This window comes from Melanotaenia boesemani, chromosome 4, assembly GCF_017639745.1.
Source record: "Melanotaenia boesemani isolate fMelBoe1 chromosome 4, fMelBoe1.pri, whole genome shotgun sequence".
In the NCBI taxonomy this organism is placed as follows: domain Eukaryota; kingdom Metazoa; phylum Chordata; class Actinopteri; order Atheriniformes; family Melanotaeniidae; genus Melanotaenia; species Melanotaenia boesemani.
Genome location: NC_055685.1, coordinates 30,536,142 through 30,608,230, shown reverse-complemented (window position 1 = coordinate 30,608,230; position 72,089 = coordinate 30,536,142). Strand labels below are relative to the sequence as shown.

The 72,089-nt window shown below is 38.1% G+C and overlaps 4 protein-coding genes across 4 annotated transcripts; 2 read left to right on the top strand and 2 right to left on the bottom strand.

The window, feature by feature from the left end:
- The first annotated feature begins 20,013 nt into the window (after positions 1-20,013).
- Positions 20,014-23,317, top strand: krt98 (keratin 98). The gene is made up of 8 exons (XM_041983480.1): positions 20,014-20,416; positions 20,989-21,071; positions 21,217-21,373; positions 21,902-22,063; positions 22,154-22,279; positions 22,609-22,829; positions 22,931-22,941; positions 23,039-23,317. The coding sequence occupies exons 1-8, from the start codon at positions 20,087-20,089 to the stop codon at positions 23,137-23,139; spliced, it is 1,191 nt and encodes a 396-aa protein (XP_041839414.1). The 5' UTR covers positions 20,014-20,086; the 3' UTR covers positions 23,140-23,317.
- Positions 23,318-28,860: 5,543 nt separating this feature from the next.
- LOC121638609 (keratin, type I cytoskeletal 13-like) lies at positions 28,861-30,979 on the bottom strand. The gene is made up of 7 exons (XM_041983479.1): positions 30,437-30,979; positions 30,244-30,326; positions 29,982-30,138; positions 29,717-29,878; positions 29,492-29,617; positions 29,181-29,398; positions 28,861-29,079 (listed from the first exon to the last, which is right to left on the bottom strand). Exons 1-7 carry the CDS (start codon positions 30,911-30,913, stop codon positions 28,977-28,979), a joined length of 1,326 nt encoding a protein of 441 aa, XP_041839413.1. The 5' UTR covers positions 30,914-30,979; the 3' UTR covers positions 28,861-28,976.
- Positions 30,980-45,086: 14,107 nt separating this feature from the next.
- LOC121638659 (gastrin/cholecystokinin-like peptide) lies at positions 45,087-45,809 on the top strand. Its single transcript, XM_041983560.1, has 3 exons — positions 45,087-45,179; positions 45,258-45,512; positions 45,637-45,809. Exons 2-3 carry the CDS (start codon positions 45,260-45,262, stop codon positions 45,711-45,713), a joined length of 330 nt encoding a protein of 109 aa, XP_041839494.1. The 5' UTR covers positions 45,087-45,179; positions 45,258-45,259; the 3' UTR covers positions 45,714-45,809.
- A 75-nt stretch (positions 45,810-45,884) lies between these two features.
- On the bottom strand, positions 45,885-69,108 carry hap1 (huntingtin associated protein 1; the record flags this gene model as incomplete). The annotated part of the gene is made up of 16 exons (XM_041983559.1): positions 45,885-47,406; positions 48,159-48,239; positions 49,047-49,149; positions 49,362-49,550; positions 49,698-50,035; positions 50,177-50,395; positions 52,329-52,540; positions 52,810-52,884; positions 53,163-53,293; positions 53,382-53,460; positions 53,547-53,655; positions 55,538-55,632; positions 55,715-55,831; positions 56,047-56,123; positions 67,457-67,645; positions 68,787-69,108. Coding segments are annotated over 16 exons (2,736 nt in total), but the record flags the coding sequence as incomplete, so codon positions are not given.
- Between the last annotated feature and the right edge of the window lie 2,981 nt (positions 69,109-72,089).

Sequence of the window (72,089 nt, the reverse complement as noted above, 5' to 3'; positions counted from 1 at the left end):
GGCCTGTAATACACTTTTACAACTATATTCAGGCACGCAGGTAAACAAGGTTAAAGGTTTTCTTTTACACCGTAACTTGAGACAATGAACACAATGTTCAAGTCACTCCTCTAAAAACTGAAACTACACTGTTTGTAAGATGATCACATGACCAGCTAAGTTATTACTGCTTACAAACTCTATATTGACTCAGCATGTCAAGAGGGAGGTGTGGGGTACATGCCACATGACAAATTATTTTAGTTTTAGAATCTATTAGAATATATTTCAAAGAAATTTCACCATACCGTCTGAGCTGCCTCATTTCAGCTTCTGTCTCTCTGATTGGTCCAAAGTTGCAGCTGCAGCTACTCCTTCTTTGTTTGATGTGTGCAAATGTAGCCACATCTGTGATAGCAGGCATTATTAAAATGTGTTTCATGGTGACATTCTTAAGTGAAGAACAAAAACATGATTTATAAATGAGGCATCTCAGGAGCAAAGTTTACAAAGATAAAAATTTTGCAGACATTTTACACAAAAAAAGCTAGACAATAAATTTAAGGGAAGCAACCCTAAATGTAATATATAGTCTTTGTAATATTGTGAAGCTGATAGTCACATCTGCAGCAACCTAAGCCGACTGGCTTAGTTCTGGTCCTCGAGGGCTGTTGTCCTTCAGGCTTGAGACGTTTCCTTCTTCAACACACCTGACTCAGATTAATGGGTCATTGTCAGGTCATGGGCAGAACTTGACAACAAGCTGTTGGGGAGATCTATCTAATTTGAGTCAGGTGTGTTGGAGCAGGAGACGTCTGAAACCAACAGGAATTGTGTAATGTACACATTGGTTATGCATGATTTGCATGTAGTGATTATCTTTTCACCCGAGTCTTCATTTGAAAGCTCTTGCAAAATTAGCCTGAACACCTAAATTTTATGAAGAATTGCTGGAATAACTTAAAAAATAAGTATATTTTAATTTATTTCTTCATTCTTTAGGACCCACATTAACATCAGTCGCCATTTAGCCATATGAAGTCAACGGGTTAACTTAGGTTAGGGAGTAGGGCCATACCTCAACCACACCGTTAATCACCTGGTGAAACTTCTTATATTCAGTTCACTTTCTGAAGTCAGTTTGTCTCGTTCTTTCAACCCCGCCCTTACCCACCCTTGCTCACATCCATCATCCATTCTGCCATTCATCTTGCATCGTCCACCTCATTCCTTCATCACCCTTCCCTATCCCTCTCTTCAATCCACTCGTCCACCGTCTCCATCAGATAACTAAGGTCTTATCCACACCACAATGCCACCTCATATGCCACATCCCGCATAACTCATTATTTTCATTATTTATTTTATTTCATTAAATTGCTAAAACACATGTTGTTGTGGTGTGTTTCTAGTTCGTAAACCTAGGATTAAAGATGTCAACCACAGCCTAAAGAATATTTATCACAGTGAACAAACGTTGCTAAGCAACTCAAATCCTGTGGTTTATAAAATGAGGTTAAACAAAGAGAAGGACTTCCTGTAGAACAGGATTTGGGGAGATGTTGCTTTAACAATGATCACTGGAAGTAAAATGTATAAACTCAGTTCAGACACAGTCCAACAGTTCAATCCTGTCCCGAGTAGATGGATGATTAGTCCTAATTTATTGATTGGACTGCTTTTGAGTGTTTATTGTAACCATCTACAAGCTTCTTGCTCTTCTCGGTTGTTTTCTTCAGGTAGTTTTGACCATCATGCATTGCTGTGAAGTTTTGTTAAGTGTAAGGGAGTCTTATTTGCAATGTCAGATTTGAGGTTTTCACTGGGATTTAGATTTCTGCAAATCAAACAGTCCAATGTGTTCTTTGGGATTTGTACTTTGGGTCCTACCCTTTGTTTTGTTATATTTTTATCAGAGACTGTCCTCCTCTCACACACAACTTCATGATAGGTCCTTTATTCATGCAGGTAATAATAACTTCTAAATAAGTTCAAAGAATAGGTTTTGTGAACGCAACTGTGTGTAAAAAGTCCAAATAAATTATGACATTGTTCATCTTAATCAGGTAGTTTTTAGTTCATATCCTAAGCAGGTGATGTGATTGTCTCAACCCAACCAGGAAGAGAGAAATTGTCCTTGGAACACATTGTTGTGTTGACATATCACCAAGGCAACCAGCATAATATTATCCATTAAGGAAACAATGGTGCTTTAAAAAAGAACATATTTCCTCATGAAGTAGACCTTTTGCTTGTTAAAGAATACACATGAAAACAATGCTTCCTCTGATGTGACTATGTTCATATGAGTCATATTTCCATCCTGCCGCTTCTACTTCAGGGGTCACCGTTATAAATCATATTTAAATGTGTAGCCAAACAGCTTATTTGGTCATTTTGATTGGAGGACAAGATAATAGAACTATATTCAGCGTGTGGTAGTTTGGAGAAGCTGAACGGATTTGTGACAAAGCTAACTGGTGCTCAGAGCAGAACACCAGAAGAACGAATTTCTGCTTCTGAAAAAACTCAAACTGAAAAAATTAAATATATTAGAGTGAGCACAAATTCTGCACAAAGGAATTTGGAAGTGAAAAACCTTTGGTGAAGTGTTTGTTCAAATGTTTATGAAATTCTGAGGTCTGAGTAGCTTAAGATGCCAAAAATGCATATTTCATTAAAAACATAGGAAGCACATAATGCCACTTTTTTGTTACAAAGCTTTCACCGCGTTCTTTGTTGATGTTTTTGTTTCCTTATGATCTTCATGTAGTTCCCCCTGAAACAAAATAAGGCTCTGCATTCCTAAAGAATTCTGCTTTCGTTTCTTCTGCAGATATTTTTCACCAGAAAGTTCTTGTCTCTCTTGTTTATCTGAAAGCGATCTTAACACAGTTTTGCATTTTTGAGTTTGCCATGTCCTTGAACTTAGTTTCATGTTGCTTTTAACCCCAAACTACACCAACTTTCACAGATTTATTAACTGAGTTTCTTCTTGTACCCTGTTGTGGAAGAGGGACTGTGTGACTGATCAAAGTGGGATATCAATATTTTAGTAAACTGTTTTGTAGACAGCTTTTTTGTTTTTTCTCCAACATAGCTAAAATTAAACAGAAAAAAAACAGTTACGTTCAAGCAGCAAAACCAAAGTTTATGTCATGTGAAAAAAAGATTTAAGATTTTCTTTTTTGTTTGTTTCTTTTGGAGTGGAAAGATAACATTTCTGGTCAAAGCCCTCAGTGTTCAGTTTAGGAGTGCCTGGTTGGTCTAAACTTGATTGTTGAGAAGAAAAAGTTTATTTGTTCAGCCTTTAATCACCCTTGACATGTTTAATCTCCTGGTCTGTCAATACCTACTTTATGAAAACAATAACTCCTCCAACATCCTCACTGAGGACTTGAAAACTCCTACAAAAATAAATAAATAAGCTAAACTAAACTAAACTAAACTAAACTAAATTAAAGAAAGTGTGGTTCTCTTTTGCATCATCGGTGATCTGTGTGGTCCACCGTGAAGATCTGGTACCTTCTGTAAACCAGTTTCTGCCAGTCCTAAACAACAATCATTTTATCAAAGTGTTCTCTCATTATACTGTGGCTGAGTCAGAGTGAGTTAATGTTGGGACAGGCTTTAGAAAACTGGCAGGTAGAGACAAATTCCATGAAGTGAAGCAGTGGAGACAAATATCTGAGTATTAAAGTGGATAAGTCCATGTCTACCTGAGCAGGTCAGTGCAGATGGGCGTTTTCACTAAAAGCAGCTTTATGACTCAGAAACCTCAGCCAGGACTTCCCTGCCTCCTCTGTTTAACTTCACGTTTCCATGCAGCCTGAAGCTGAAGTGTAATTGCCGCTTCAAATGACTGAGACATGTAATGACTGTGTCTGTGCAGCTTCACATCCAGGTTAAGATCTCTTTGTTATCTTGCTCAGCAGTATTGACAACAAAATCTATAATATTGAATATTTACTTAAACTGAGGATGTGAAACATCCAGAAAACATTTTAAGAAATGCACATCCGTCAATGGCTGCAGCTTTATCAGTCCTATAAATCTTAAAATTTCCCCATTTAATAAAAACCTACATTTACCCTTTGTGTTTTTTGTTTTATTACTTTTAATTAAGCACGATTCCATAGAAACACTTCACTATCTACCAAAGTCCAACTGTAGATACTATCTCCTGATTAAGGTGAAAAGATGAATCAGGAAGTGTTTTACAGTGCATGTCGCAATGATTGTCACAATGCAGCTTTTGTTTTCAGTTACGTGAAGCTATAATTTTATCTTAATCACAGTTCACAGGGTTTTAATCATCACAGCATGCTGTATGACTCCAAAAGAAATAAAAAACTGTGATTAAACATCTTTGGATCATAAATCTGCCGAAGGTCAAGTGTGATTAATGATTGTTGGTAGCAGGGTGGCACTGGAAGGTAGATGAGTCCTTTTCATTCTTCAGATATGAATCTCCTTTTCTCAGCTGTAAAGAATGCTGCGATGGTTTCTGTTAAGTATAAAAACAGAGTTAGGGTCTGAGCAGGAGAAGGCACTGATATGAAGGGAAGTTACTGTTCTGTTTCTTCAATTAATCCCTTAACCTCTTTAAAAAATAATATCTGTCAAAAAACCATCCCCAAACTTGGTAACAACTGTGAAACCAAGACTAAGATATAAAGAGCTTCAGTAAAATATCAACATTTTTACTTCTGCCTGATTAAAACTGCTAATTAGAACGTTTGTTGTAGGCTGCTCCAGAGTGTCAGAGCTTAAACCGTTACCATAGACACATCAAAATAATCCACTATTTGTTTGCAACATAGCAACTAAGAGGTGTGTATGTGTCATTAATAAGGCTTGAATCTTATCTATTGTCTTGAGTTGATGATCTAGATTCTTTCACCTGAGTGTAGACATAGCTACATTCATAGAGAGGTGAAGTGATAATACCTTCGGTTTCATCAAACAGTGGGAATGAAAGCTAGTTGATGCTCCCATGTCTGTCACAACCTGGTCACTTCCTTTTATAATAACTTGGCACATCATGTCCTGTCATGTCAAAGTGGTACATCAGTTTACTTTGCTTGTTCTGATCTGTGTCACTGCCAGTAACACATGTGGAAGAAAATGGAGGTTTCACTGTTAAGAGTTTCACCCTGACTCTCACATTACTCTCATATTTCAACATGAAGCTGGTTTACTGATTTGAACATTTTATCCAAGTTAGATTATTACATCATGATGGCATTTGTGTCTGCCTCATCTATGGAAAACATAGACGGATGATAGATTTACACAAATCCTGCTGACACCCACTCTTGAGTTAAATGAGATTGTTTAACACAATCAGAATCAAACGACTCTGTAGTAGATGCAGGTTTTTAACTGGCTCCAGGTGGGTTCAGCAACCGTTGGAACAGAACATGCAGCAAGCTGCAGTTTGGGTAACAGAAATGGAGCCAGACCACATTTTTTTGTACAGGATCTCACTTTACATCCCGGGAAAAGAGGTGGAGGTGGCATATAACCTGGGAGTTCAGCTGGACATAGAAGCATCTACAAGGCGGGACAGAGCAGACTCTACTTCTGAAGGAAGCTGAGACCCCTCAGTGTCTGCTATAAGGTGTTTCATTTCTTCTATCAGTCTGTGGTGGAAACTTCAATCAGCTCTGCAGCCATTTGTTGGGGCAGCAGAACCAGAACCAGAAACTAAAGAAACTAAACAACTGATCTATAAGTTCTGGTTCTGTTCTTGGGACTGATCTGGAGCTCCTGGAGCTGATCGTCCAGAGAAAAATTCTGTAAATTAGTGATTGTTATTTCGTAAAAAGGAAAAAAAATACTACAACATTGCAATGTACATCTGGAATTAATAAAGTATATTTAATTTTATTTAATTTCATTTCATCTACTTACCACAAAGTCTCACTTGGAGTCTCTCGTAACCTGACTGAGGTTTACTGGACCTGTAAGCTTTAACTTTAATAACATTATTACAAAGTTCTCAACGTAGTCCCAACAGAAATTCTTAAATATAAATATTTGTCTAATTCATAGCAGTTTTACAATCCAGGCTTCAAAATTGCACAGTGACATTCTTTATGCATTTATTTTCATTTTGCATGATGGGATCCGTAACCAAACTTCTATAGTCTATGTGAGTGTTCATTTTTTAGAACAATAACCATTTATTTTTAACTGGGAGCAAAGTAGAACAGTAAGTAATTATTAATTCAGATATGACTGAAAAAGACCGTAAATGATAAGATTCCGATGACAAATCTTTTTTTCCCCCCAGAGCAAAAACTGTCGACATCATCAAATCACAAACACGAACATGTGGAAGTCATCAGTGGTGCAACAGCAGCTGTATCCCTATAGAAACCTGTGTTAGCTAAATATAGGTGCTGTAGCACTTTTTAGCCTTTTAAGTGAAAAATTTCAGTATGTTTAGATCTGCCATGACATTGGGTTGAGGTCTTCTGTACCCTGTTTCTTACACAGATGAAGCTTAAGTTTCAGTTTGCTAACATCAGTGTGTGTTTGTGTCATCATGTGTTTTTCACATGGTAGCACTTTCTACATCTTACTGCTGTTCATTTAGGCAGAAACGCCTTGGAATGATAGAGTGGTGGAGGGTGTCAAATCCACATTTCGCCACGTGACTGTAACACTTTCATTTGTTCTTCTAATTCCTTTTATTCAAGTGTGCTCTCGTGGGTAGAAAGTAAAACTGCATGAATGTTTGTGGGATTAATGGATAAGGATAAGGTTTATTTGTACAGCACTTTTCATGTACAAGACCATTCAAAGTGCTTTACATAAAACATTAAAAGCATTATGGCAAGGTGCAAGAGAAACATTTAAAAGTACAATAAATTGAATAATTTAAACAAACTAAAAAGAGAAACAGACAACAGAATACATATAGTGGGTTTCATATAATACAGACATCAATGGGAAATATATTATAATTACCATCCCTGTCAATGTAAATATGGCACACACAAGCTTTCACCTCCCTTGACTTAGCTGTTAACAGCCATTGTATTATCCTTCCCCTGGCCTGGGTCGATTTCACACCCTCTCCAGTCCGATCTGTGCAGCCGTTTCCTCCAATGCACTGGATCTCACCCTCCAGTCCAGTTCAGTTCAGTTCAGTTCAGTTCAGTTTATTTGCCATTTGCAGTATAAGAAACCACATTGGAAAACGGTTGCAAAGAGCTCAAAGTGCACTGTCAACATTTAACAGACAAAACATACGAAACACAAGCCTAAATAATACAACACATGGGCACATCCTAAAAGCGCCTAATACTAAGAAACAATTAAAACACTGTATAAATAAATAGCAGTAAAAGACATAACTAAGATGCATATCTGAGGTATTTCAAAGTGCATTGTTCAAAGTCATGACAGCTTGTGAAAAAATCTTTTAGTATGACGAGATGTAGTGCATTTAATAGCGCAATATCGTTTCCCTGAGGGCAGGAGGTCGAACATCTCTGTAGCAGGGTTGTCAGAGGGATCATTGATGATCTGTAAAGCTCTTGTTAAGAGTCTAGATTTGTAAATGTCCCCCAGGACTGGTAGGTCACAGCCAATTGTCCTGTGAGCAGAGCGAACAACTCTGTTTAAAGTTTTCTTTTCTTTCACAGTGAGATTACCAAACCACACAGTGACATAGCTGGTAAGAAGACTTTCGATACCACACTGATAAAAGTTTAAAAGAATAGTTTTGTTTTGAGTGAATTCTCCTAATTTCCGTAAAAAATAGAGATGCTGGCGAGCCTTTTTAGCACTGTGAATAGTGTTTGACTGCCAGCTCAGATCTTTGGAGAGAGTAACAACCAAAAATTCACATTTATCATTCATACCTCAAAATCATAAATTACAATAGGCACGTGTACAGAGTGAAAAGCAAAGAACTTCAATGCCACAGTAACTTGGTGTTTGTGCAAAACTGTGGAGAAAGTGTGAGTGACTCTCCCTCCTCATAGTTTCAAATGGCTTCACACCTGCAGGGGATCTGGAGCCCATTAAACTTTTTCCCTGTGAGAGGGTTCAGAACTCACACTTTTATGCAGTTGTGCACAAACATGAAAAAGTCAAAGCGAAGACGAGGTTTGTGTTGTGGACAGATGGTTTGATGGCTTGGGGGACAAAGTTGTTCAGGAGTCTTATAGTTTTAGATCTGAGTGTCCAGTAAAGCTAGAAAAGGCCAACATATCTTTTTTAACAACTCAAATCCTACCTATAGACATATCCAACAGCCATTTTGTGTGTTGAGCCATCTTACAGCGCGTCATTTTTGCTGTGGCAATCTCGTATCTGCTGCCACCTGCTACCACTGACTGAATGAATATCTGGACTGACAGCGTTAGGCAGTGATCCACAGTTACTGATGAAGATATCTGCCAATCTTCAAGTTATTTTGTTTTTCATGTTAGCTAGGCATTGGTTACAACAATAACCAGAATAAAGAAAACACGAGAAGAAAAAAGTCCACTCAGCATTCCTGTGCTCTGCGTTTTATTACTGGCTGTGGAAATCACACATCGCTGCACTTTATACAGCTAAATGATCATCTCGCTATGTAGGCAGGCTTTCACATTAGCAAAAACCAGTATATCTCTGCCCTCATTCTGGTCCACAGATGGTCCCTAGAGTGAGAATAGAACTTGGGGGGAAAAGTTTTTAAATATGCTGCTGCTTCCACTTGGAATAACTTTTCAAACTGATTTGAAATTAACAAAATTGATCTATCAGTTCTGAGGGCTGGAAAAGAAAATCTCTTGGTAAATGTCACTGTTTTTAAACCTCCTTGTATTATTCAACCCACACTGTATTTCATTTACTTAATGTTGGCTGCTACCTTTGTTTTATGTGTTTTGTTTTACTTCTTGTGTTTTGAAAGTTGATCTGTTATGTGAAAAATTGTGTGCTTGTGGTTGTGCTGCCTTTCTTGGCCAGATCAGGCTTCAAAAAGAGATTTCTAATCTCAATGGTTTTTTTATCTGGTTAAATAAAGGATAAATATTATAAAATAAATAGCTAATACAATATATTCCAAAATAGTAATTTCCTTTCAGCAGCAGGGCAGGCCTTGTCTCTAGTCCATTAGCAATAACTAGCATAATTAACATGACTTGTTGCACCACATTAAGCTTGACAGCAACATGGAAACGCTGAATTTAGCATCAGATTGGCAGCTTTTCACCAAAACTTCCCGTGGTGATGTTAAAAAATAAAATCCTTTGTTACTATTTTTGACCCACTTCTGTTGAACTTCCTGGTCTTCTGACACTCACACAAGTGCCACTGCAAAAATGGTGAACGGCCTACTTCCAGTATTTGCCCAGATGAGTCTATAACATGTTTTCTGATGAGAACAGGCCATTTTGAAGCTTTTTCTGTTCTAAAATGGCTTCAGGACAACTATATTTGTGCAGCTAGCTGAGCAAAGTGTTGCACCACATTCTGTTAAAATTGGCACAGCGGTTAACCTGGACTGACCTTTGTCAGTCAGGATCTTCAAAGGAGGGCTTGTCTGTGAGTATTCTGCCAATCAGATCGTTTTATTACGTTTGGTGGAATTCCACATCAAGTTTACTAGTGTTTTATGTTTGTTACCTTTGCTTCCTGTCGAAATCTTTCAAACAAGCAGATGCAAGAGTGAATAAGAGTAGGGAGTGCAGCCGTGACTCACAAGTGTGGAGCAACAAGGTCCAGAAGGCCTCCTGTGAATATGCCACACCCCTCCACAGACATTATCACATCCTGCTCAACTATTCGCTCTGCACTGTGATGTAACCTCAGAGTGTGCAACATCTTGAACAAATATCCTGGATCTAATCACTGACTTCACACAGAAATGTGCAGGGTTTGCACATAAGTAGTGTGAGTTTGTGTGGCATTATGATACTGTTAGTATGTGTTTGTTTAGTTGCTCCATGTGTGCTTGGTTTCTACAGTTAAAGTTAAACATTCACCCTGAATGAATTACCTGCTGTGCATATGGACTCGTTTATATCATTCATGAAGTGAGGCATATGCAAACAAAAAACTGTTTAGCTTCCTTGCTCTGTTCAAATAGTGCAGCTGATCAAGATTTATGAGAACAGAACTTGTTTTATCTTTAATGGCTTCTCATCTACTCGACTTAATTTCCTTATTTCTTGGCGAACATATTAGATGATCGCACCTTTTTTAGAGTATAGTTTATTCCAGCCCTTCATATGTTACAAAGAGGCAGTTTGAAATATAGAAAAATGTTGAAATGCCTAGAGAAGAGTTTGTGATTACTTTGTTAGGAGCTGTAAGTGGCTGGATAGCTCAGTTGGCATTGCATCTGTCTCCCTTAGGCAAGACCCCTAACCCTAATCACCTTCAGATGTAAGTCGCTTTGGAGAAAAGCGTCTGCTAAATGACTGTAGTATAGAAAAATAGAGTAGCTTATGTGCAGATGCAGCAGCTTCTTGTCACGTGGCCACACCTTGTTTAGTAATAGAGATCTGCAGCTGAGATTTACAGCTGAAGTGCAACACCTAGTGATCACCACAGAAAGTGCTCTGTATGTGGATAAGCTTGTGCTCCCTGCAGCTGAGTCACCATGCCACGCCCGAGGGAGTTGTGCAAGTTATTCAGTGTGCAAAACATGTTTTTTAAGAGAGAAAGTGAAATAATTTCTCAGTTAATCAGTTATCAGATAGGCACAGAAGAAACAGAAGAAAAACAGTAATTTTTTCTTTATCTTCTTTTTGGTAGGGTATGCATCACTCTTGTCAAAGGTTCTGTTATAATGTACAGTATTAAGATGAGTACAATTTAAAAGAAAGATCTGGCATTTTTAAAAGATTTGAGCAGGGCTGGATTAAAAATGCATGGTCCACCGGGCAAAGAGTGTCCAAGGGGTCCCCCTACCCACAGCAATATTGTGAAAATTGTCCATGACACAATGTAAAACTACATATCTAACATTTCTCAGTCAGTGGTGCCAATAGCAACACACTACACATTGTGGTGTAACTCACTGGCTTATGTACATTTTGTTTCATGTCCATCAAGAAGGTCTACATTTCAGATTTTTCCATTACTCAATCACAACACATAGTCACACCTACTAAGGTTGTCAGACTGGCTTTTGGCCTTTTGGGGGGCCTTAATTATCAGCTGATGGTGGTGAGAATGTGTGAAAATTAACACAGCTTGTGGAAAATAAGATAAGATTATCTTAACCTGCTTATAGCAAAACATACAATAGAATAAAGTGTTACTGAGATCATTTTGTTTGAACCAGCTGCAGATGATTGAGTGTAAACTGAATAATTTCAGTCTCATCTGGACGTGATGATGGACCTGCTGCTGCTGCTGGGTTTGAAACTGAGGACCACGTGGTTCATGATGCTAATTTTTGCCAATACTGATGTTACAATGTTAAAGTAGTGCTGAAAGGTTCAGTATATATGATTGTTATGCAATCATAGTCACACAGTTCCCAGTCAGGCAGCAGCTTCAATACAAAACATACAGTGACATTTACTGGAGAATAAATTTCAACATAATTTTTTTTAAACATACTTGTTGGAGCAAATTTCCAACAATCACTTATAACAATGTCTTTCTGTAAATATAAATAAATATGAGTAAAGTCTGACTATATGACTTTTAATATGCTGGATTTTTAAAGCAAACCTCCAAATTCATGTAAGAGATCATAAGAAATCTATAATCTGATATTCACTTGGAAGTTTTTTCTAACTTAAAACCATATGAATTTTTATATTTGATTAGATTAGAAATTCTCTATTTGCATGTTTAACTTTTGTTTGACAATTCACAAAAGAGAGTTTTTTTTCATAAAGTATATTACAACCATATTATTATTATTTATATTATTTACTGTTCCATTTACAGTGGCAGTAGTTTGGAAGCAGCAGAAACAGCCATGTTAACAAAGGGAAGCAGATGGAACATAATGCTGCTCATTTCATAAACATAGCAGGTCTTTATAATAATAATAATAATAATAATAATAATAAAAAAACAACTGAGAAATGGGGGGCCTGGGCCCCTGTAGAGCCCTATGTCTAGCAACGCCCTGCCCTCACATCGTCTGTAGGCATGACTTATTGATCACGAAAGTTCTTTTTCAGGCTCAACAGACAGATCCCGAATAAACACAGATGTCAGCAATGTGGCTGATATTTATTGCTGCAAGTCTGAACAAAACAAGAATCCTTAGTGTTAAGATTGCAGGGTCTCCTGCTATTTAAACATCAACACAAAAACTTAAATCTAGCAGCAGGCAGACAGAAATCACTTCCCCAAAAACAAGTAACATTGCTACCCCAGCTCTACATTTTCTCCCTCTGAGTACCTGATTGTACGTGGTAGTACCTGATATTACCTGCCTGCAGCACCAAAGGGCTCTGAGTAACGTCTGGCTCCGCCCTAGCAGCACCTGTCTTCCTCCTCTCCTCTTTCGCCTCATCACGTCTGCTTCTGTGTTAGAGTAGATTCTCTGATGTTTAATGGAGTTCCACACACACATCAAACTGTGCATCGTTGTTGTTTGTGGAGCTGAAATATCTCCACTCATCACTGCCTGTCGGACTGATCACTGAGCTACTGCGACGCTCTGCTTCGCCTTTTTCTCATTTGCCTACAGGCAGAAGAAGACATATTTCCTACATCCTAAAAGTTTAGTTATATAAATGCTGGTATAGAATGAATAGATATTTCACTATTTATCCGCACATCACTACTACTTATTCTTCTCAGATAGATGATATCGTTATTTATTTTTTTGTTTCGGGACACCGGCCTAAGAAATGTGGCCCACAGAGAATACTCCCGAACCTCCCGATTAGCCGGGATTGCTCTTGATGTGTATTTTAGCATGAAAATTGGAGGTTTAGCGTGAGAGCGTGAGAAGTCATTTAAATGCGTGAGTCTCACAGCCAATGTGTGAGAGTTGGAGGCCCTGCAGCAACAACCATCTGAGCACCTCCCGCCAACACCACTTCTGTCCTTCCAGCTGTTGCGCCACTTTTCTTCACATTCCCGTTCCCAGTGGCTGATGAGCGCCGAAGTAAAGCTAGCATACTGTTGCAGTGCTCTGAGCTTTTCTCGTGGTCATGCACATGTTCGAGATGTTTCCAGTTAGAAAAACCTTTGATGCAAATAACATGCAAGGGAAGCAAAAAAATGCTACCTGTAGATGGTGAATAGTTGATCTAGTCTTTTTCCCCATTTGGAAGATGACAGCACATTAGATCATGTGTGAAGGAGCGCACTTTACCGCCCAAACCCCCATCACGGGCTGAAGCGGGATATTTGCTTGCTCTGTTGTGAAAGGCAGCAGCTCCAAAATCAATAAGGACAGCGCAAGCATTTTCATTGACTGTCCTCCACAAAGCCAGGTCACAGACCTGATAAATCCATTGCGAGTCCGCGTCACCGTTGCTGCAACCAGCCTCGGGCTCTGTTGAAGGGCTAACGGCCTCGTCCAGATCTGGACCCGCCCGCTTAGCTTCCACGTCTTCTATTACTTCATCCTCATTTTCCTCCCTCGATTTGATGAAGAAAGTGTCTATAGAATGTAAACTTCATAATAAACATAATAAACCTCCTTTCCTCGCTTTCGCTTCCATTTAAAAACAACCACTTCTCTTATTTTTGATCATTCTCACAGCCTTCTACAACTCCCACAGTTCAGCCAGTTCAACACTAAAGACCGTGGCCAAGGGGCAGGACCCCGGGCATGTTACCGTGGTTTCCACAATCGCAGCCCACCAATCAAATAATACTGCTAAGGTTAAAAATTGTATAGATGTGCTTCTGATTGGTTATCGTGTCCCATATCTAAATCTTGAAGCCTCTTCTTTTCTTTCTTTTTTTTTTTTATTTTTTAAAGCTGCTCATTTGGGCCCATGTGGGCCCCAAGTGGGCCCTATCCGGCCTTGGATTTGAGTACTTGACTTTACCATATTAAGTCTGGCTTGTTTACAATCTTGTTAGATACGAATGGTCTAAATTGAACAGCTGACCTCTCAAGCCTGACCCGATTTTTTCTGCATGCCAATTGGTGTTGCAGTCAGCAGCATGAGAAACATTTCACTGAAGGGGGGAAGAATGACTTTAATTACATAACACAGAGATGAGAGGACGGCCTCTACGGCGGCAAAATGATACTCAACACACCTTAAAATCCACAACTTTGCAAAAGCACAAGCTGCTGATTTTGCCATGGCTCTGACGATCCCATTTTAGAATCACTCCTTAAGTGAGATATTATAAGAGATATTTTACCCAAATGTTTCAGGCAACTTTAAGCTGGATATCTAAAACTGAGCTGAATGGCCCTACACAAAGGCAGCAGACATTCCTGCTCTTCTTGTCCCTGTCACACTCACATACATCATGAAACTATAAAACTCATCCTGCTGGATATGCATGAGTGCCGCTGCTGACAGGTGACAGCAACAGGATGTGGCCGGAGAGTGTGAGAGATAAATGTGAAGTGTAATGAATTTATGTATAGGGCAGAAAAAGAGGACTTTTTGTTCTTTCTAGGCCGGTTATTTCTGTCTAATGTGAGTGTCCACTGGTCATGTTTCCATGATAATAAAGTGGATGTGGACAGCTAATGAAAGGTGGTGACTGAATGATCAATGATTCAGAGTGGTTGGGATTTTAATCTTACAACTTTTTCCTTTGAGCAGTGGTTGGTTAGTTTCATCACCTAGTGGTGAATAATGAGAAATAAGTTTAATGATTTTGTCTGGTATCGTCTGATCTGTCTAGTTAAAAAAATGTTTTAATGCTTTTTGTTGAGTTAGTTTTTGTGCATTTCACTTTTAAAATAAAGCTACCTACTTAAAGAATATTGATGTAAGAGAAAAGGTTTTTACACCTGAAGATGTAAATTTAGAAATAAGTTGACATTCTTAATGTTTTTTCAACAAAATCATTTTAAGAAGAAAAGTAAGATAAATGTAGATACATATAACACAAGGAATTTACCTTTTAAAAACCGGAAGTCGCCTAGTTGGTGGACTTTAAGAACAGATGGTGCCAAAATGACCATTTTGGTGACCTCTCCTTTTTTGTGTGTGTGTGTGTGATTCATTTTATCAGAGTTTGCATATGATGTTCACATTCTGTACTATGATTTATAAAAGTTTAGGGCTACAGTTGCATCATTCCAATGGGATATTTATATTCATCCTGAACGTGTTTATATGAGTTTTTTGGGGGCAAACCTCAATTTTTTTCCATTTATGCTATGTGCCATCTTCATTTATTCTTTACCAGTAATACATATATTAATATATACACATCTGAACAAATCAAACAAGTGTTCACTTGACTATGAATCAAAAGTATTCAAATAGACACATTTGCAGAGATATACTCATTTCACTATGGCAACGTAATTTTCCCATGCCCCAACAAAAAAGGCGAAGGACTCAATGAGCTTAAATAATTTCACTGACAGCAGCAACGTGCTGCTATTTTCACTTATTATATATGTTTAGGCTAAGTTTAAAGTTGGTACTTAAGAAACTTGACAAATTTTCACTCTTTCTTTTATTTGAGATTTCAGTTTGATTTATTAGTTTAATTTTAAATAATGAAAAAAACACTGACAACAGAATTTACTGGCTGTGGAATACTGGGCCGATACTGATGTTAAAGATAGTAATTTGTCTGATTTCTGTAATGATTGTTTTTGTCCTTTTTGTTTTTTTAGAATACTGTAGAGATGGGCCGATGAAGCCTTTGTGAAGCTTCTTCCCAACTGTTAAAAAAAAAAAAAAGATTTGAAGCTTCAAATCCTTCAAGACAGACCACACCAGTTACATCTAGTGGTCAACTGCAATTACAGCAGCAACAAACTTCCAAATTATTCACAGATTTTAGTTTATTCTAATTCATTTTGAAGCAGTCATGTCATCATTCTCCGAATTATTGTCTAATTAGGAAAATGGTACATTTTTAAATGTCAATTTACTAATAAAATGTGTAAATGTGTTGTCCTGTCACTACTTATAATTACTTGAAACATAATTGATATGGCAGATTTTTGCTGTAAAGAGAGATTAAAGGTATTTCAACATCAGATTTATTACAGGCTTTGATCTTAATGATTGGTGGATTAAATAGCCACATAAACAGTGGCTGGCTCATTCAGTTGCAGGCCATCCGTCCCACACAGGAGACCTGAGTTCAAATCCCACAGGGGACAAATATTAACAACTTCCAGTTGGGTCCATACACAAGACCTTTGATACTGCCTAACCACCTTTGGATGTAAGTGGCGTTGGAGAAAAGTGTCTGCTAAATGACTGTAGAATATTTGTCTGAAACTACTACAACACAACTATTTTATATTGTACCATTCATTCATTTTCTGCAACCATTTAATCCTCACAATAGGTGACAGGAGACAAAATTATATATTAGATATAAAATCTTTCTCGCAATTAATGAAACAGCCCCAAAGATTTAAATCAGCAGTCTCACTTGTGGTGTTTTATGGGGATGTATGAAGCCTGTAATATCTTTGGTCACATGATTGCAGAGATTTGAAGCAAGCGTCGACAGTGATTCAGACCAGTTTACCTCAATACAATCAAACCGGCTTTGGAGTCGTGTCAAATGTCCAGTCTCTACTGTACAGACAACCTTCACTTTTCACAGCAGTCACTCTTGAAGCAGAGCCCCCTGCTCCAGATTTGAAGTGTTTACCTTGATTTTGTGAGAAATGCATAGACATATAACCTGTGTGCATAAAAGATGTGTCATAGAAAAAGTATTGGGGTGAGTATTGCAGATGGTGTGACACAGCTCCCTGAAACACTCACCTCCTGATTGATCAGCTTCAAAAACCTCAGAAAGCCCATTTGTTTGGCCCAAGACTCCTTCAGTAAAGCTTTTTTTTATATATTTCCTCCACACCAGCCAAATGAAATGTAAATAAACCTTGTCAACGTCTGTATAAAATCAAGTCTAAACAGGACACACCAGCTAAATATCAGCCATCAGTTGATTTAGTTCAGCCCAAAAAGCTGCTCATCAGCTGATTAAGGTTAAATATATCAAATTTATCTGTGTATCCCTTCACTTTAACTTTTATACATTATGTTGTGCCTGATATGTAAAACATATTTAATACCTAACAATACCTAAAACATCCACCTGGCATATCATGAACAGGCTTCTTTAACCCCTTAACGCCTGCATTTATTTATAATTATATAAATACAAAATTAATAGAATAAAAAAGAATAACAAAAGCACTAGAATAAAATAAAATACAAATATTAAATAAATTAATAGCAATAAATAAATAAATAAAAAAATAAAACTAGATCAATCAAATCAAATCACTAAAAATTAAATCAACTACATAAAAGAGATCACAATTAGCATTGAAGAGGTTATCATCCAGTCTTCTAGAGAGGGGTTCAACTGATTATTCATTTAAGGCAAACAAAACAGTTGGCTTCCAAATATTAATGTTTTGCCCATCAATGGATAAATCCATAATTGTAAATATAAAAAATAGGAAAGAAAATATTAAGACAACAGTGAATAACATAATAAGACTGATAAGATAATACTAATATTGATACTAGGATAAAACTAATACTGCTAACACCATACTAAGTGTGATATCTATCCTTCTGCACCTTTTCAAGCATCTCAACTGTCTTACATTCTGATGCTGTCTCACATGCATTTACTATCATAAACACCTAAGGCTGCTGCTTAAAAGGAAATAATTATACAGAGGTGTGTTACTACATCAGACATACCTCGATGCAAACATCCCTTCAGCATCACTGATCAGAGGCAGAAGCTGTAGTAACCCCTGGAGGTCTTGGCGTGGTTTAGGAGAGTCAGGCAGAGCAACATTTTCCCCTTTCTCTCATTAAAACAACAAAAGATATTTTGAACCAGGAGTTGAGTTAAATGTTTAAGAGGATTGAGATCAAACACATAGTTGTGTTACCAGCTTGTCACGGTGGTCAGGTTACTGCATCACTGCAGGGCTGACAGGCCCACACGTTTTTGTGCAGAAAAAAACATGTTTGCCTAAATTGCAGAAATGTTGTAAATATAAACCCATATTTAACCTTAGGGGACAGTAATTTCCTAGAAGAAAAATAACTGCATTGAATATTATTAAACCATATAAGACATCAAAACATCATTTTCACAGAGCATGTCACAGCACAGAAGCCACAGGTGTAACTAATCACATTAACCTGCTTCATTTAGATAGAACAGATGGTAAATCATTTAGTTAAACCTGCTCACTGTCACCTATGATCAGTCAAAATACTTAAGTGTCTTTTTGTGCTTTATTTTACAAAAAAACATTACGAAATTAAACTAATTGGTGCCTTGAACAGGCATCCTATCACATAAATTCTTTTGATATTGAAAGAAAAATGTTGCATGCCTTTAGCATTAGTTGTCCTATTGTAATGTTTGTAAGGACCTGATGGACATTCTTCAGGTGCTTATCAAAGCATCAGTCATCGTTGTTTCAGGCCCTACCCTGCTTATCAGTGTGACTATGGAATGAAAAAGTTGTGAAATGATTACAGAGGCAGATGGCTAGACAACATGACAGAAGGGTTTAAGTGATAGCAGGAAAGAAAACAACAAGGTGATCATTTTTTACTGACATGGGGTTGTGCTACAATAATAATTATAAACCAGTTAAGCTGTAGTTGTTTGTCTCTTTTACACAGAGGAAAGCGTTTTTTTCACCAATGGAACAAGTTGTGTTTATTATTTGTTAACCAGACTTGTCTCAAAGGGAAATCCAACAAAGATCTAAATAATCTTAAAGCACAGTCCATCGAAAAGTTTTAGGTATGAAACTCATAGTAAATGTAAGCTACGGGCACTGAAAGTGAAAATGTGTTTGCCTTGATGCTAATATCAGCAAGCTAAGAAGCTGAGAACAATCAGACTGTAAACAAGTGAAAAATTTTGCCAGTGCAGTAAATAATTGAACTTAGTAAGATTTCTTTAATTAAAAAGAAATCTGGGCTTAAGAAGTTATAAATGCTTCTTTCAGTGTTGTTTTTCACTTTGAGAGAAAAGATCTTAAAAAACAAACTGTACAAGTTTAGTCTTCTGAATTCAAGCTAGGCTAGGCTTGAGTTTTTGTTTGTTTATTTTTGGTTGTTTTTGTTGTTGTTGTTGTTTCTACTTGATAAGGAAATCTTACCAAGCTCAATTATCTTACTACAATGGCAGATTATTGTACTTGATTATAGTCTGAAACTTTGCAAGTTAAGGGTTTTTTTCTTTAATTAACACAGCTAATATTTGAAGTGTGTGTGAATTGGTACTGGGAGATGTTTAAACAAGTTTTCAGAGCTCAAACTGGGACAGAAAGATATGTGATCTCAGTGTCTCTGTGATATTATTATGTGTGTAAAATAGGATTTAGTAACTAAGTAATAAATTAAAATCATTTAAAGCTAAACAAGATCAAAAATACTTTTTGGCTAGAAATAAGATTATAAGACTTGGGAAGACAGCCAAATGTTAAATTTCCTGGAAACTTTTGTGACATAAATAACTTGCTCCCAACCGCTTAGGCTAGAGTTTCACAGAGGTGAAATTGTCACTGGTATGTGTCAGTTTTGTCACTGCTGTGAGCAATTAGGCTGCATGAATATTTAAAAAGCAGGTCATGTAGCCTATAGGAGTTTCTTCAGATACATATAAATGTAAATTAATTGTTTTGAGGCTTTAAAGCTTTCAAGCAACCAAACAAGGAAGAATGTGATGACTGCAACTCAGTGGGAACAAGAAAATGTGGAATCACTAGTTCAACCTGAGAAAGGGAGAATGAACCCCTACCCATCAGTCGCCACACCCTTGGTGATGAAAAGATAGCATATAGGAGTTGGAGGGTAGTCGGTCTTTTTCTTTCAACAAGTCATTCCGGGTTCCTCCCACTTTTCAGTGAGTAGCAACTATAAATAGTGAGTTGCAAGGAAGCCAAAGTAATGCTTTCAACTGCAGATCAGCTCCATTCATCCTTACCTGGTCCAGATCCAGACAATCCAAGATGTCCATAAGATCCTACAACCAACAGACCATGAGTGTCTATGGAGGAGCAGGAGGTCGTGGCACCCGCATCTCATCCCAGATGAACTATGCACCCTCCTCAGTAGGCTTCAACCTCACCGATGGGCTCGACCTCCATGTCGGAGCCAACGAGAAGGCCACCATGCAGAACCTGAACGACCGTCTGGCCTCCTACCTGGAGAAGGTACGCACCCTGGAGAAAGAGAATGAACGCCTGGAAAAGCAGATCAGAGAGTGGTACCAAAGCAGAACTGTGGTCTCCCATGACCACTCCAGCTACTATGCCACCATCGAGGACCTGATAGACAAGGTAAGAGGGAAAACACACATGCAGGTGTTTCTCATTCGTTTTGTTATCTTCCTGTTCTCATTTCTCAGATAGTTTCACTAAGCAGCTGTCTGCTGCATTTAAATTGTTTTATGTTGATGTTATTTTTATGCATTTTTATGCTTTTATTTTATCAACCTTAGTTGTACAGCACTTTGTTTAATTGTGGCAGGTGTTAAAACACTTTATAAATAAATTAATGATGATGCTGGCATGTGAGAGTACCACATTGTTAAAGCCAGTAAACCAGAAGTTCTGCAAGCCGATCATTCATTACCGTCTTATCAGATTCATGCCTGCTGTACGTCACATCCTGCTCACGATTTTCAGACTCACACTGATCACTTTTTAGACACGTAATGAGCTCATCTCTTACACACCATCCTTACAAGATATTTAACAACCTATTGGTCCAATTATTGGCTGCCATTTAAATTCAAAAGGATTGAATGATCAATTACAAATATAATTTTGTCTTCTATTAAATACATAAAATAGGAGCTAAGTATTTTTCCTGATTGGTTTTCTTGTTTGTTTTGTTTGTCCTATCTCAGATTCGACTTGCCTCCAAGCTGAGCGCCAAGAAAGTCTTAGACATCGACAACGCAAAACTGGCAGCTGATGATTTCAAAGTGAAGTGAGTTAGCTCTCTGCCACGTCAGTGATACTTCACACATTCCTCAGAGCGTGAAATCGTGCCTACCTGACAACTTCTGCTTTTAACAAGGCATCTAAAACCTCTCTGGCCTGTTCTCCTGCCCACCTGTGTGAAATCCTTGCAGGTATGAGAACGAGCTGGCCATGAGGATGACCGTGGAGGCTGACATCGCTGGGCTGAAGAGGGTATTTGATGACATGAACCTGATCAGGATGGATCTGGAGAGCCAGTATGAGTCCCTGAAGGATGAGCTCATCATGCTGAAGAGAAACCACGAGGAGGTGAGAGCAGAAAAAATGGAAACGAAGAAGCGGTGCACCAGATTTACTGCTGACAGTTTACATGTGTCAACATGTATTATTTTCCCTGTTTGCACAGAACCTGAAAGTTTGCCACCACACAGGTGGTTATTTAAACAGAGCTCAGCATTATCAGTCTTTTCAGCCGCAGCTACTTTCTCTATAATTAAGTTGTCACTATTTGTCTTAGCTTTCTATTGTGACCTTAGCTGGTCAGAGCTCACACACTTGACCTCTGGTTTACCCCTGATAAAACTGAGGAAATAACATGTTAGGTTGCTGTTTTCATAAGTTTCTGTGACCCTGTACTCACTTCCACCTATTCTTCTCTTCTTCCATTAGCTCATTGCTGCTGTTTGTCCAGCACCCCATCACAACCTCACACACAGATAAATAAAACTGAAAACATATGTGTGATACGTTACAGCAACACTTTACATCATCACAATAGCTAAAGTGATAGATTGTGTGGGTCTTTGCACTGGTGAAATATTACATGTATCCCTGCAGGAAATGGCTATGCTGAGGAGTAAGATGGGCGGTCAGGTTAATGTGGCTGTAGACGCTTGTCCTTCTACAGACCTGAACCAGGCCATGACAGAAATCAGGGACCACTATGAGGGAGTGATCTCCAAGAACCGTAAGGACCTGGAATCATGGTATCAGAACAAGGTGAGAAGTGACGTTCCAGCTCTTACCATTCAAGTGACTTTTTTTTTAGGAGTTAACAGGAAGTGTAACACAGGCGATGTTGTGTTTCAGATCAAAGCAGTGGAGCAGGATGTGCTGACACATACAGAGAGTCTGGCGACATCCCAGACAGAAATTAAAGACCTGAAGAGCACCTTCCAGAGACTACAGATTGAGCTGCAGTCCCATTTGAGCATGGTATGTCAGCATATAGCATATATACGCATATCTGCTCGGCATGAAACTATGATGGCATATCTTAAAAAACTTTACATTCTATTAATTATTTTACAGTTTGTCCCTTCTTTGAAGCTTTGAGTGTCACTCTTAATTTTGTTATGTTAGCTGGTTATCTCAACAAACCTTTGTTAAATCCCATTAGAGTAGTAGATGGAAACACCTTCACATTTGCATTCCATTTAGCAAATTTAATGAAACTTTGGTTTGGAAAACCTACCTGACGCCTTTTAAACACACAAATATAAACGTCTGAAATTTAATCTCTTATCTTCCTGCTGCCTCAACAGAAAGCATCTCTGGAAGAAAACCTAGCAGAGACTCAGGGACGCTATGCTGCACAACTAGCAAACCTCCAGGAAACAGTCACAAGCCTGGAGATTCAACTGTCCCAGATCCATGCAAACATCGCCAACACAAAGCAAGAGTATGACTTGCTGCTGGACCTAAAGACTCGTCTGGAGATGGAGATTGCAGAGTACAGGAGGCTGCTGGACGGGGAGGAAGAGAGGTTAGACTTAATGACCAGAAAGAAGCTGTAATAGCAGAGATGCTTTAAAAATAATGAGTAAAAACTAATGATCTCATCTTTTCTTTTCCCTCCATTATCAGCACGAAACAAGGTAAGCAAGGCTTTTAAATGTTTACTCTATCATTAACATGATATAGCTATGAGAAATGTCATGAAATTTGCATGAATGGTTCATGTTTTAATTTCAGTGGTCACAAAGGTCATCACCGTGGTGGAGACGGTGGTGGATGGAAAGGTGGTTCAGAGCAGCAAGACCGTCGATGTGGATGTGGACGAGGTGGAGGGTTAAAAACTGGAAACACAAGCAAAAACCAATAAACATTATGCAGTTGGACAGAAGTGTCTTGTTTGTTTGTAATGAACAGATCAATTCCCTTTCTCAGCCTCTTTTTACTCCATGTTCCAAGAGCTGGATCTGGCTCATTTATTTCGGTATTAGTTTCAACCTTTTCCCAGCTTTTCCCAGGGTTGTCCATTTTAAGACAAAAGAAAGTAGCACTATTTGGCCAAAGCTGGTTGGTTGGTTTGCAGCATGTTAATTTACTCATCAGAAAATGGAATACAATAAAACGAGAAACCACATGTAGAGTAAACCAAAATCTAAAGAAAACTATCAAACAGAAATATCGATAAACATAACACAAAAATCAAGTAAATTATGATAAAAGTATCAATTTTAAACTCCTGAATGTTTTTTTTGTTTTATGTTTACAGTCTTTTTGGAGGCTGAGAAATAAAATTAATAGTGGGCAATTTTAATCTTACCACAACACCCTCAGGTTTAAAAGGCTGATTAAAAGAAAACCTTAGAGGTTAAAACTTGCAGTCATATAATTTCTTGTTACGCACTGAATTGTACTGCATGTCTGAGACTGTTTGTATTGATTGTAGATTGTGAACAGATATCTCTTGACAGTTTCAGTTAGATTAACCTGTATAAATAAAGGTAAAAACATTTTTATTTTTCCAGTAAGTTCTGGAGGGTCTTGTCCAATGGCTAAGAGTGCCTGATGTGATTTTTTTAAAAATACAAGCATGCTCTGCCCACCTTTGGCCCAACCTTAAAAGGTACAGTGTGCAAGAATTACTGACATCTAATGGTAGAGATGGGTATAGCACCATTTTTAATGAACGGTGGCTGTCAGTGGCCAAAATTCCTCCAGGCATAAACATGTTTTCATCGGCAAGTAGATCCAGTGGCCTCATGTGCAGCAATGACTATGCTACAGGGCACTACTTCAAAATTGTGTGCATGTGTACTGTCATCTTCTATGCCAGTGGTTCGCCAACCTTTTTTCCTCAGGGACCCCCTTCATGCATATAATACCAAAATGCCATGGACCACCTGTTCCACCCTGTGCTATAACCATGTTTGGTTTTAGGCTTTCAAAAGTGAGATTCTCACCATATATAATGTATTCTTGTTGAGTCCTGTTCTTTGATGAAGCCAAAGTTAAATGAACAGCATACAGCCTTACTTTTATTGATTAAAATAGAAACAATTTGTGGACATTAATCACAATGGCTCTAATGTTCAAAGCCTCGGCGACACCCTGCGCTCTTTGGGACCCCAGGTTGGGAACCACTGTTCTATGCAGTGTTGTTTTTGGCAGCCACCCTAATTTATATCTTAGTCTTCACCTTTTGGACAAAAATGCTCACTAGTTGTAGTCACATTTTAGTCATTTCTATATGTGATAGTTTAGTCGACGAAAACTCAAAAAGGATTAAGTCTGGTTTTAGTCAGTTTAAGTGGGAAAAAAATTGGATATTCATTAACTTTGTTAAATAAAATCATGAAGCCTTTCCTTTCCCTGACCTTCATAAAATTAGCTACATCAATTTTAATTATAACTAGTTTAAATATTTAGTATGTAAAGGACAGAGGAAATATGATCATTTCCATCTATTTCTAACTTGAATATTCTCACTTTTTTTCTGTAAGTCTAACCTGGTTGGTTTTACAACAGCTCTCCCCAACCTAGTTCTGGGAGTGTGCAACAGTTCTGATGAGTCCTGTACAGGTAAGTCTGTTGAGTGCTGTTCTGAAACCCAACTCAAGGGTTGCTCAGCTGTGCCACTTTCACTCTGCTCTGGCATGGACTTCATCGCAACAAGATGACGACGATTTCTCCTTGTAGTCCCATGAGGTCCATCCACCATGTAGGAGTGTGGGACTGTATGGCAGCTGATCACAGCTCCGCTTGCACTTTGATCCGTTATCCATACTTCTTTTCTTGGAGTAAGCTGGTTGAGATCCTGTGCTCAATGACACAGATTGTATCTGAATGTATCTCTTCTCATCTGTGTTAGAGATTATGATACATAGGCCGCTGGTTGCCACTCCTCATCCCATTTCTGGACCAGCACAATTCCCAAACCATAAGGTGATGCGTCTGCTGACACTTTGCATTCAGGATTTGCAGCACGGGAGGTAAAGCTGTGCCATGGTGCAGTAGCAGGAGCAGTGACGTGATCTGTGCTCCCGCTGTTTTATAGTAAATAGTGTAGATTGACATGATAGTATAAATGTTCTTGCCTTCATGTAATCTAACTTTTATCATGTTGTCTGGATGTTCATTACTTCCGGCTTGTCCACCCCGTTCAGCTTCTTTTTTTTTTTTAACAAATATTCAGGCTGCACAAACTGAAGTTCAGATTTAGTTTGTTTCTGTTGCAAACAAGGCTTAAATTTTTTCTTTATACTTCATTTTGTAAAACATTATTTGATCATAATTAATATAATTTTAGCTGTATACTTCTAAAGAGGCTGCTGTGCTCTGTTTCACTGCTGCTGGTAGCCACATTTACCACCGCCTCCCGCTACACTGCATTCTGTTTTTCTTACTGATGGATTATATTGAAATTATGTGCATAGATCATTTCACTGTTTCCAACCACAGAGTCCCTTTGTTGACGCTGCCACATTGGTCCATCAACAAATTAATAAACTCAATTGTGTGTCTGCTTGTGTGACTAGTGGCCTCATGTGTGTTGTACAAAACGTGCGCTGCATGCCAGGTGGTGGACGTGATAGGATGTAGCTGCATTGCTGATACTTTTTAGCTTTCTGCAGACAGACAGGACAAACAATAAGCAGTAACGACACTGCTTGTATGGTCCTTTTATGGTGTTACTTACACCAAATGATGCTCTGGCTTCTATCCAACAAAACTGGTACCGCAGTTTTAAAGCTAAGAGGGATCTATCTTTACACACAGTTGTTGTTTGTCCATTCAGAGACACGGTAGCAAAATATATATGGCATAAATATGGTAGTTGCCATGTATGTGGACCCACAGCAAGTAGGTATAAATGACTCATTCTAAGAGACTAGAAACAATAGTTATTTTAGTAAAGTGATTTGGTACCAACAGAAATACAGCTTTTGATAGATTACATTTTTCTGTCATTGAACTTTGACTTTGTTACACACTTAAGTTCTCCTGTTATTCAAAGCCATCCTTACCTGCTGACAAGGCTGAGGTCCTGTAGACACTGAATAAAGTAGTTTATCACTCTGGCCCTTTTCTGCTAGTCATAGCCCTTTTCTATGCTGTCCGATGGGGTGATGAATGTACAGAGAGGGACAAGAAAGACAAAGCTGGTCAGGATACTCCTTTAAAGAATTGAGCCAAGGACATTCACTACAGCAAACTTTTCAGCAATAGAACAATATAACCTCTGTTCCTATCAATCACTACTCAAATATTATGTTAGAGGGTTTATTTGGTTTTGAAATATTTTGTTTAATAATACAGCTCTCAGGGCTGTGCAGAGACCTTTGGAGGGGCGGGTGCTCAAAGTTAAAAAGGAGCACATGGAGCATAAATTTGAAACACCAAACAGAAACTGACCTTATAATTTAACTGGCTGAATTGTATTTATAAAGAATGTAACATAGAATAAAACATACCAAATCATTGTCCACACCTCATCTTTTAAGGTGGCAGTGCAAAGCAAAAGTAGTCTATGTTTTACCTGATAGGCACGCTGAACGCCTTCTGAAGTGATAGTTGGTGGGGAGGCTGCGGTGGGCTCTGTTGAGCCAGTGTAAATGTATAATAAAGTGTCTAACACATCTGACAGATGAAATGACTGTTCTTGTCTTTTCACTGTGACTTTTTACGTAACTTGAGCCAAGACCCATTGTTCCAGCTGCACTTGATATCTGCACTCTGTGGCACAACTTTGAACTGGGGCTAGGAATTGCGAACACATTGCACTGGCTGCCTTTACATTTTAGAATGAATTTTAAGATCTTATTGTTTGTATTTAAAGCTTAAATGGACAGGCCCCCCCAGTACATTACCGACTGCCTCCAAATTTACACTCCAGCGTAGGCTACTAGGTCCGATGGCCAGTCCCAGCTCATGGTGCCTAAGGCGAGGCTTAAAACTAGAGTGGACAGGGCCTTCTCTGTAGCCGGGCCCAGACTCTGGAACGCTCTGCCCCTCCATGTCCAATCTGCCCCACAGTGGAGTGTGTTAAGTCTCATCTAAAGACCCACTTTTATTCTCTGGCTTTTAACACCGTATGAGTTGTGTGTTCCTCTGTGCCTTTTTATTTATTTTATCTTCTCACTTCATTTATTTTATCTTTTCACTTGTTTCCATTGTTTTAATAAGCACTGGTGAAGCTAAACAGAGAAACACTTGGTTATTGTTTTTATTTATTTATTTTTATTTATTTAATTGATTAGTCAATATGGCTCATTTTTATGTGTAGTACTTTGGAGATATTTCTGTTTATAAATAAAGTGGATTGGATTGAAAGGCAAATTATTTACAGTTACAATGTAGTAGGTGAATAGGTAACATAAAGAAAAGTACTATAACGGTATGAATGCCCAACATCCACACCAATTTCTTATCATCCACTTACTAACATTACTTATTTGATATAAATAGCATGTCCTATTTACAGGACTTCAGTACTTTTAGGCTTAACAATATGGGGATCCTAGCCAAACCCATTGTTCTGAAATAGGACATAGGCACTTTTTTAAGGAAAAAGTTGTTTGCTCTGCAAACATTGGTACTGATACAAAAGAGTCACTTGGGCACTTTTAGCACAGGGCGCTTTATATAGAAACAAAAGTAAGCTTGACGTACTTTTCCCCTCAGCACACTGTGGGTTAAGTAGCGGCTATGAGAGGTGTGTCCAGAGTCAGACACGGGATGCTCACTTCACTTCGTCAGTCATATTGCAAGAATACACCACGTACAAGCAAATACGGCTGCAAAACCTACTCACCGGACTATATTTACTTCCTCCCTCTGTTTCTACACTATCATCTCCAGCTGCGTAGCTGCAGGAAGGCACGTCAATATGGATCATGTGACCTACCAAAGGGAGATCTAAATTATTAGATTAAATCTATTATTATCATTTTGCTTTATTTGTTATTTTGGGTCACACAGACAGACTTCCACACAACACACACACACACACACACGATAAAAATAAATAAATAAAAATTGGACAAAAGGGCACTTTGGGCATCACCAACACCCAACCACCACCACCCACCTCCCCCTCCCAGCGATGCATTTGTATGACAACTCCTATCTAGGTGGGATGTTTTTGTAAATTGTCTTAAAAGTATTTTGATGTATTATGAATGCTAATATATATATATTGTAGTTGTGAATTTAAAATCTGAATTTCATCTCATTTTTGTTGTTTTTTATTCTTCTTTGCTGCTCTAACAATAAATAATTTATTTATCCTAACTTATCATTACTACGTAGACGTCTGAAGGTCTCTCTAGTTCTGAACCAGCTTAGCCAAACATGAAACACAAGTACTGACATGTTTGCAAGACATTTGCACATAATTCAAGTTATTATGATTTGATTCATGGAGGAACCATAACCTCTCAGACTTGGCAAGTAGCTCTTATCAGCATAAGACAAATAATGTTATTAGTACATGAAAAATATAGTAAGACTGTCATTATCATGATATTATTTTGAGTTATCCACACAAGAATGGAAGACAGTAAAGGTTAGCAAACTGAGAAGTTTTTATTGCATTCAAATTAGTCTTTGAAGGAAGTTGTCTTGTTGCAGGTGGTGGTTTGCAGCCTCCAAGCGTTGCCCAATGTTTTCTGTGTGAGGCTGGTTATGAGGTGGTGGTGGTGTTTGAGGAGATCACCTTGCCGTCCTTCATCTCCTCTGTGACCACTATAACCTTTTTAGTTGTGCTGACATTTGAACTGCCAAAACTGTAGAGAGACAAAGAAGCATAGTGCATACATAAAAAAATCGTAAGGATTCAATTAATTAAACTAGCTGTTATGAAAAGACAGCTTTTCCCTTTTCTTACCTTCCCTCTCCATCCAGCAGCCTCCTGTACTCTGTAATCTCCAGCTCTAGTCGTGTCTTGATGTCGAGCAGCATCTTGTACTCCTGGTTCTGGCGCTCTATGTCAGCGCGTAGCTGCATCAGTTGTTCCTCCAGGCTTGCCACCTGCATCTGGAAGCCTTGGAGCTTCATGGAATACCGTGACTCTGTTTCAGCCAAAGTGGCTTCCAGTGCTGCTTTCTGAGGAGAAGAGAAAAAAGGGGAAAAGCTGAAGGAGAAGATGGTCAAAAATGCAAATGAAAGCAGGGTTTAAACCAGACCATGATCATTTACCATGCTGTGTTGTGACTGCAGCTCAATCTCCAGGCCTTGCAATGTACGACGGATCTCAGAGATTTCGGACTTGGATGTTTGCAGGCTTTGTGTGCTTCCTGCCACCTCTTTGGTCAGCACCTCCGTCTACAGGAGACAAAAGAGAATTTCAGAGTCATGAATCAAAAATCTATGCAGACAAAGTTGAATTACTCAGTTGACAGCCAAAGTTTTCTCTAGTCTCACTTTTGAGTCAAACCAGGACTGAAGGTCTTTCTGGTTCTTAGCAGCCACTCCCTCATACTGCTCACGGATCTCAGCCATAATACTGCTCAGGTCTTCTTGTGGCCTTGCTTCCACCTCCACGTTGATCTGACCGGTCACCTGGCTCCTGGTAGCTGCCATTTCCTGTTTAAAAAGTAAGTTTTCTTTGTTTACTTGTTTTAGTGGATTATATGCAACATTCGACCAAATCCAGGGTGATGTAGATTCACTCATGTTTGCTACTCACCTCCTCGTGGTTCTTCTTAAGGAAGATGAGCTCCTCCCTAAGGCCTTCTATCTGCATCTCCAGGTCTGATCTGGCTAACGTCAGCTGATCCAGAAGTCTCTTTAGGTCAATGATGTCAGCCTCAACTGATGTGCGCATGCCAAGCTCATTCTCATACCTGCAAGACAGCATAAACCACACAGTTAATTTCAGAATCTTCCATTTGAGTCTTTCCCTGTTTTCCTAGTCTTAAACACAAGGATTTTCTTTTCCTGATGCTTACTTGGTTTTAAAGTCATCTGCTGCCAGTTTTGCATTTTCCTGGGCCAGAAAAATGCCTCCATTGACACAAATGGCATCCCGGATCTGTGTGATAACGAAATGTGTATTTTTTAGTTACTTATATGTTTCTAACTGAATGATTGATATGACTGTGCTGAATAAGAAATGACAGCGGTATATACTTTAAAACATACCTTATCCTGCAGGTTGTTGATGGTGGCCTCATAAGCTGAGTAATCTCGAGCAGACGGGGCGGCTTTACTCTCCAAAAACTGCTTGATCTTGAGCTCAAGTTCAGCATTGGCCTTCTCTAGGGTGCGTACCTTGTCCAGGTAAGAGGCCAGTCGGTCATTCAGGTTCTGCATGGTGGCCTTCTCACTGGCTCCAACGTGGAGGTCCATTCCACCTCCTGCACCAAACCCTCCACCAAAGCCTGCACCAGAACCTGCACCAAAGCCTGCACCACCCCCCATACCAAAGCCATAGCCACCCCCTGCCCCGCCTGCAGCTCCAAAACCACCTGAGGAAACAGAGATTCTGGCTCCACTACCTCCTGCACCACCATGAACACTTGAAGCATATGTCCTCCGCAGTGACCCACCACCCAGGCTTCTAGAGGAGCCCCCAGAATATGCGCTTAACATGCCGCTGGTCCTTGAAAAAGTACTCATTGTTGAGGCTGCTCAGGAGATCTGCCTGTTTTGGAGAGAAGGAGGTGGCTGAGATGTGCAGCTCTGCCGCTGGCCCCTTTTTATCCTGCACACTGCTGCTGGTTCTGTCACTGCCTCTTGTGTGGGTGGAGTCCTGCAGCCCTGATGGGATGAACATGACCAAAACGTTAGTATTAAGTTCCACCTATCTCACAAAACCTCCAGAATCTGCCCATGCAAGATGAAAATTAAAAAGTTTATCCTTTTAATGCTGTACTGAAATAAAGTAATGTCAGAACAATCACACTTCAGTACACTTGCAAGGCTTGTACAAGAAATGACAGCTTCACTGGATATTTTTAACATTTAATCCCATGCTCTAAAGAAATTTGTGTAAAAAGTTTATCATTTGTTTCTGCTCATTATTCAGTAAACTGTGAAACAACAACAACCTTTTTTACAACCATTTAACTCTCTGCTTCAAGTTAGTCATTTACTCAAATTTGACAGGCTTTAAATCTAGTTAGTTTTATGATGATGTAACTTCACTGTGTCATTCTTATTGTGCAAGAAGACCCACAGTTACCTAAACCTGTTTTGCCATCAAGGCAATAAGCTGTGAGAAAACAGTAAAATTCATCAGTATTGACTCACTTTAACCTGGACTTCATCCAACAAACACATACTCAAAAACGTCTGGGGTTTTTTTTCTCAGCATAGCTTTCCATGCTCATCACATTGACATGTAAAGTATGTTCATGCTGTTGTATCGAGTTATTGTTCCCATCTTAAACTCTGCTCTCATTTCATTGTGTAATCACCTGCAGGAGATGTTAGTGACTAATTTTGGCCTCATTCGAAACCGGGCACGGAGCAGTTTGGACGTTAACCGCTGAAATGACTGCATGTTATTTTCTTGGCATTGAACTTTAATTTATTCATGGAGCCAAAATGAAAACAAGCCTTTGCCTGTTTGCTTCTTTACATCTTACAGTCATTTACAATGCCTCCGAGGACTTTACTCAACTGTATTTAATCAAACTTGGTGAAAGGATGCTTTAATTTAAAAAGGAAGGGATTAAACCTTTTCCATCCAGGTCTGGATTCTTTTTTCTACAGTTACAGAAACAATGCATCCATTGTATCTCTGGGCTTTTGCTTGTACTTAAAAGTTTGGGTTTTTTATTCATCCAGCTATCAAATGGTTGTGAGAGGACTTAACAAAATACAGACCAGATGTTTTTTATCATGGACGTTTTTTATTTTGAGGCAAACCTATCTCATTCCCAATGCTGATGTTTTTCAGAGCACAGCTGCATGTTGGGGAAGATGTAATTTTCTCCTATACCCAGCAATCTCTCACAAATTTGCATGGACACGTTCCACTACGTAAAGCAGCCCAGAAGCACTGCCAGATACATGTTAACATACAATAGACTTCAGACATTAGACCACTCTTATCTTTCTGGCTAAATCTGTTCACACTTTTAAAGAACACATTTTAAACACCAAGTCTGCTTTAACAAATTCCCTTTTGAACAAAGCTGCAACAACAAAGAGCTTTAAGGGGACATTTCATAATAGGTTAATTGCCGGTTGTCAGAAAAGATTTAAAATGTCACTGAGCTATTTTTCCTCGGGCAGTTAAAGCAACTATCATGTCAGAGGTCTCTCACGCTGCTCTGCACACTGAAAAAAATGGAACGTTAGAAAAATATGGTGTTCATGAGGTTATACAAAAACCTATTTCAAGATATTGTGATCTAGATAAAACCAGCTGTGCAACTGCTTCTCTTTAGATTGAGTTTTGCACACACCCTGAAAAGAGTGTGGGCTGCAATTGATCTAAAGCACTTTTTCATATGAATTCCATTTAATTCTTTCAGCTCATGATAAAAAACTTACTTTTGTTGATTCAAGTACCTTCAAATCAAGAGAACTGCAGAACCAATTTAAGTGGATTGCTTCCATTTGTAGCGAGGGATTTTATAGCTTTTATCCAAGCTAATCTATCAAATCTATAATTAGTAGTTAGTTATCATGATTTTAACTTGACAGTCAAACTTATTCAAATCATTTAAATTGTGCAAACATCACAAAGACTCATGAGAAATGTCAGCAGGAACTTTGTGATAGCTACCCGATAAATTCAAGCTATGGGCCTGTGTCATGTCACATTTAGACCAAGTTATTGAAATGATCTGTTCTGTTTCAATGTTAAAGTTGGAACCATGAATCGTGCACCTAAAGCTGGTGTTTGTGATGTTCTGGCAGCAGAAATAAAGCTGTTGGTAATCATCTCTTACTGATGTTATCTCATAATACTTTGTGGTTTAACAGTATAGTGGGGCTGCAGTGGCTCAGGTGGTAGAGCAGGTCGTCCAATGATCGGAAGGTCGGGGGTTCGATTCCCACTCCCACAGTCATCTGTCGTTGTGTCCTTGGGCAAGACACTTAACCCTCCTTGCCTCCAGTGTTGGCATCGCTGGTGTATGAATGTTCGGTGATGGTCGGAGAGGCCGTAGGCGCAGACTGGCAGCCACGTTTCCGTCAGCTTGCCCCAGGGCAGCTGTGGCTACACACGTAGCTTACCATCACCAGGTATGAGTGAGGAGTGGATGAATAATAGATTCACAATGTAAAGCGCTTTGGGTGCCTTGAAAAGCACTATATAAATCTAATCCATTATTATTATTATTATTATTATTATTATAGTAAATGTGAAAGTATACAATGTAAATGCTTTTATCTCATGTTATGTTATCAGATACTATGTTGAAAGTAAGTTACCTTTCAGTAAATCAAAAATAAACCGGAGTCTTTTAAGTTGACTTTCTATCAAACTGAGTCTGAGATATTTAGATTCTTTATCTAAAGTGATTAAATAACTTGATTAAGTCTGACCTAAAACTGTCACACTGAACTAACTTGGTAACTGGTCTTAGATAAACTCAATTCAATCATTTCATTAATTTAAAAAAAAAATTAAGTTGATTCAGGTATTGTCTTTTTATAGTGTAGTATGAAGTGAAACAGCTGTTTCTGAAGTAATAAGCTTTAGGGATAGATCCATTTATTTGGGTGAGACTGGAATACAAAACTAGATTGTCCTAAGAGGCTGAATCTTTCCCCAGACCAAAGTTTTCACTCAGCTTCCATTGGCGCTAGATGTTGTTCTCAAGTACTTTTTGGGCAAAACTGTGACGAAAAATGTGATTGACTGAAATTCAGCTCAGCTTCACTCAGATTCTGGTCACTTGAAATGTGAGAGTTCCATCAAAATCCTAAAAACAATTGTATTATTTGACTATTATTATTATTATTATTATTATTTGACTATCTGTCACTTTGTAGGACTTATTTGTTAATTTCATGACAGCAAAGGTTCTAAGATGGTTTATGAGTGTCTGGATTGTCTTCGCACCCAATAAAAAACACACAAATCACAAAGTAACACATCCTGATATAGTTATTTTATTTGATGAAAACTATTTGTTAAAGAATTTAAGAATTCCAGCCCCTGACCTGCAGGTATTCCTGGACCACCAATGTCAAACGCTTCTATAATCAGAGAGAGATCATACATATGGTGGTGCACTGGGCGAACACCTGTGATGTAAAAAACACCTAGATTTTATGTGGCATGTTGAAAAATATTAAATGGATCCGACCTCGTCTCAGCTATAATGCATGGAGGTGGAAACGTTATGATTTAGGGTTTCCAGAGGGACCGGGTGGTTTACAGGTTCAACTGCATTTCTGAGGCCATCTGTGTGAAAGTTAAACCAGAACTGAACTAGATATTTTCATTAGATAATTGTTTTCAGCACACAAGTCACTGGCACCTTCCAGAGGGAACCAGGGAATCACCTTCAACCGTATTATGCCAGGCGTAGTAGGCAGTATCACTGGTTTGCTCATCCACAGAGGAACAAAATTACATTGTGCACTACAGCCAGATGCGGTGTTGTGGAGCGGATGATCAGGCTGGTGGTGCCTTGATGTCACAGGACAGAGCATGTGTTACACACCTACAAAGGTTTGGTAAGGGTGCTGTGCTGCATAACATGACAATACTGAAGAGGTTGCCACTCCCGCCTCAGGCTTCTGTTGTCCCTGACCTTGGTCCCCATCCCCTTGTGTTTGAACCAAATGCTGCTGATGTGCAAAAGCATCTGGAAGTGAAACAACACTATTAAAACACACAAGTGGTAGCATTTTTTTTTTTTAATTTATTCTCAAGTTCTACAAGTATTGTTATATTTCAGTCAAGACAAACTGATTCCCCACAACTCTTTGGCCACCTAAGAAGAAACTTATATCTGCTCCTCTATCAAATCTATATTCTTTTTCATTATCAGCAATTTTGATCATATCAAACGAACACTCAGGAACTCTAAAGAAATAGAATTTAACCCTAAATAATGTAAACAGTTGGTAATGACATTTCAGTTGTCTGTAGGCTACTATACTTGTTCATTTTATCATTTCAAACCAAGGAACAGTAAAACTGCGTCATCCTTCTTGCACCGAATGCAGGATTTTCTGTTACAGTGTTACTGTCTGACGTGGTGCTCAGTGATTTAGGAGCTCCTCAGGGGACTGTGCTGTCTCCTTTCCTCTTCACCTTATTCACCACTGATTTTCAATACAACACTTTCTATCTATCTATCTATCTATCTATCTATCTATCTAGCTATCTATCTATCTATCTATCTACTTGTATAATCTGTTTCTGTCTTTTCTGCTTCTGTCCCAGATGTTTTGGGGGTATGTCCCTGTGGTCAAATTTATTTTCATTTAGCATGTTTAAAATTTTACAGTTGATTGAAAGGAATATAACATATAATACAGTGTAAAAAGAGAAGAAACAGGCTAATTTCAAGCCTCCACCTATGACAAACAACTATGAGAAAAAATATTAAATTAGAGCTCAGGCCACCTGAGAGGACAAGTAGCACCTTTTCAAGATCCATTACAGTTTGCATACAGGAAGGGTGTGTGTGTGGATGATGCTCTACTGTACTTGCTTCACACTGTTTATCAGCACCTTGAGAAAACTGGTAGCTCTATTCGAATCATGTTTTTTGATTTTTCTAGTGTTTTTAACACAATACAACCACATATTTTAGCTAATAAGTTATTGAATTTTAATTTGCATAACAAGACTTGTTGCCTGGGTTTTAGACTATCTTTTAAACCGTCCTCAGTTTGTAAGACTGGGTGACAAATGTTCCAAAATGATTTTAACAAAAACTGGAGCTCCACAGGGCACGGTTTTATCTCCTTTTTTATTCACTTTGTATACAGCCGATTATAGACACAGTCATGCATCCTGTCAGATGCAGAAATTCTCTGATGATACTGCCTTGTTAGGCCTAATTTCTCAGGATGATAATCTGGTCTACAGGGAAGAAATTGACTCTTTTGTTGGTTGGTGTGAGTCTAATTTCTTACAGCTAAATGTAGACAAAACACAAGAGTTAATTATTGATTTTAGGAAAAAAAAGGGGGAACAGTCTCTCCAGTGGTCATTAAAGGCCAGGCTATTCAAATAGTTGAAAGTTATAAGTATCTTGGAGTTCATCTGGACCATAAATTAAACTGGAGGAGGAACAGTGAAGCTGTCTGCAAAAAGGCCCAGTCCAGACTGTTCTTTCTGAGAAAGCTTCATTCTTTTGATGTGAGCAGGAGGCTCTTGTCTGTCTTTTATCAGGGGATCGTGGCCAGCGTCTTGTTTTATGCTGTACTTTGTTGGGGTGGGAGCATCACCTCGGAAGACAAAAATCGGATGAACAAACTGATTAAAAAGGCCAGCTCAGTGGTGGGGCTGAGCTTGGACTCTGTGGACATTATTGTGGACAAGAGGATGAGGACCAAACTAAGAACTGTTCTGTCTTTCACAGACAATCCTCTCCACAGTGTTCTAAGTGAACTTAAGAGCTCTTTTAGTGGGCTAATGGTGATGCCTCGGTGCTCAACTGAACGTTTAAGGAAGTCTTTTGTTCCTGCTGCTGTGCGCTTTTATAATGAGCACTTTTTATGATTTTCATTGTATTTGTATGTTTTAAAGGTTGTGTTCTGTGTTGCAATGATGTTGTAATGGTGTGTAGCAGAGTCTAATAATGTAGTGTTGATGTTGTATGTTTTTGTGTTAAGCGTCCTTGGCAATGTAGTTTCCCCCTCGGGATTAATAAAGTTATCTTATCTTATCTTATCTTATCTATCTTAAGAAAAACTACTGGGGAACATGAAACTAAACATCCGTATCCTGAAAACTAAGCAAGTTTATACAACAAAACATGCATGTATAAAAGGTTATAAATCAGCAATCAAATTACCTTTTAAACATCTCTCAGAAACTTTCTACATCAGGACAGACATCCACTACATGAGAAATGTTCTATAATTGAACCTTTTTGTGTGATAACTGAGTGTCCTTTTTAAGTAGCTGAGGAAGATGAAAATCAAATTCTTAGATTTGTCCAAATTTTCTCAATACAGTGAAGTTGGTCAACGTAGGCAAATTAAATTTTTTGTTGAACTTTAGAAAAACTTCACCAAAATTCTGGGTAAAGGAGGCAACACCATAGCTTCCGAGGTCAAGCACCAACCCTTCCTGTAGTAGGTTAGATCATATCTGTTAAAGCTTTGAATAAAAGATGGAGAAAAACTGTGTTTTTTATTTTGTGTTTTTGTTCAAGCATCCCACAACAGACACAAAGAGGAGCAAAAGTCTGCTTCTTCAAACACATAAAAAATTTCCAACCAGTTGAAAAAGAATTTGATGTTCCTTATGTATAAACAAGTGATATTGAGTCATTTGGAGGAAAAAGGACAAAGAAAAATTACATGATCATTTGATTTAGGCTTCTAACCAGAGATATTCCTGCTGCTGGAGCAGCTTGATGTTACTTCCTGTTGCTGCTTAGAGCTGCACACTAACCAGCTGGTGTGAATGTGCTTGTATACTCAAGGTAAACCAGGAAGCTGCGACTGGGAGAGTCTTTAGCTAACCTGCAAACTATGATTTCTATCTGTCAGTATGATATACCGCACCACACACTGAGTTATTTACGTTTTTTTTTTAATGGATGACTTTTCACACAAGAGTAAAGAGCACTGCTGGTTTAACCAAAACCGTAGTCATAACTCTTTTTGACACATTTACTGGGTCACATATTCCATCCAGTTTGCATCTGAAGGGGAATGACTTCTTAGAATGGAGAAAAAATGTTGAAGTCTGAGTATGACATTCTGACACAAATAACCACAGCTTGTGATTTAAAAAAAGATGCAGGAACAGTATGTTTGAAATGTGCTGCAACTTATATCTCAGGCTGCTTTTACCTGGGTGTGTGTCCTTTAAGCATGAGCTAACGTTGGACAGTATCTCCTTTTTATCTCTTGTATAAGCAAAGAAGTCAGAGCCAAGATGACTCACTATCAAGTGTTTTTGTACATAGTTCCTCTGTCTTAGCCTTCTTTGCCCCAAGCTGTTTTCATCTGCATCCTGCAATGCCCTGCAGGTGTGGACTACACCCTTTACTGGCATGAGTAGGTGAACAGGTAAACAATCTGACGTTCAAACAAGTCTGGAAATTTACTGCTCAATTAATATACAAAATTTAGACAGTGCTAGCTCCAATTTTCTTCCATTACTAAAATACAAAGTAGGTTAATTCAATGTAGAGCCCATGTGCTCACAGTTAAAGCTTAATTGTTCGTACTATGGTAATAATAGAAATAACTGAAGTCAGCTGAAGGAAAGCTTTCATTTCGTCATGGTGTAAAAAGCTCTTCTGTTTTCTCTTTTATTTAAACTTTCACAAGAGTAAAAAAAAAAAAGTGCAAAAGCTGCTTTTTGATTCACAGTCAATTTTGAAGTCTCAAGAATTTCTATTTAAAGTGGGATTTTCTGCAGGTATGTTAGGCATGAGTTGCAAGGATCATGGCTTTGGTGAAGTAAATTTGAGATTCTCATTATTTAGAATACAAAGACATCCTTATTTAATCCATGTTTATTTTCTGGCTAAAAGTTTTTCTACACACTTCAGTTCCCATTTCCCTGTTTTCTCTCTAAAGTTTTGTGGATGGCATCAGTAATGCATTTATGATTTTATGATGCAAACAGATAATTGCTTACTTTTCTGAGAAAGCTAAACTAATCATGTTTTAAATGTCTCTTGTTCAGCAACAATCTGTTTCTAATTAAGGTAAATAAGATTATACAATCCGATACTGTGCCAGGACTCTGTGTTCAGAGAGACTAAAGGGACACCTGGTGGTAGCAAGTTCAATCACACCTTAAAACAAATGGCAGAAAATTAATGTTCGTTGGTTCAAATGTTTTAGTTAAACTGAGCCAGTCCTTATCAAATTTTAAAATAAGATCAGTACAATCTTAGATGGATGGCACATGACAAATTACAGTGGTATTATTTATCTCACAAAAACCCAAAGGGTTGTAGGGTCATTTCCAAACTATTTGGAGTCATTATTCTATAGAGAACAAGATTATTCACAAATCGAAAACATTCAAGACAGCTTTCAATCTTGTGTTGGGCCTTAAAGGGTTAAATCTGTGGTAGCAGATATGTTACTGAACAGTCTCCACTTGGGTTACAATGGAGGAGGACACCATCTTCACCTGCTTCTCAATGTGGGGTTTTTCTCTGCTGTGACGGGAGCATAACTGAGTGGGTGTGTTGGTTTTTTCTACTACTGCTGCTGCTAATCACCGCTATGCTAACTTTCCAGGGATACATCCATTGTAATATTTATTAAATTTGCATTTTAATTCCCTGTAAAATATTCAAAAGTCCATCATAGGTGAAACTTAACAGTCATTGTTAGCATGTAAAATGAAAACTGTGATTGTTGGTGGTGGATTACTCACCTCGGCCCAGATATTTTGTTATTTTATCTCCAAACTCTGGTAGGTCCTCTTCAGCTGCATGTAAAACATCTTCATCTGTCATACAAGTCATGATTTGCATCTGGAGAGCATTCATCTTTTCACAAGCAAACATAATGATAAAAATAAATATTTGATAAAAATTAAATATCTGGTCACTTTACCTTAGAGTGGTACCATTTTTAATATCTAACTCTAACTAGAAGTTCGTACTGCTCTCTCATTTCCTCCAGGACCTGTTTCAGATCTGTAGAGTTGGTGTCCAGCTCTACTTTCACAGTCGGGGCTTCTTTCTGGATCTGCAGCTCCTACATCATGCAAAAAGGATTAACAGAACATTTTATTTCAGTGTCGACATTTTCAGACACTTTTGTCTATGTTTATTCCTCCAGTCTCTGGTTCTCACCTCCTTGTGGCTGTTTCTCATGATCACTAACTAACCTTCTACATTCATCTCAAGGTTGGGGATGGTGATAGTCAGGCTGTCCTGGATCCCTTGGAGATGCAGAATATCAGCCTCCACCGTATTACAGATGTTGAACTCCAAATCAACCCTAGATAGAGGAAAGTCAGGAATCAGACACCTCATCCACATTTATGTAGGATCTTTATCATTATGGAATTTATGTTGAAATCAGATAATATTCATATATATATATATATATATATATATAAATAATATTGAAAACAGAGTTTATACCTTTACTTTTACAGAGGATGTTTTGTTTAATTTTAGTTTTAAAATGTTTAAAGAATTCTTATTATTTATTAGTTTTATTATGAAATATCATGGAAGACTGTTTTTAGTCAGTATGCTATGTAATGAGATGATGTTGATTAAATACTTTATATTTTCTTTGAAAAAAACAATCATTTTCACAGTTACAGGGTTTACGTGTTATTTTACATTAAACATGTCGTTTCATTGGTATGTCCCTATATTTATAAATTACAGAAAAAAAACTGTAATATTGCAGATATTTTTTTAACAGTACAGTCCAAACCTCAGTGGTCCAGTTGTTATGATGTGGAATACAGCTGTGCAGAAACAGATGTTTTCAGATTTCAGTGAACTGAAGAAAAGTGGACCTAAATCCCTCCACAATGACGTGAGACTCTAATAATGTCTTCTTTTGGGTTTTGGGGGGAATTTTATGTTAGAAGTAAAAGAGCATTTTTCACATGACTGAATATCCTGAGGGTTTGATAGAGCACACGACTAGAATGATGAAGCTACGGAGCAACATCAGCCTGCCTCATTTTAAAGTCCTCTGCTGCTATTTTTTAATCAATTTGCAGCAAGTGTCTACGATTCTCTGAGCAGCTCCTCAAGATCTAAACTGAAGGAAAGAAAACATATTCTATACCATCTAGAGGCAGTTTGGAGGAAATTCAGCTGGCAGAACATCTGGTTAAACAAACACTAAGAAAATAAGATTATGGGTATGCAGGTGTCAATAAACAATTTAATTTAATTAATTCAATCTGACATCTTTTACATGCAGATGTTCATTTATTTTATTGGATTTAGTATTTTCATATTGGGCAAAGTTTTACCAAAATGCCCCAAGATAACATATCTGTTTATAAGCACTTTTTAAGTTTCTTTACTCAGAAAAGATCAAGTTCTTCTGAAAGCTATTTAATATGTCAGGAATAACTGGTGGAGGAATCAGGGTTCCCAATACTTGTCATGTTTGTGGACTGAAAGTTAATATTAAGTTACTGGCAACAACTTGTCTGAGCAGATTAAACTGCACCAAATCTATTAAGGCACAAAAAGGCACAAACATTTGAAAACATAAACTAGTCTTAAATTTTATCATATATGCACATACATTAGCACAGTGTGCATACGAGTTTGTTTCTGTTCTGCTTGGACTGAGGGCGGGTTGGCAAAGTACCCAACTAAGTGTCTGGAAACAGTTTCCTTCACACAGATGTCTGAGATGTACTTTTGTTTTAGCCTCCAGAGAACAAACCTGCAGAAACACAAATGCACCGCATTCAGTCAGTTTGTGAGACTTCAGCTTTGCATGAACAAGCACTGCAGGTTAAATCAGCCGCTCCTCTTTAACCACTCTGTTTTATAATTATCTCATGTTATACTTAACTCAGCCAGGTTAACATGAAGATTCTGAGCCATTCACTTCTTAAACATGTTCCTTTCAGCCTGTTCTGGTTACACGCATTTCTTACTATGACTATGCTGTTTAGAGCTTATTTAGTCTGGCTGGAGGCCTTAGCTTCTGGAAGAGGTCTTTTAGCTGCTACTTTCTCTCAGAGATCTGGTGTACTTATGAAGTTTGGAGGAAATCCTGAGGTCTAGTGGTCTCATATCGCCACGCACTGAAACTCAACTAAAATAAGATTTAATTAAGTTTAACAGTAAGTAAAGTGTCAAATTTTATTTTATTATTATATGATTTCATTCATATTTTTAAGTCATGTTTCTACTCTTTAAGTATAGTTCTAATTATAGTTAAATATATTTAAAGTGATGTATGCACATTTAGGTAGAATCCTTCAATGTTAATTCCTTAAAGTTGCAGTGTGTAACAAAATTAAAGATCAATGGCAGGAAAATGTCATTTATAATCAAAAACTGTTTCTGTTGGTATCTGATCACTTTACTAGAAAAAACTGTTGTGTTTTTATTCTCTTATAATGAACCATTTATATCTAATTGCTGTGGATCCACATACGTACACATCTGTATTATTAGTGCTACCATTTTTACTACGGTGTCTCTGGATGGACAAACAACTCTGTTTACTAACGTTGTTTGATAGGTGCTAGGGCACACTTTGGTGAAAGTAACACCTTAAAAGGACCATAGAAAAAGACGGTACACATGTACACAGTGCTGAAGTGCAGTCATTGCTGCACCTGAGGCCACTGGATCCACTCATAGATGAAAACATGTTTATGTCTGGAAGAATTTTGGCCACTGATGGCCACCATCCATCCACAACTGTGTTTGGTATTTAAAGCCATTACATTTCCCATCTTTACCACTAGACTCTGCACTTCTTTCACACTGTACCTTTAGTCTCAAACAATTTGTTTTAAAAAAAAAGCTGGAGGTGTTCATACCTAAACATTAAATAACTCAACAACACCGTCATGTGTTGGGTGTCTTATGTCCAAAAGCAGTGTGATCAACAGAACTGTTTAAGTAGAAGTTAGCATCATTAATGCACGTTAAGGCTGACACTTTTTTTAAATGTTGTATTGTACAATGACAAATAAAGATCTATCTATCCATAATAGGATCATTGTATATAATATAATAATATGTATCATAATATTTTTTAGGTTATTTTTCATCTGACTTACTGTCTCCAGGTAGGAGGTCAGACACTTGTTCTTCGTCGTCAGCATCCCACCATTAGTCTCACCATACAGTCAGTGACCCTGAGGAACAGAAGCTGTTGGACTGGTAGATGTAGGTCCCAAAACCTCCCACCTTGCCATACACACTGGATGCACTGCATCAGTCTGCTGTGCAAGTTGTTGTTCTGTTGCTAACACAGGACATCCATCTGTTGCTGAGCAAGCTGTTGGGATAAAGGCAGGGCAGATAAAGGACAATAAAAAAGTTCACTGTTAAGTAATAAAAACATAAATATTCACACATAGACACACACACCCACACACACAGACAAAACACCGTCAAGACCTTTTATCTAACGTGTGATAAGAACAAAAGACTTAGAAGTCAGAGGACACACCCAGCCTGTGAAAATGAATAATAATCAGTCTGTAGAATATCAACAAAATAACAAAAATGTTTGTTATTCGTTTGTGACAAAGTCATCAAGAACTAAACCAGATCTGAGTTAACACATGGCTACTAGGAGATTTCCAGGTAGAGAATAACATAATTATGTTAATCAGCTATTTTATATGCCAGTTTGAATTTGAATTTGAATTTGAATTAAAATTTGAATTTGAATTTGAATTTGAATTTGAATTTGCAACAGGTCAAGGGAGAAGCCGTCTCCAGTGAGCTGCCTTTATCAGATCTAAGTGATGGGTGTGCTGCATGACTTTTAAATGTCTGTGATTAACTTCCAGATACAAAGTTCACCTGAAACAACCTGCAGAATGATGTTTGATTCACTGCTCACATTTGATAGGCTGACACTAATTTCTGCTAATTGAAAGAGTTGCAGATGAATGTTGGAATTTCTGTCCAAAGATTTCACTTCAGTGCAATTCTGTTCATTCAGAGCACAAAATAGACAGCTCCCTTTGATATTAAAAACTTTTAACTGGAACTAGACTAAGTGATGGGAAGACAGGAAAACTACCATAGGCAATACATGCTGAGCAGTTTTAAACAATAGCCCCACCTGGAAAAAACTAAAATGCATGTTACACCCTGGTTTTATGAGTGAGTTAAAGAGTTTATGTTGTTTTGCTTTACCAGCAGGTAAATGTCACAGGTTGTCAATGGAAACTGGACACAGAGGAGCTGGATCACTTGAAAAAGAATCTATAGTCTATGTAAGCTGTGTTGATATAATCCAAGCTCTGGGTTTTTTTTAAAAGGAAGCAACACATCACCTGGAAAAAATACATAAAAATAAATTAATCAATGAAAAAAAATAGGATCACCTTTTAGAAAACTTATTTTAGAAAACATAAAAATTTAACAGGAAAAATTCTAAAAACACATCTACAAAGAAATTATCCATTAAACAAATTCCCGAACCTTTTGTGCTTGTACAAGTTAAAATATATAATTTTCAGAAAATACATTAACTATTTTAGAAAACAAGCATTTTTTACTCAAAGTAATTCTAAAATTAGAACTCAGAACAAAGTACAATATGTGAACGTTATCTCTGGGAATTCTGTTAAGGTCAAGTTGAACAAAATTACATGGACAGTTTAGGCAAGGTCTCAAAAATATACATTTCTGGCCAAGTTTTGTACCATTAGTTGTTAACGTGCCCCAAGTTGGGGGTGCAGCTTTAAAAAGGTTCAAGTTAAATCCTTCAAAGTGGCTCCATAGTTACACTTTTGTACTGATTACAGCAGGCTCTAACAGAGTATTGGATTTCTTATGTAAACTCATTTACTTGTTTTATTGTTATTGCTGTGCCTTTTAAGGTGGGTGAAAAGCATAATTATGGGTTTTCTGCGAGGAGAAGTGTATTGTTTCCTTTACGCACTTCCGTCCAAAGTTCCGTCCCTCAATCAATCAGATGTTCTGCAGTGAACGCCGTTATCAGTATTTGATTTTGGGTCCTGTTACAAACACCTAATTTGTGTTATAAAAGAGACAACCTGTATGGATTTTCACCAGAGGCATCGCTCTTCTTTGTTGTGAACATATCTCATCCTGTCCTTGCAGAAACAGTAAGTATGTCATTTTTAATAGCTTTTCAGCTAATGCTACATCTTCTAACAAAAACTGTTCTTTCTTCTTGTACACAGACATGTCAAGAAGCATTATTGTGTTATTTGCACTGTTGGGGGCGCTGCTTGTATCTGGTGCAGCCTCCTCAGCTGAGACCCCTGCAGCTCAAGAGTCCAAAGAGGTGAATGTGCTAAAGCAGATTCTGGCCAAGAGGGAGAAAATGAGAGATTCATCAGACAGACTGAAGCCAGCCATGCGGGCAGAGAGACGGGCACACCTGTCTGAGGATTCACGGGAGATAATGACCAAACAGATTATGCAAGCTATTTCAGGTATGCTGCATGGATGGACGGGTAGGTGGGTGGGGTGCGTTTGAAAGTGAATGGGGAGTAATTCAAGTCAGATGTGTGCACTGAAGTCTTGTGTGTAGTTCATGTAGGAATCCTTTGTTCACAGAGGTGATGAACTCTGAGTGCATGTCAGATCGGGACTACCACGGCTGGGTGGATTTTGGACGCCGAGACACAGAATGAGACTCAGCGTTAACACAAGAATAGCTGGACTACTCATTAACACTGCTTTTTGTTCAGACTGTACAGAAAGTCAAGGTTTTACTCATCCTGAAAGTTTCAAATAAACAATTTTGCAGAATTATCAAAATAGTCTTGATTCCATATGTCTGGATTGAGAGACATTCAAAGCTGTACAGGACAGAAATGCAATGTTTTATTCACAGGTGGTACAATCTAAACACACAGTGACATGTACCTAATAGACTAGAGCTAAGAGTGCAGAAAAAACAGTGGTTTGGCTGATTTAAGTCAGAAAACAAATTATCATAACTTGTGTTTATGATTTCTTCCCTTTTAAATCCACAGTATCCTATGCCTTTTTTTTTAGCTACAGTTGATTGTTCAGACAAAAACATGCTGCTTAAATAATCATGACAACACTTCTACTTTTATTTAAATACTACCAGCATAATCCAAAGATCACTCTGAATGCCCATCGTGGTTTGGATCAAGTCCCAGCAGTTTAAATATTCCTGAAACATGAAATACAGCAGATTTGTACAAGAAGCGAGGACACATTCATTCTTCTAAAAATCCCATTTACTGTCTTTGATGCTGCAAAGAAAATCTGATTTGGTTTCAGTGAGGTTTGGCTCCAGGAAAAGACATGGGAAATGGTGAGAGAGCAGATTATGAAGTGGAGGGTAGATAGCTAAAATACAACATTATTTACTTCAGTCTTTCTATCATCAGATGTGTTTTTCTACACAACATGGTTTCTCTATAAGTAGCAGCGTCTAAGCAGGAAGACCAGTGTGTTTTAGTGCATTTGGATGTTTTACAGTGTGACAGTATCGATTTGATTCGTGGTTTTAACCAACAATAATTTACTGCATGTAATCTTTTTAAATATTCAACAACAACAGTATTATTTACACACAGCTGATGTTTCACTTTGGAAACTAAAACAAAAAAAAACATATGCTATGAGGTTTTTAAAACCAGCGATGGGAAAAAGTGTAAAATGACGTTCACAAAACGCAGTATAAAAAGATCTTTTCATGATGTTTCGTTGTGTGTGAGTTGTGTCCAGGTGGCCGTCCTGAGATGAAGATGTCTCATAAACAAGCAACACTAATGTGCATGAGTTCATAGAAAAAAAATACTACTATACACTAACAATAGCTCAAGTATGGCTCTAACACATTCTGTGGCTTTAGTTTTCAAGACACGGTGCTGTGGTGGGTCCTGAACTGCATTGTAGGAATCAAAAAGTCACTACGGTGAGAGGAGGGGGAGGAGGAGGTGGACACATCAGGCTTTTGGAGGATGTTGGACAGCTTCTCTCTCTTCTCCACGGTGGCCCATCATCCCCCAGGCTGCCACTCTCTGCAACCCGAGTCTCTGAAGCTTCTCCACTAAGTTCAGGCTGAAAATGTTCCGTTCTCCACCTTTGTCCAAGCGTCCACCTTTGTCTTTTACTGTGGAACGTGAAGGTCGTGCACTATGTCTGTAGTGCAGGTTGACGTATGGATTAGGGGAGGCTGAGATGCCACGCTCTCGAAGGAGCTGCACGAGTCCCAGTGATGATGTGGTGACAGTTGTGGTGGTGGCGGTGGTGGGGTCTCCCCTGCCAAAGGGCTGCAGGTGGGAGGGAGATGAAGTGCTCACGTGCTCATAGTTCCGACAAGATGGCAGGCCGAAAGCGAGAAGGCTGCCAAAAATAAGAAAAAAACACAATTAAAACTAAATAATAAAACACAGCTGTATTTCATGCACACACACATTAAAACAAAACTATTTAAAAGAAACAAGCCACTGTTAATAGTCTGGTTAGTTCAGAGTGTCAACTCTAAAAAACAGAGGAGCGTGTTAGAGTGTCGGTTTGTGATAAAACAGGATCTGAATTTTTGCTGAGATGGAAACCTAAAAAAACATTAAAACACGTAGTTAGACAAACCACAAAGAAGAACAAAGTGGAAGCCAATGTAATGTCTGATCATCACTGAGGAAAGTGTTAGTAGGATATGAGCAGCTTTGTAGTGTAAAACAGAGGCACAGTGCAGGGTTTTCTCTTTATGATTAAGTTTTTGAGCTCTACGAATAAAAAATTACATGTGGTCTGCTCTTTATTTACATTATGATGAATGGGATTAAACCAATAACCCACAAACAGCTGCACTTTTCATGTTTGTAATCAGCATACTCAGTTCAAGTGAACATTTGTATTTTCTAAAAGCTACTTAGATTCGGTTGTTTCACTCAATACTGGGTGTAAGCTGTAAAGATACCTGTTTCTGTTTCTACAGCAGATAGAGACATACAAAAAGGATTGTTTTCATCAGATTGTTGTGTGAACTGTAAATCCATCAGAACAGTCTTCACAAGATGTTAGAAGAAGAGGTGGAAAAGATGGCATAAACAGTTCATAAAGTTTATCAGAGCACAAGAGGAGTAAATGTTTACAAGTAGAAGAGATTCAGGACTGCTGCTGCTCTCCTTAGAAGTGGACATCCAGAAAAGATCACAGCAAGAGAGCATCCACTCCTAAATGAGGTAAAAAAATAATAAAAAAATAAAAAAAAGACCTCAAATGTTATGACTGAATACCTGCAATGATATCAACAACTTCCTAAAATCTAATTTGGACAGATGAAACAAACAAAAACCTACATCTCTGTTGTAAAACACGGTGGAGGAAGCATCAGGGTTTGGGGTTGCTTTGCGAAGTTAGAGCTTGAATTCCAAGAAATCAATGTGAGAGCCTTTGATTTAAAATTTCTTTATCCTAACACATGTTTTCTTTTGATATTTAACAGGAGAGCGTCATCCTAAACTTAATAACAAAACAAAGTTTTTATTAAAGACGTGAAAAGCATCAGAGTTTGTGTTTTATAAAAGGAACAAATTTCAGGCCAAATTCTGAGTGATCAGTTCAGTTTATTTAAAAAAGTTCACAAACTGGAATAATAAAATATGTAATTTTGTCAAACACACATGGTACTGTGCCTTTGTTTTTAATATCGAATATGTTAATCAAGCATTTAGATGGCATGCATTACAACATACTCTTACTTTTCCCTGAAGGCTCCTTCTAGAGTTGGAGAAAGAGCCTTGACAGACGTTTTCTGTCAATCAAGGAGTAAAAAGCAAAGGTCAAGAGAGAAGAAGCAGAGGGAAAGAAAGGAAGTCTGGAATAGCCATACTGACCTAATGCAACTGCCTAAAAAACTGTTAATCAACTATCTGAAATCCTTTTAAGGCCAAACTCAAGTTCAAATTTCAAACAATTTTCCAAGATGGAAATTCAGAGAACAAACAGGATGACAATGTAAATGTCATGACTTCTCTTACCTAGTGGAGAAGGAAGGGATGAGAGGGGAGGGTTGGAGGACTTTGCAGGTGGTAATGGTATGTGTGGGAGGGGTCTGAGGGAGGTTGAGGCCCGGTGAAGAGACTGTGAGGTTGTGGAGGGAGAGGCACACATTAAACCTCACATGGAGGAAAACACACACCTTATCAGACAGTAAAGGAGCTGATGAAGGACTAATGCCAAACGCAGGACATAATTAATGATGAGGAAATACTGATGCAGGAAAACATGGGATTTGGAAGGAATCCAGTGAAATGAATAAAGATGGAGGAATTGTTTGTATAAATGTGTCCTACCCAGGCCAAGAGCTCCAGACAACTGAGACAGGTCAGGTTCATCCTCCTCCAGGTCATTCAGGCTGTAGACATGTTGTATGTCCACCTCCAGCTCCTTGAAGTCCTTAGTCAGGACGCCTGGGCGTGGGTGAAGGATGCCTCCCAAGTTTGGCTTGGCCAGCTGCTGCCAGTGGTGCAGAGTGACTGAGCCTGACGATGACAGGAACAGAAGGGACTGCTGTTAAGGCATGTGATAAAACACAGGTCCATTGGAAATAACTCATGATTTACCCTTGACATTTTAATCAGCAGAACTACGTTTTGGAAATTTGTAGACTCTACTACTATTAATTTTACCTTCCAGAGGTTTAACAATCTGCAGACGGTCAGGCAGGTAGGACCTGGATCCTCCTGAGGAGCCACAGGAGTGCCGTGAGCTGCCGTTGGAGTAGTTGGTTCCTGTTGATGCTGCTGGGCTGGAGGCCAGGCTGTCGTTTGGTGTCAGGAAGCCACTGGAACCATCGCCTTCCTCGCTGTTTGCTGCCAAGGCACGGAGTTTACGTTCACGCTCTACGTCAAAGAAAGGCCGGTCAGAGGAATGGTTCTGCTGGCGGACTGAAAGGTTGCGCAAGGCAGCTTCGAGGTCCTGGCCTCCAGGTGTGCCCGGCTGACCCAAACGCTTTGGAGCACTAACACTGCCGGAGGACAAGAAACAAAGTTGTTTTAACATAAACATCTCGAGGTTTTCACAAAACAAGAACGCTGCTGAGCTGCATGCAATGAAATTAACCCAAACAAAGGGAGATTTTACCCCTTTTGCAACACTTGTTGCTCACCTAATGTCCTCTTTCTGAGCTTGAGTGGAGTTGGGCTTGTCTTCCAGAGTAAGGCTAGCATTGTCAGAACCATAGTAGCTGGTGCGGGGGGTACTGGTGCAACTGGAGTGAGTAGAAACTGGGCTGGAGCCTGGCAGCCCTGGCGAGTGGCACTGAGACCGCATCCTCCCAGCCTTGTTCACCACCTTCACGGTTTCAAACACGCGCCATGGGTGGTTCCTGCCGAAAGAAAAGAAGGCATTAGCACCAAAATGTCCCAGTTACAGACCAGTTGTAAACCCTAGGACTAAAATACGCCATACAGCCTACATAAAGTGAATTCTAGAACAAAAGCAAGGCAGAAACTGTCAGGTTTAACCTGTTATTCAGTCCCACTAAGAAATACAGCACAACTTAGAAAATATGCAAGAAGTACATAACTGACTACATTTATGTAATTCTGTACTTAGCAGCTTCTTTATTTTTAATCATGGAAAGAGAATTATTTCCTCTAATAACTGTTAAAGTTTTTTGGTGTGTTTTTCAGCCCAACTGTAATTATATATTTCTTTTTCAAAAGAAAAAACAAAAGTAATGCTGCACATGCCCCCTACCAACAGTCCAGCTGCAGATGATATTATACTGTAGTCAAACAAGATGAACATAATGAGAAGGAGAAACAGGGGAAGATGAGATGTGAAGCCCTGGAGGTTAGGTTAAGTGAGGAGGCTGAAAGGGAGCCTTTCCCTTCATTAAGAGTGAAAAATTAAATTTCATCTTTTAAAAAATTGTTGAAAATTTCCCAACCCGATTAAAACATATCCTGGTTTTCTTCTGCTTTCAGGAGAATCCACTGTGTAAGACAGGGACACTGTGTCTTCTAATGAAACAGTAAGATGGCTTCTCACACCCTAACATAACACCCTAACAAAACTAAAAATACTAAACTAACATAACTAAAAATACTAAAAATACAAAAAAAATATATCTTAATGTCACACTTGGAGTCTGTTCAACCATAGTAACATGTGTACCATGTGTAAACAATGGGAACATTGCACTTATAGGATATAATGGCCACCAAGTTTATGCCAGAAGATGTCCTTTAAAACCCATATTCCTAACTAATTTAGCAAAATATCAAACCACTGTCTCCACACACACTGGCCACACACACAGCATGGGTAAGACTTTACCTCTGAATAAGACAACGTCAGGTAAATAGTATTTTCTGATTACTTGAACGTGAATATGGTCACAATGAGAGTAAGCAACAATAAAATTAAGCCATGTGGAAGTAAACATTTTGAATCACAGTGAGCTAATGTTACAGGCTCCAGGAACTGTTAGCCTCAATTATTATGAGCGACTTTGGGCTTCATTTTTAGGAACTGTTGACTGTTCTCTATTTCTTCTGTCCAGAACAAGAAAGCCATGGCAAACAGAAGATGACGCTTTGGGACTAAAAAAAAAAAAAAAAAAAACATGTACGTTCTGTGTTTTAAGGGACATAATCAGTCCTGGGGCTCATTTATCAAACTGTGCGTAGCAAAACAAAACAAAAACAAAATACAGGTGGCGTACGTAAGGAAAAACGGAAATGCGGCGCAAAAAAACTTTAAGATTTATAAAAGCGTGCGCATGCTATCTCAGTTGGTAGGGCATCTGTCTCCCATGCGGGAGACCAAAGTTCGAATCCCACAGGGGTGAATCGTTTTGGAGAAAACGGTCTGCTAAATGACACTGATGCCGGTAATTTAGTAATTTGTTTTAATTTATAATGTAAATATGTACAGATACATCTGAGATTAATAGCAGTTTATTTAGTGTTAAATAATATATACACTCAGAGGAAGTCCTCTAGGTGCAGAGGGACACAATCACCACTATTAACGAGGTGGCCAAGGACATTTTCCCGTCAAGTTTGGTTTTCATAAATCCCAAAAGCTGACCATGACTGGCTGGTTTTATTCCAAGGCCGGCTTGATAAATGAGGCCCCTGGTGCTTAATTTATGTACACTTATTATCTCAGCTCTGTGTAGCTATATTCTACAAAATATTTAAAAAACTCTTCAACATAAAAGAACAGTCAGTTTTCACAGCTGATTTGAAAGCTGCGTATAACCATAAAGTTACAAAACAGAAACACAAAGTTACTGGTGATAAACTCACTTGTACTCTGATGGAGCCGGCGTGTCCAAGCCTTTCCGAAAGGTGCCTTCTATCTCCGCTGCCAGTGAGTCCATAGGGAGGACAGAGGCCAGCGCAGTGTACCGCTGCACCGTGCTGTTTGGCAGACTCTTGTTTCGTAGATTTTTAATGTCCTTCCTGGCTTCGTGCAGCATGTCCTCACACTCTGAGCACTTGTCCTGCAAATCCGTGAGCTGCAAGGGTAGAGCAAGAGTTATGATTCTGCACATGAACAGACATTATATTAAAAAGGGCATTGAGATCAACTGTACATTTTCTGTCTTATAGAAACCTATAAGCAGAAACCTGCTTATAGGTTTCTGTGAATAAGCAATCCCTACTACCACGACAACATCATGACAGGCATTCAGTCATTCTTATATAAATTAATAAAAGGAAGGTGATGCATGATTTTTTTTAAGTATTTTAATCCAACTTCCAACATGCTGCTGAAGTCACTTGCCTCTGCTCTAAGCTGTAGCTCGCTCTCACGGGATGCACTGAGGTGTTGGGTCAGCTCCTCGTTGTCATGGGCGAGCTACAGGTATGAAAAAGTTTTAGAATTGTCAAATGCTGGACAGGACAAGTTAAAAAATACATAATAAATAACTAGTTAAAATTTTAGGACAGAAAACAGCAGGGGAGTCATGTCATTTTCATTTTTGCTAGATCAGATTCAGTCACAGCATTATTTCTGTTCCCTCATCAAGTTGTCTTCAAAACAGGGAACACCCACCTCAACCAAGCATATTAACATTTTAGTACTTCAGTGGGATACTAATCAAAAACAATGCCATCGATGTCTGTGTCCCTCACCCCTTTGCAGCGGGCCTGCAGGTCAACAATCTGTGCAAGTAGAGAGCTGATTTCTTCCTGCTGTCGCAGAGTATCCTCTACTTTTCGTGCCAACTCCTCCGAGAGGTCCACCACCTGCTTATTCACAGATGCTGAAAAGCACAAGTACAATAACTGCACCCTGCACCTGAGTTACATTAACATCATTTTCATTTCCTGAAACAAGGATGCGACACTTACAGAGCTCTTCCACACACACCATCATCAGCTCCTGCTCCTGCTCCTCATAGTTCGTTGTTTCTGTTGACAGCTCACTGGCCTACGAAGGACAAAAACTATTTTTCTGACCCATTTATTTATCAGACATTTTTCTTTACTTGTAGTGCCGTGGTGTCTGGTGTATACCTCTAATCTCAGTTTGCGGTTCTCATCTTCTAAACTCTTCAGTTTCTGCTGCAGGAAGTCATAGTGAACGAAGTTGCTGAGGGAACTGCTTGATTCATTTCTTTTAATTCTGCACAAAGAAAGAAACACACCCCATTAAAGATAAGTTCATTTATCACTTTCAGAAAAATGTATTATTATAAACTAAACTATAAACTATAACTAAACCTTAAATATAATGAATCATGGATGATCAACTGCCAAATGAAAGGTTTTATGTAAATAAAAAAAGAAGTGTTTGTTTGCTCTGATCAATGAAAGACAAACTTGTATTGTTATATAGTTAGTCATTTTTATTCACTGCCATGTTCAGTCAAATGAGAGAGAAAACTTTTTATTTAGAAATCGATTTTTCCCTTTATTTTTATTGTAAAACCATATCAATACCAAACATATTCAGTTTTGAACTTTTTTTCTTTTCCCTCCTGAAATAGTCTTTTTACAAAATGATTGTACACATAGTTATTCCCAACCCCCGCCCCAACATAATAATAATAATAATAATACAATATAATACATAATTACTAATACTAAAAAAATAAAAAATAGAAATCTATTTGTTTTGAATCAGTGCACTACACCTTGGTCATATAAATATAAACAACACATAATCTAAAAATAAATAAGAAATATAAACCAGTGATTGAAGGAGAAACACTGCTGGTTATTACACGTGCTCATGTCAGTAACATCAATGACCACTATAACTGCTGATGGGGAGGAGTTTTCCAGAGAGCATAGCTGGAAAAACTGAGAGATTCAGTAGAGTCATTTTAATGTGTGTTTACTCACACACACATACATATTTACGTATCTTAAATCCATTTTTTGGTATGTACTGCTACCTTCTGGTCGTCAGAGGAAGATGCCTGTCATCAGGACAAATTTTTTAAGTTTACTTTCTTCCCTGTTGAATGGCAGATAGTTTATTAAATGTGACATTGAAGGTTTAACTTGATTGCTATTATGAGCTGTTAGTACTGCAGCCCATTGATTGATTTGTTTATTTGTCTTGTTGGTGTCACACATCTGCTTTTTATGAAATGTATCTTTTCTGTCTTTTATATCAGATGTATTTCATTAAGCCTTTTGCTTTAATTGTTTGTGGAATCACGTCTATGTTGTTGTTTGTAATCCTGGCTGCAAACTAATTTCCTTATATAGAACAATAAAGTTACTTGAACTTGAACACACGTCCAGAGTATAGAGCTGTTAAACCTGCCAGGGCAGAGTGATGATGACATTTGTGCAACATTGGTGTATGAATGAAAGGTTTCTGTATACCTTTGTGGGTTTGTTTCAGCTACCCTTTTAGGTCATTAAAGGGCTAAAAAAAAAAATTGCAAAAAGTACCATAAAATATTATATATTAATATTTGTTTCTACTTTTTTGCCCCAAATTCAGACCTAATCAAAACTATTAAATACATAATTATTCAAATGATTTTAATCCTTAAATGCCAATTAAATTATTAATGTCACTGTTTCAGTTAAATGAGTTATATTTCATAAAATATGTGTTTGGAGTGAGGACTTTTTTCAGTCTTAAATGTACTAAATGTACTGTTTTTATTAAATGTATTATATGTAAAAAAAAAAAAAAATCTTGTCTTTTCTTTTATTTTTTTATAAAAACTGTGACAACATTGCCTTTAAAGTTAAAATTATTTAAATAAGTACAAATTTGGTCATTTTAACTAGGCATATAGTAGATGAAATTAAAAAGTGGGAAAATATTATCTGTAATGTTCTTACAACAATTTTTGTAAGATGACTTTTTTGTCCTGTAATGACCCAAAAGGATGGTAAATTTATCCCTTTGAGAAAAACTGAAATTAGAAATTCAAAGGTATTTAGGAGAAACCCTTTCTCCTTAACTTTTGTTTTAAAATAAACTCTGCAGTAGCGCTGCAGTAGATATGCATGAAGTGTGTGAGACTGTGTGTACTCACGCTGATTGCGCCTGAGCATTCTCGATCTCCTCAGTGCTTGCGTAGAATTGAAGGAGGTCGTCTCGCATTGAGAGTTCATGGCGAAGCTGAGCAATCTAAAAAAAAGTAAAGCTAACTTGAGCACAGCAGCCTCACTGTTTTGTTTTCCATAAACATTTACCACTGGGGGGGTTCTACCTCTTCCTTTGCAATTTCCAGCTGTTCGTCCAGCATCTCATTGCGTGCTGACAGCTCTTGGTTTTGCTTCAGGAGCGACTGACCAATTCGAGCTGCTAACTCCAGATCCCGCTCTTTCTGCAAAGTCATAAATAAATTCAGAGAATTTTATTTCTTTTTCTAAGTTGCATAATTAGATGTTGAATAAGGAAATAACAGCTTTTGGCCGAATTTAATTTACTTTTAAGTGACTGCACTGATAGAAGCAAGTGGGCTGAAAGGGTGACAAACGCTGAGGGACGCCAGTTTAATCCTCTTTAATCCTACTCATCTGCTTATTGTCTCCCCCTTACCTCCTCCAGCAGGTGGGTAACTGCCTTGATGTCATGATACGTCTTGGTGACCTGACCAACTCTGTCTGAGCACAGCACTGAGGAAGGAGGGAGAGAAGGTGTGAATGAATGGAAAAAGAGACAAAGCATTCAATGTTGTAGTAAAAAAAAAGAGAGAACAAGTCTCCATCACTAGACATGTGGAAAAAGAAAGTGTGAATATTAACAATGAGGAAGTTGATTACAATGACAATTTTATTGATTTCTTCAAACAGGTTTTTTTTTGTATTTTTTATTAAAATTTTATAAATCTGTTTTATTATTGTATTTATTTTTATGAAGTATTATTTGTATTCTACTATTTTGTTTTGTCATTTTTATTGTGTATTATTATTATTATTATTTTTATTATTATTATTATTATCATCATTAATGTATCTTTCATGGATTCTTTAGGCAGAAGTTTTAAGGGCAACAGACCACAACATTTCCATGTGATCCACTAGATACCGATCCTCTTAGCTTGATCCCTTTTAGCCCAGATAAGACACCAAGAAAGACCTCGTTCTGCTGGATACAAATATAGCTCAACGGTAGAGACGGCAGAGCTGAATTCCCATCAGCAGGACACGTACAACATGGAGGGGATAAACTTTGTTTACATCCTGGAGAACAGCATGTTTATGTCAATGAGTAAATAAGGGTGAAGGTGCAGACAAACTAGTTTCTTCGGAGTGATTTACTTTTGACATGGACAGAGTTTGACAAAGTAAATTGTGTACTTTACTTGATTTCTAGTTTAATAAATACAGTAAAATTTACATTTTTAAATTTTCTGTTGTAGTTTTACATGGTTTAGTTTGTTCTTCTGTTTTCAGGTGAAAAATTATTAAAAAATCCCAAACATTAAAGCCACAGGGAAATAAAATATCAGTCACTTGATTTACAATATGAAACTTTCATTACTCTAAATGCCAGAGCAAATCCTGGTAAGAGCTATTAAAAATGCTGTATACCTATAATTTTAATTATGGGAACGATATGCAATTACTTGACAAGGTTTTAGTCATCTGTACACATTCTGTTAGGGTTATAATCAAAACTCAGTGGAAAGTTGTGTGATTTCTTGCAAACCTTAAAAGTCCACTGTTCAAAAAGTATTACAGTTGTCTAATATTAGCGAGATAGTATTGTTAAGCCTACTTGTAAAATACATTTTGTGGTTATCTGTACAGTTTCAAGACAAAGGTGGTTGGACCTGCAGAAACTGTGGGCGGTCAACATGGTTCCAGAAATAAAATGTCACATGTTGCTAATTAAATAAACATACAAAAAAGCCAAACAACAAATCAATAAAGTTCATTTGCTCAATAAATACAATGTGCTGCATCAATGAAGCAAAAGTGAACAGATTTCTTTTAAATCTCTAAATTGTGATTTTATCCAAGTCATGAAAAAGAAAAAAATGACCTCTTATACATAACTTTTCAGTAGCTAACAATCCAGTCATAAAAAGGTACAGAATGTTTCTGCGTGGCCTTTTTGAACTCTAAAATTAAAAATCTATTTCCAGACTTACAGAATACTCTGACCTGCAGCCTAACAGTCTACATAGACCACATCTCTAGTCAACTGCAATGTGTGATGTTGCTCCAGTGAAAAGCTTAGATGAACTAAAAAGGTTGCCATACATTAAAGTAATTAAGCCTGAAATCTCAGTGCAGTGCCTGTTTCAGCATCTAATCAGCCTAATGGAAAAACCCAAGCTTCGGCGAACAGTGTCGGTGTACAACCCACTGGCTGCAGCTTGTACAATATAAATCAAGCATAAAACACGCTACTGTCGGGTGGAAGAATTATTTCTATCCTAACAAAGAGATAAAACATGTAAAAAACCTCAGTATTGCTGGTCGCCTTTGTCAAGAAAAGACCAAAGAAATATGGGTTTAAAGACTCAAAATGACAAGTTAATTCCAGAGTAATGAGTTGAGAAATTCTGCTTGCAACCCTCTGAATTATTTTCTTTTACCTCAATGCTGACAGTGTAGCAGGCCAGCTGGCAGAGGCTTGTGTTTTTGTCAAGGACACTGCAGCAGGGTGTACAAACTCCATCATTCAACCTCCAAGACACAAATGAATCTGACATTGTTGGATAAACGTGTCCTCTACAAGTCAGGCCAGATACTGTCTAGTTCATTTAAAAAATTCAGATGATCAAGCAAATTAGAGTGACAAGAAAAAAGTAACATTTACAATTTTATAAAAACCATTTGATGTTAAATATAAATTATCAAGAAACAATGATGAAGTTAAGATAGCTTTTTCATTGCAATGCTAAGAATATAAAAAGGTATGAGCATGGAACAACACCCCAACTAGCAAGAGAGTTTTGTAACGAAAACCTTACTACTAATTGAATTAATGAGTACACTATACAGAGATCCTAATAAATAATAAACCACATCTTTAATTATGCATGACTCCTGCTGGTCTTCTTACATCTCTAAACTAAGACTTATATAATTATAAAGACACATTCTATAAATTAACAAAGGTTAATGAGATAATTGGTCCTAAAATCCTATTGTACTGATAAAGGATTGCAGCATTTCCTGAGCTAATGGAAAACTGCATCAAGACTGTTGGCAGGAACACAAATACTGACGCACACATGGAAACTAAGCTCCAGTTAATCAAAAAGCCATTCAGCACTGCAATGAATGAATGAATGAATGAATGAATGAATGAATGAATGAATGAATGAATGAATGAATGAATGAAAAACAACTCTTTGTTACCTACTCTTTGTATTTGTGATTCAACATTTAATAGCAGCTTATAGTATCTTGCAGTATTTTATTTACTCTTCAAAAAACCATAACCTGGGCATGGGATCAGGTCTCAGCAGAGAAAATATCTGACCTGTTCCCTCTTGACCTGGCTGCCACAGCGCAGACCAGATCATGGTAAAGGTTTTGCTTTACCAGCTGGAGGTTTAAAGGTCTGGGTAAGCTAAATCCTGGCAGGCACTATGAACTGCTAGCCTAATACTATTCCTGTGGATAAACCTAGTTGATTAGGCGTATTTATGACGTCTGTTTCATTGTGGGGATCAGACAGGCATGCATGAGCTCAGCTCCAAGAATAAGATTCACATTGATCTATTGTTCTGAGGATGCTCATTTAAGTAAACTGGCAAGAGTTAAAATCTGTCTTACAGAACATCTTGTTGTAAATGCTTGGGATGTTTTTTTAATTTTGTAATTTTAGCATGGACAGACATTTATCTTCCATCTTTATATCTGGAGGAATGCCATGTTGCAGCTTTTGTGTAGGTGCCAGCCACATGCCCCACAAAGAGGAATAGAGGAGACTCAATGCTCACACCAGTTAAAGCAAACATAAGCACCTTTATAATTTAAACCAAATTGTTAGAATAAATTAACAAAATAAATCTCCTTTTCTCATATATCTGTTTAATCTACTTAATAGTAATTACTGCTCAATGCATTATTAATAAATATAAAATCTAAAAGCAAAATACCTGATACTTCTGGGAATTAGGGCAGCGGTAACTTTATTTAACTTCCAGTTTTTTGTCCTCCAAACAAAAACAACATTTTTTATTAACCCACCAGTTTGTTTGTTTTCCTTGAAAAAATATAATTATATCTGCATTTTTCACAAGCGGCCAAATATATACAAAGCCTTGTGTAGTATTTAAACAGAGTTTAGTCATTTTATCATGCTGATCCCCGTATTATAAACACATCAGTACAACGTGGCCTACAATTGCAAAGCAAAGCTTCCCACATTGTTGCAGCACCTGACTGTGGACACACACTCATATTTTGCCTCAGTGACCTTCATCACACTAAAAGGAAACATTCAAGCTGAATTTGCTTTCAGACCTTGAATTGTTATAGCTTTAACCAAACTTGACTAAAACCTACAAACCAAATTTGTTTTTTGCTTGTTTATTTATGTTGCTCTTCATGACGCACTCTCAATGACATCACTGCACCCTGAGCTAGATCCAGTGCTCCATTAAGTCCTGAAGTGCTTAGATAACAGACCTTGACGATGCAATGCAGCAGAGTATTTTTCTAGAAAACTAAATGTGACTTGCAGAGGACAATAAAACATTAAATCCCTTCAGTTTCTATGCTTTCTCCTTTTAATGCAGGCAGCATGGGCTCTGCGGATCACTGACCGTCGCCTCTGCATGCCACCTGCCGTTTCCTATTCACCGTTAACATCGTGCAATGCTGTATCTCACCTTGTGTCACCTCCCTGCAAAGGTTGTCGTTGTTGTTGTTATTATTGTTATTGCTATTGAGGCATTTCCTCTCCTCCATCATTTCATCCAGGCTGGAAGAGCTCTTCTCATCTTCCTCCTCCTCAGATGCAGAGGAACTCCACACCTCCATGGTGACTGGAGAAAAAATGCCTTCTGTGTCTCTGTCCATGGGTAAAAGCCCTCACTGTTCTGGTTTTACTGTGTCCTGGCTGTGTTGTGACACACCAGCTGCATGATTCTGTTGGTGTGTGTGTGTGTGTATGTGTATGTCTGGAGGAAAGCTATATCTGCTGGTCTATTTGAGGGTGTGTCTACATCAGTGTCTGTGTGTGCAAGGGAATCTGAGCTGCTTGGAGTTAATATATAATCCTTCAGACTGTGCGGGCCATCTGTCGTCACGCCTGCCTCCGTTCACCTGGCCACGTTGGACTACCGGGTAGGAAAAGAGGTGAAGAAGAGGAGGAGGGGTAAAGGAGGAAATAAAGACTAAACCAAAAGCTACAATACATGATTTAAATCAAACTGACTTTTTCAATCATCAAAATTTGATTACGATCTATTAAGAACTGAAAAAGTCATGTTGAGAGGGATACAGCTTAAAAGGATGCTGCACAAAGCCCACCTACCCCTGTGAATTTAGGGAGATGGTATGCTCCACCCAACCAGCAGCTGCTCCTATTTTTTCCACACAGACATCAGAGCAGACAGAGAGAAGGCTCTGCATAATACTGCTGCAGACAGAGTCACGCCCACTGCCGGTCTCTGTAGAGTATCAATCAATATTTACATTAATAATAAATCCAATTTTTATGTACATTCCTCAACCCATCTCTTCTCCCTGTCCAACCTACAGCCTCTGAACTACTAAACCAGACACCAGTTTCTTACAATCAAATATTAACCCCCCCGTCTTTAATATTTCAACAACAAACTGTTCCTTTGCAGGCCAAATACTGAATGCAAGAGACACTGCAGACTATTTTGCTTTTGTCCAAAACAATAATAATTACAATTGTGATCTGTGGGATTCCATGTCTTGTCCTCGCAAGCATTTGTTAGTTTATGCAGGATAAAACCTTTCGGCAGGACTCACTGTGATAACTGGAAGAGACATAACTTAAAGACTAAAGGTAATAGATTGATATAAGGAAGCAATATTTTGAGGACTTTGATCACAATGGAAAAACAAAACGTGTGCTACGTGCTGCATCCTAAAATGACCTGTCATAATGAAAATCAGATCTATAAATTGGTGTTTTATGTTTAACTCTCTTTACAAATCACAACACTTAAACCATAAACACTCACAGCTATTTATAATGATTGCAGTAAATATAAAACACAAATCCAGTGTTACAAAAGCGCACTGTAACGGCAAAATAAAAGCCACCATGTCTTCAGAATTTAGATTTTTTTTCACTTGTTACAAATGTAAACTATATTGTAATTATTGTATGAATGGATCAACATAAAGAACATAAAGTCTATATATGCACACATTTACAGACCATAAAAAGAGTGTGAAAATGTACTCAGGAAATGTGAAACTGCTCTGTTAATAAAATAATTTTGAAAATCAAATTTCTTAACTTCCTGTCTGGTTCTGTGGTTCGCTCGAGACTGCTGTTAAAGAGGTGAGAATAAGAACTCCATGAGAAGCGAGCACCCCGCAAGACAAAGGAAAACGGTTTCTTTTTGTCCAGTCAATTCACACTTCACGAGAAGCTTGGGATGGGATATATATATATATATATATATATATATATATATATATATATATATATATATATATATATAAAGTTCGATAATTCTTTGATACAAGAAATAAATTTTAAATGTTTTTTTAAACTTGTATTTTATTGAAATTAATGACAAATATTTGTTTAAACTCAAAATTACAGTTTTTAAATTAAATATTGTTGAAAAAGCAAAATTTCAGATTTCAGGCAGCTAACTTCTCATTGCTTGTCCCACTAGCTTGAGTGAATGCATGTGAGAGGCGCTTATTGGATCTGTTCTCGACAATGCAGCCTAGGCGGAGTAGTCGAACACAGATCCGCTGAGCTTTCGACACAGATCCCATCGTCTGAAGACAAGTTGAGAAAATAAAATTCTGTATTGTTCGATACATAGTGTGTTCCGAAACGAGAACACTGTATTGAACAGTTCAATACGGATACATGTATCAAGTGCTCTCAGCCTTGTAAACTGTGCCATTTGATAAGGCTACATTACATGTTTACCTTAAATAAAATGTCTTAAATAAATACTGTAATATAAAAGTTTTTAGCTGTGATATTTCTTTTTCTGGGGGAAGGTGGGTGTGGAGGGGTCCAAAGCCCTCCCCCACAGTTTAAAAAAATCCTGGAGGAAACCCTGGCATGGACAGTTTTTGTCAAGATTTGTTTATTTTTACCAAGCTCTAGTTCATTGGTAGGTATCAAGGAACAGAGCTGTGAAGAAAATGTGATGGAAAAAAAACCTGCAATCATTTTCTACCTTATCAAGGGCATCTATTGAAATACCACCCAGTCCAACAATCATATGGTGTTTTTCACTGATTTAATACATTACCAATCCTATTTTATTGAAGCTCAGAAACATTCTCACTCAAGTCTGCCAACTCTTTGGAGGAAAAAAAAAAAACAAACATCCTGCAGCATGAAGTTTGGGATTAAACCTGAGAAGTCAGTTCTATCTGCTGCTCTGCTATTTACAAAATTGGTTTAATTCACAAAATTAGGTCTAACATGCTATTTGAGGTTGAAAATATCTTAAAAATGTATATAATAAAAATTTAACTAAAGCAATGAGGCCGCAGGCTGTAATAAGCTAAAATATGTTAAACATGCACAGCAGAACTGAGACCACCTCCAGAGATGGGTACAATGTTATATAAACAGACTAGGCCACCCTCCTATACATGCATGCTATGATATTGTCTCATATATCATACTACATGACAGCATGGGGGTCAGGCCACACCCACAGCCACAAAGTGCATCGGGTCATTGTACAAACAAACAATAAAACTTATAGACAAAAAGCCAATACGCTACCGCTACAAAATTATTGAGAAGTTTAAAACCTTCCCCTCTAGGCTTAATTCTTGGCTGAAAACAAACCAAAACTGTACAATCCATTATCTACTGCTTATTTGGGGTCGGATCACGGGGACAGCTGCCTTAGCAGGGAAGCCCAGACTTTCCTCTCCCTGGCCACATCCGCCAGTTTGTCCCAAGGTGTTCCCAGGACAGCCGAGAGATGTAGTCCCTCCATCATGTCCGGGGTCTTTCCCGGGGCATCTTTCCAGTTGGATGTGCCTGGAACACCTCACCAGGGAGGCATCCAGGACGCATCCTGACCAGATGCCGAAACACCTCAACTGGCTCCTCTCGATGCGGAGGAGAAGCGGCTCGACTCTGAGCCCCACCTGGATCACCGAGTTTCTCACCCTGTCTCTAAGGGAGAGCCCAGCCACCCTGCGGAGAAAACTCATTTCAGCCGCTTGTATTCGCAATTTTGTTCTTTCGATTACTACCCACAGCTCGTAACCATAGGTGAGGGTAGGAATGTAGATCGATCGGTAAATCGAGAGCTTTGCCTTGGGGCTCAGCTCCTTCTTCACCACAACAGACCGATGCAGAGTCCGCATCACTGCAGACCGATCCGCCTGTCAATATTCCGCTTCATCCTTCCCTGTGCAAATGAACCCATTTGTAATTAGCACTGTGTCTGTATATGCATATGAATGAATGAACCTCTAAATCAAACTTATGTTCAGTTCTGCTTTAACAATTTCTGGTGTCCCACAGATCTGCATCAACTGCATTCAACTCTGATGAATATTCTGGACTGAATTAAATCTCCATCATGTAAAGAGCAGAAGATTTCAGTACTGAACTGAAGCAGAGAGAACTACAACAGCAGAGAAGTACAGTGAGGTACTGATAAACACCATCTGTCACCTGCCAAAAAGAGTCCCAACACGGTTGTGTGGCACAGCATGGTGCAATCTGCAAGAATCAGGTTAGTCTGTCTTGTTTCTGAGAGCAACATGTAGTTTTGTGGTTTTGTTTTAAATTGCATCCTATTTGACAATAAAATGACATAACCATAAAATCTTTTTAAAATCCTTTCCCTAAAAGATTAAAATCTTGGACTCTTCAGATAAGCAGATGTTTCCTTGGAGACTTATCAGCAAGTTAAACTTTAATATTAGATAAACATGGATGGAAAATGATCTACTCTGGGAGGCTATCATGGAAAAGGAAAACAACACTCGTTAATGTTTTGTGAGTACCACTTTGAGGAAGAAATTCTTCACACATTTTACTATCCATGAACAGTCAGTGTACTCTCAAGTGAAGTTTTTCAACTATAACAATAAAACCAAAGTTATGTGAATAAATTGTTGTTAAAAGTGAGTTCAGTATTGAATATCTTAAAAGACTTAACAGCAGTATCTCTCCGGATCACTTATCAAGAGAGCCCTGCAGCGCATAGTGAACACAGCCGGAAGGATCATTGGTGCACCACTCCCCTCCCTGAAGGACACATACACCACCCACCTCACCCGCAAAGCAATCACAAACGTGAGCGATGCTAGCCACCCTGCACACAACCTGTTCAGCCTCCTGCCCTCTGGTAGGAGGTCCAGGACTCTCCGGTCCCAAACCACCAGACTCACCAACAGTTTCATCCACCAGGCAGTTAGGATGCTGAGCTCCCTCCCCTCTCCACCCTCAGCTCCTTCCATCAGGATGACGGAAAGCTAAAAATCCCCCCTCCCCCAAAAAGAAAACTGCCACCCCCAAAAGAAAACACTCTGGCCTCTGTAACCCTCTAACCCACTTAACAACTGTCTTACATCATGCCACTTTGTACACCTCTGCTACTATTACTGATTGCCTTTGCACTACCACCCATAACATATACATACAACTCTTTGCTTGTACATAGTACTTACAGCTTATATATACACAACTTTGCTGCTACTTTCAAATCAAACTGTGAACCCCTTATTGTTATTGTTACAGTTAGCCTTGGGATCAGTATATGCCCTAAATTTTTGCACTTTATTTATTATCACTATGTTATGTCAGATATTTGTTGTGCCTGTGCACTTTTTATTTTCACGTTTTATTTTTATTTTTAATGGTTATTTCAGTGTCGAAATGTCCTGTCTTGTCTTCACTGTGGGACAGTGGGAAACATCATTTTGATTCCTTTTGTCTTCTACATGTGAAAAAATTGGCAATAAAGCTAAAAATCACAGCTAAAAAATCACATCCTCCTTTCACTTCACAAAGTCTAGAAACCTTTTCATCTATTTAGACATTTTTTGTGGGATTTTGCAGCAATGACAATACCAATCCTGTTAACATGACGTCAGAGTGGCCACCAGGATATACAGTCTGCAGACCTGCAGCACAAACAGCTTAGGATGCCACGCCACAAAGGAGTAATTGGCTTGATGACATTTGACATCTGTGGCTCACAAACGAGGACCTTGACCTGGTGTGTGAAGGAAGAGCAGGGGCAGGTTTGGCTCCATGTTTAAAACACAAATTAGGCTCCAACCAGAAGCTCATTTCAATTTCCAACTGACTCGAATTAAGACATCAAGACATATTTAGACTGCTGAGGGACATCCCATTATGCACTGAGCACTTCCTTTTCGTCTCTCTACTCCTTATCTTCCATGTATAAACTTATGACAGTAGTGACATTATTAACATATTTCTCCCCTCTCAGCAGGTCTTCCTGGCTAAAAGTTGCAGTGTCTGTTGGTCTCTCTTTCCTGTCCTCTCCACCCCAACTGGCCGAGGCAGATGGCTTCCTTTCCTGAGCCGTTGCAATCGATGCAATCTGTTGGTTTTTCAGGCTATTATTTATTATGAATTGGCTTGAATTGATTTGTCTGTAAAGTGCCCTGAGATGACATTGTTGTGAAGTGACGCTATACAAATAAAGCTGAAATGAATTGAATAATGGTTGTCTATCAATATCAGTTCATTGTATTTCCATTCTTTTCTTTGCCCAAAACTGCAAGGACAAAGTCTCATTGTAGATTAAAATGCTGTAATTCAGTGGGCCAACCTGCACAACCATGTAAATGACTATCAAGATGCAATATTAAGATAAGATAATTAATTTTTTAAATGGACTGGACTTGGGATTTTATGCAATGGACATAAACAAAATAGTCCAACTTGGTGACGTTAAAGTAGAAAAGAGAAACATAAAAAAAATGTATAAAATAAAAACTTAAATGTGTACATGTGTTTACCCCTTTTGTTTTAAAGACCTTAATTATGATCTGGTGTTACCAGTGTGACATGATCTCAATAAATGCTATATACAAAGGAAAGTGAAAAGGTTGTGAAAGAGTCTTAAACAACACAGAGCAAGCAGCATAATGAAGAGGAAGACATCCAACTGTCAAACACGAAGTTCTGGAGAAAAACAGGTTGTTAGAAAAAAAAAATCCTGTAAACTTCCCTTGGAGATCGACAAGGTTGAGGGTGACCACAAAGGAGCTTCCAAAAGACTCTAGTTCTCTGGTGTACTTTAACTAGTACACTCCACAAGGAAACATGAAAGAATGCTAAATCAAAGCTTCTTGTAGTTTTACTGTAAACAAGAAAACTCAAGCATTACATACCAGCCATCATAGATATTCTGTCATACATGAGTGGAAATAATAAGAACAAAAAATACTAAATTAAGTCAAGAGAATTAATTCATCGTTGATAAAAACAATCAATAACAAATCTGTAACTTACCATTATAACTATTTTCATGTTCAGTTTTCTAAATATTGTCCCTCTTCTCCCTGAGAAATTAAGGCTAAAAATGGACACAAAGACTGTTTGAATATTTGTCTGTAAGGATATCACTTGTGTCATCACGCAAGTTTTACATTACTACATGCTTGAGAGATAAGTATGACTACAACCTTTTATGTTCTGTATAACATAAAATAACATTCCTCCATTATCATTGGAATTTGATCAAAAAGGCTAAATACAATAAAAAAGGAACAGAAGACAAAAGCAACAAGATTCTTTCAATTATAGTTAGGTCACAAGAAATTTGGTAATCTATAGTAAGTAAAAGTCTACTCACAGAAGTACTTGAGAGTCTCTTCAATCTGCTCATATGTGAGTCCCAGCACGACTTCTGGTGGCAGCAGGGGAGTGTGCAGCCAGTCATCGTTGTCATATCCAAACACACTGTCTGCTCGAAGAGTGTAGTTGGGTTGACCTTCTGATAGGAGACTCACTATTTCCAGCTCTGGCAGGTCTGAGCAAAGGTCTGAGCAAAGGGAGTATTGTTGTGAATTACCGGTGTGCAGATTTATGAGTAAAGAAAAGAAAAGGTAAAGAAAAGAATACTTAAATAAATAGAGCATGATTGATGTATCACCTCCAGTACCACACTGCCCTCTACTGGTAGATGTTTTAACCTACAAGCCTGTCCTCATAACAGCCACATTGTATTGTTGTTTGTATGTTTAGACATGTATAAAGGGAGAAAAGTGCCACATTGAAATAGATAAATACAACATCAAATAATTAATTAACTGTGTTACTCATTAATCAAAATAGGAAATAAATATGTGCATTATTATTAAATATATCATTCATTTAAATATTTAATTTTACGAAAAAACATACTGAATTTTTTTCATCATGTAACTAATCATTTCATGAATTAATCTGTCGGCTTCGCCCATCAAACCTTGTGGGCAGCAATAACGCTGACAGTGTTATTCTTGCCAAGAATGCTTCCCTTGGCAGAGCAAATCTGTCAGGCACAATTTAGTACACAGATCACCATTCTGCATATCACAATGCTGGATAGAACAAATAAAAAAAAAATGGTCTGAAATTAAATTATTTTCCTTATTTTTTATCTATTACAGCAACTAATGTGTATAGCCATCAAACATCTAGATGAATGCTGCCCAATGTGAGGGAGTATTTCAACTGGCTCTGCAGGGATCTTTTATTTGGGATTGATTTATTGTGGAGCTGGGTAACAAATCATACATTTTGCTCTGTTGATGAGTTGTAGTGACACTTTAAATAAATAAAGTCATGATGCACTGCAGATCAAATAGTGAAATAATTACATTTGTTTTTACACCAATTTAACTAATCTAAATGACTTTAAAATGCATTCTATTAATTAGAATTTTAATAAATTTACAAATCTCTTTTCTATAACTATTGACAAATGTAAGTAATTAGTTTGATTCATTAAACTGCACATGTATCAATTTCCAGTATTAATTAATGACACATTTAAGTTATTATTGATCAATTTATCTATTTGATGTGTTTATTTCAAATTTTAATAACTTAATGACACATTTAATCATTCAGTGCTGTGTTTATGTGGCATTTTCTCCCTCCAAAGATTTGGACCCTTAATCCTTAAAAAAGATTCTTACCGGTTAGAGTGGACACATCATGGTAAGATAGTTGCCTTCGGTCACTGAGGTTCCCCAGTGAACCAGGCTGAAGAGGTTGGGGGTCCACATCCACGGCCCCCGCCGCCTCCCCCTGTCCCTCATGGAGGGAGAGGGCTGACTGGGAGTCCAGATGGGCCTGTGGGTTCCAGGAGGAGGGAGAAAGACGGACCTGGAGAGAAGACGATGATGGGGAGGAAGCAGTGTGGGACAGCTTGTCTGGAGGTGGAGGATTCAGGGTGGAGATGAACTCAGAGGTGGGTGCCCCCCGGTGGTCAGGGAGAAACCAAACGTCCCCAGGGCATCAGACTTTCACTGAACCAGCTGGTGGATACTGAAAAGGGAGAGAAAGGGGAAAGAAGAATATGGATTTTAGATTACAGGAGCTGTGTACATGAATGCTGTCAGCGTAGGGATTCATAATTTTACTGTAATAATTATACTGCAACCTTTTGTAGAATGTAGTTTGGTTTCATAATTGTTTTCAATTCAGTTTTATTAAAGAGTATCCATAAGTCTGCACATTTCATATATCGTTGTCAAGACCTTTACAATAAGAAAAAGACTGACAGTTTATGTACTGTGTGGTTTCGTTTTTTTTGCAGGGATGTTGTACATTAATAAACATAGCTGCAAATGTACCAGAATTAACCAGATGACTATTTTTCATCTGCAGTCCCTGGACAAAAAATAAGTAACTAAACAGACAAAAATAAAAATTTAAATAAAAACTAATATAAAATGTCACATATATCCAAACAATATTGAAGATGAAAGTATACACAAAATGCTAATGAAAAATACAGGGACAGTCTAAAGTACAAAAAACAACAATGGTACAAATACCAACAGTTAGAAGTATCCACCTCTATCCATATGAAAAGATTAGAAGATGGTGATAAGGTCAACAGGGCACACTACTGATAATATTAATGGTGGAATGTCTGTTGGAATGTGGAATGAACCAGTTTTTTAGATGTTTTCTGAACATATGAAGCCAATTCTCTGATGTTCCACTCCTCTGCAGCTTTACTGAAAATGAACACTGAAAGCATTTTTCACAGAGGAGCAATGAAGTCCCCCCTTGCAGCATCTCTTATTAGTGGAAATGAGTCATTTTCAATGTTTTCAAACTGTCTGAGTGGAGGAGATAACCAGCTAGTAATACTTTTGTAGAAACTCATATTCTCCCAGCTTAAAAGGTTATGCATGTACACTTTGGCAGCCTGCACTGACAATTAGCTCCCTTTCTGAACCAAAACTTGACTGCAAACCCTTTTCATCTGTAATTTAAATCTAAGTTTAGAGTCTTGGTAACAAAAAGTACTTAGTGACACTTTTCAAGTCAGGACATCAGACCATCAGAAAAGTGAGACAGAGCTGTTTTTGTTTTAATCAACACTAATTAAAACAAACTATGTTTGAGTTGATAACAAAATAGAATGACACATTTCTGACATCTTAACACTTTGGAAATTAAGGTGATTAATGTTTTTCAGTCACATTTACAGCCCTGTTCTAACATATTGATACAAAATGAGTAAATCTTATCAAATTTAATCTTTAAAAATTTAAGTAGCATGTTGACGTTGTACTTTTTTAAATAGTGCACCCTGATCGACAATAACATTAGGACCACCTGACTAATATTGCGTCCTCATGTTGCCATGAGCTCCGACTACTTAGAGTGTGAATAAAGAACAATCGGGGGTGTCCTCAGCTCTCTAGTTATGGAACATTATCATCAGATCCTGGGGGTCTCATGGGCTGTGGGATGAGGTCTGCTTCCTGCAGAGCTCACCAGTTTATTTCTGGAAAGTTTGTGATCTTGAACAGATTCATCCAATGATGTTAATTTACTCCAGTTTATTATCTAAAAAGAAAGGAACTCTCTCTACACGAAGCGTCCTATTGGATTATAGTCTCAACATTAACCATTAACATGGCTAAGCCTTTCTTCTAGTTTGTGTTTTAGAGCCACAAAGATCATGTTACCGCTGCCTGGAGCTACACATGGATCACGTTCCTCAACAAAACATTACACTCCTCTATATTCCATGTAAGGCAAGAGATCGAGGATGTTATGTGAATTACACAAAGACCCACTATTGCCAAAAGTTAGTTATCGGTCAAATATACAGACCAGGGGCCAAAACCGGCCCACCGGAGGGTCCAATCTTGCCCCCGGGATGAATTTGGTAAATGTAAAAATGACATTTGTAGATCCATTGTGATTTCTAAGGTGCAATGCACAAGCAAATGGTAAAGAAAATATATTGTTGAAACTGCACTTCCTTTTCCAAGAAATTTTAGTTTGCTCATAATTTGTTTTCTAAAAAATATTTTATTAAACATCTTGTATGTACTTAATGTACTTCTACTTCTTTGCACTTAAATAAAAGGGACAAACGTGGAGCTTTCATTAGGGCTGCATTGATGTTTTAGAGTACCCAGGCTCGTGAACACTCTTTATTGGTAAACATGCTAAAAGCAGCTACTAGGAGGACTAGCCACCAAACTGAGCCCAGACTCCCCTACCAGCTACCAGGACTAGACTATTATGCTATTATTTTACCAGTGTGGCCCACTTGAGATCAAATTCTGCCATATGTGTTTCTGGATTATTTTTAAGATCCTTTTGTTGTTTATAAATGACATAATAGTCTTGGGCCTTCTTATTTATTTGTGAGCCCTCGCGGACCCAGATGTCCTCTGGTACCGGCCTTTTAGTTGCTCCAAAAGTTAAAACTAAAACTTATGGTGAGACCTTGTTCCACTATTATGGCCCTCGACTGTGGAACTGCCTGTCAGAGAACCTCGGGGCTGCAGAGACTGTTCATGTTTTAAAAAAGACAGTAGCTTATAGCTTAACTTTTTTTTTTGTTAATTTTTATCTATATATTTATCATTTTATATGTCTTTTACTTAATATTTATGTACTTATTTGTTATGTACATATTATTTTATGTTTATGTTTCATGGTTCTTATTATTTTGAGTTTTTTGTTTTTTTTTTCTTCTTTCTTTTCTTGTTTTAACTTTTTAACTTCAGTTTTCTTCCTCATGGGGATCCTCCCTACGGGTCATTGCTGTGGATATTGCCCTGGTCGGGGTGGTTGGTGGGGTCCTGCACTGCAGCCCTGGCTGTGGTGTGGGGCCCCTGCATGCCCTCATTTGGACGGTTTCCTATGGTGATGCCATCTGTGGTCCTTGGTGAGGCGGCTCCTGGTGTGGATGGATCCCCAAGATATTGTTTCCTCACCTCAGTGTCAGTCCAAATTTTTAT

What these genes read in the sequence shown, in the direction of transcription:
- LOC121638609 (XM_041983479.1), bottom strand. Translation starts at nt 30,913, where the DNA reads ATGAGTACTTTTTCAAGGACCAGCGGCATGTTAAGCGCATATTCTGGG. An exon ending in TCAACAACCTGCAGGATAAG is followed by an intron (nt 30,327 to 30,436) that starts GTATGTTTTAAA and finishes GTTATCACACAG; the next exon opens with ATCCGGGATGCCATTTGTGT. An exon ending in CTGCTGGATGGAGAGGGAAG is followed by an intron (nt 29,080 to 29,180) that starts GTAAGAAAAGGG and finishes GTCTCTCTACAG; the next exon opens with TTTTGGCAGTTCAAATGTCA.
- LOC121638659 (XM_041983560.1), top strand. Translation starts at nt 45,260, where the DNA reads ATGTCAAGAAGCATTATTGTGTTATTTGCACTGTTGGGGGCGCTGCTT. An exon ending in GATTATGCAAGCTATTTCAG is followed by an intron (nt 45,513 to 45,636) that starts GTATGCTGCATG and finishes CTTTGTTCACAG; the next exon opens with AGGTGATGAACTCTGAGTGC.
- krt98 (XM_041983480.1), top strand. Translation starts at nt 20,087, where the DNA reads ATGTCCATAAGATCCTACAACCAACAGACCATGAGTGTCTATGGAGGA. An exon ending in TCGAGGACCTGATAGACAAG is followed by an intron (nt 20,417 to 20,988) that starts GTAAGAGGGAAA and finishes GTCCTATCTCAG; the next exon opens with ATTCGACTTGCCTCCAAGCT. An exon ending in GCTGATGATTTCAAAGTGAA is followed by an intron (nt 21,072 to 21,216) that starts GTGAGTTAGCTC and finishes AAATCCTTGCAG; the next exon opens with GTATGAGAACGAGCTGGCCA.